This window comes from Anas acuta, chromosome 23, assembly GCF_963932015.1.
Source record: "Anas acuta chromosome 23, bAnaAcu1.1, whole genome shotgun sequence".
NCBI classification, from domain to species: domain Eukaryota; kingdom Metazoa; phylum Chordata; class Aves; order Anseriformes; family Anatidae; genus Anas; species Anas acuta.
Genome location: NC_089001.1, coordinates 498,400 through 562,810, shown reverse-complemented (window position 1 = coordinate 562,810; position 64,411 = coordinate 498,400). Strand labels below are relative to the sequence as shown.

At 45.3% G+C, this 64,411-nt stretch overlaps 2 long non-coding RNA genes across 2 annotated transcripts; one reads left to right on the top strand and one right to left on the bottom strand.

The window, feature by feature from the left end:
* Positions 1-23,152: 23,152 nt before the first annotated feature.
* LOC137843720 (uncharacterized) lies at positions 23,153-45,850 on the bottom strand. The gene is made up of 3 exons (XR_011089639.1): positions 45,694-45,850; positions 35,753-35,868; positions 23,153-27,827 (listed from the first exon to the last, which is right to left on the bottom strand). It is a non-coding gene; the product is annotated as an uncharacterized lncRNA (long non-coding RNA).
* Positions 40,176-56,813, top strand: LOC137843722 (uncharacterized). Its single transcript, XR_011089641.1, has 3 exons — positions 40,176-40,698; positions 54,565-55,089; positions 55,909-56,813. It is a non-coding gene; the product is annotated as an uncharacterized lncRNA (long non-coding RNA).
* Positions 56,814-64,411: the final 7,598 nt, after the last annotated feature.

Genomic DNA, 64,411 nt, shown 5'->3' with positions numbered 1-64,411 from the left:
AGTGCTAAACACACAGATACGAAAGCAGGATAGAAAATGAGCCAGAGAGCTGTGGGAAGTCTCTCCTGCTAGAGAACAGCTCGGAGCCACCACCAAGCCCAGGGACCTGCACCGGCTGTGCCTGGCCGGGTCCTTTGGAGGCACGGCTCAGCTCCGCTCCCTGAGCACCAGCAGGGCCAAGGCATTGAACCTGCTGAGGATTACACCTGATCTGCCTCAGCAGCTGTGTGGAGAGAAGCCTCTTGGCTAATCCTTCTGCTAGCAAGGAAACAAAGATATTTCCTTCTGGGTCTCACTCGAGAGCAGCGAGCTGCAGCACGCCACGGGGAGCAGGGTGTAGGTGGCAGCTCGGGCTCAGCAGAGCGTCCATCTGTCTCCAAGCTGTTCCCACACCTTTGTGGTCCTGCAGAGGTTCCCCCTGTATCACGGACTCATTCAGCTCCTGGTTCTGATGATAAGTTGTCTGATGGCTGCTGTGTAACTACAGAGATACCAAGTCAACCCCTGGTTGCAGTAACCGAGCAGCTCTGCTCACAGCAGCACTGCCAAGTCAGGCTCTTGCTTCAGCCTTTCCCCAGTTCTTCAGCATTTGTGGGCTCATGGCTCTGCTGCAGAGAGCAAAAAACCCCTTCCTTCTCTTAGGTGGGGAAAAAACATGGCACAAACTGCCTGCTGGCCCTCATTTCTAACAATGTGGTTAGCCCCAGCATATCCCCCATCCCTCAGTTTCTCCTTGTCTTGAACTCCAGAGTTCTCTTCAGCCCAGGCATTGATTTGCTGCTGGGTAACTTCAGGTTCATCAATTTCATGTTTCGCAATCAGATTTGATAGATTAGGGGGATTATTTAAAATGAGAGCCCAAATTAGCTATGTTACTGACAGGCAGAAAAGAGACAAAGACTACCCCTGGCTTTTCATCCTCCTGTTGCAAACGCAACCTTTGTACCATCATGCTTCTTACACAGCATTTGAATGGAAACACAGCCAGAGCTTGTTGGACCAACTCCTGGAGCTGATCGTCAGGAAGCTAAGATCAAAACATATGCAAGCGGGGGGGCTGCACGCACACGGTGTGGATACATCAACAGACAGACGGGACTTCTGCGCGCACGCTGCACGGTGCAGCTCTGGGCACAGCCCAGCTCCGCAGCTACAGCTTGCTTTTCTTTCCTGTTCTCCCACTGATCTGAACCAGCTTTTCCAGTTGGTAATGGGTCCAAGCTGAGAACAGGAGCTGAATGCAGCTGGCATTGAAGCTCCATTAGCTCAGGCTGCCTTTGCAGGGCTCCACATAGCAAGGGCAGCATTTTCCACTCAGCCCAGGCCAGAAGGATCCCTGCTTGCTCCTATGTTGTGGAAGGATTTTGCTTTGTACCCACATCGTCCAGAAGAGGATGGACACAACACAAACTGCCCCAGGGGGTGAAAGCAGCCCTACATTCCCTGTAGCTCTCTGGTCAGTTCCCTGACGCAGGAGCAATAAAAACCACAAAACATTTGCCAGGCCAGCAGCAGAGCAGGTGCCAGCAAGCCAGCTATTTTGCTTCCTGCCCTGGAGGGATGAGAGGGCTGGGGAATGTTCCTTCAGAATGTTCCTGCACACCCTGCAGCCCTTTACCCACCCTGCCAGGAGCTCAGCACCCCCCTGCACTGCTCCTGCAGCACCATTAAGCTCAGCGGCTGCTCCATCAGGGCTGGAGGGCTCTGGCGTGGCTGCTATGGAGAGAGGCAAACTCGGATGGATGGTAGGAAAGGCCATTATCAGCATGTAGCTGCAAGGAAAGATTTATTGCTCAAGCATCTTCTTTCCTATGCTTTAGGATCTTTTACACTGCTGCTTTTTCCTGAAACTCTAATCAGCTTGACAGCCTGCTGGTTGGTGGCTGAGCAGGGCTGCAAGCTGGTACCCCAGTCACATTCTCTCTTTAGAAATGGTCAGGCTTGATTTTAAGGTTCAATAACATTTGTTCTTTTCTCCGAGTGAACAGAAAGACAGCTATTCCAGCAGTTGCAGTTCAGATTAGCTCTGCTATCACCTTTGGTCTTCCTTTCATCCTGAAGCGTTCATGTAATGGATGAACAAGCAAATAGAGGTCCAACCCACCTCGATGGTCCTGCAGACATCACCGCCACTCCCAGGCTGACTTTGGACACTTGGCTTAGCACCCGTCTCCATGCCAGGCCTTTCAGTAGCATCCTGCTTTTTTTTAAAGCAGGATTCTGCCCTGGATTTCACCATGCAGCCTCTCCCCAGTGCTCAGCCCTCAGGAAAACCAGGGTTGGAGGGTGCACATGAGCAGCAGACCAGCCCTATTTTGCACAGGTCCAGCTCTCTGTGGACCAAGACAAAGCCCCACCAGCTTCATGTCTGCCGGTGGGCACACTGAGAGCCCTCTCATCTAGAAATAGAAGCCTGGATGGCTCTGTCCTGCCCCAGTCCTCCCCTGCACTCCCCATCACGCAGATCCAGCCCAAGCAGGCAGAGGGGTCACTCCCTGAAGGGCAGTGGTGGGTTCTGTTTGGGTGGAAGGGTACTTCCATCAGAAGAAAGGAAGGGGAAAGGCTTGCTTTGCAGAGGGAGGTACATGTTGTACGTGGCTGGATACTTTATTGGGAATGAGCTGAGCTGGTAAATGTCTGCTTTCTATTCTTTATTGTGTTCCAGCTTGCTGGAGACCTCTGGACATGCTCCACTTACAGAGCCAGCCTGCAGAATGGGCTAAATTAGAGGGCTGCTTCAGGGAGATTTTAAGGTATTTTTGGCCACAGTGAACTACTGTAGCTCATATACAGAAGTTGAGCTTTAAATATGGAAAAAGACAACAACCCAGCTTCAAATGAGGCTGATGAACAAATCACAAAGGTTTCATAGCCCATTGAATCTTCAAGGAAGCATGAATACATGGCAGCCACACGTATCTGTGAATTACATACTCTATAGGTTCGTGGAAAAAAAAAATAATTTTTCTTCTTATTTCCCATTTTTGTTAGAGATTTGAAAGGAGAAATAGGGCTCAGTCTCTCAATTTCTTTAGGGATACTTGTTATGTGTGCCTGGTACCCTGGGGAGCCTGTCTCTGACTTGCAGCTAACAGACTTACAATACTAATGAGAAATAGATCATACGAATGATACAACCAAAGTGATTCAGTCTGAAGCAGGAGGCAGGACTTCACAAACACTTCTGGATACTTTCTAATTGATAACAGCAAAGAAGAGCCCTCCTAGGAATAAAGGAAGAAGCTCATAGCTGAAACAAAAGACCAGGAATCAAAACCACTGCACATTATTTCTGGCACGAGTTCTGTAAACCTACGGACCTCCGAGTACAGTAGCATCATTACATACAAGAACAAAACATGCTCCAAAGGGACATTAGGAACTTTCATAGGTACTGATAAGTTAAAATGATCAACATTTCTAGAAAAGAGACCAGCTGAAGTGCTGATAAAAAAAAAATAAATAAATCAAAAAACAAAACCTGGCTGCAAAGAACCTGTATTATTTTTGCTCATCGTTGATGCAACTTTTCCACAGTTTTGTTTTGCCTCTGTTTTCTTCAGGAGCACTGCTTGAAGCTGACAAGAACATGAAAAAAATTCACCTGATGTATGTATGTGTGTGTATATATATATATATATGAAGAGGAAGAGGGAGGTATTTCCAAGAAAGGCTATACCAAAGGGTAGGGCATAAGCACAGCTTTTCTAGATTAGCAGAGCCATTTAGGGATTTTTTTTTTTTGGCTTGTAACATTTCAGAAAGTCATGTCAGGATATAAGTAGAACCCAGCTGCAGCTTGCCAGCACCCAAGGAGCCTTGCGGTGGCCTTTCCATCGGCTGCTTTAACTGCAGATACAGGTGGCTTCAGGTGAGCCCTGTTGTTAATTAATGCCCCCGCTCATGGAAATGAAGCAGCACTTTGAAGCTGGAAGGAGACAAATTGGTCCCTGGGGAAGAAGATGTGTGGCAATGCTCATTGCATCATCTAAAAAGCATCATGCAGGCAGCCAGGCCACTTCACTTCCCACAGCAGGGACTTTTGTGAAAGGAAACTGAGGACAAAGGGCCCCACCTTGGGACCAGGGTCATGATGCACCTGAGAGCTGCAGCGTTAAAGCTGCTGGGGCCTTTCTGCAGGTGTTTTGTGATCCCAAACCTCTGCTGTTCCTAATCAGGTCAGGGCAAAATGGTATTAAATACACCACAGCCCAAGTGAAGAGTGCAGGAGGGGAAAGGACTGGGTTTGTATCACTGAGTGCATTTAAAAACTGAAAATCTGCCAATAAAGGTTCCTTAAAGACTAGAAGAGCATCAGTAAAGCCAGTACCCTGCCCCTGCTGCCTGGGGTGTCTGCTCTCAGACGGCTGCAGCTGAGATAGTTCCCCATGTTAGAGTCATGTATTCATGTAGCAACCTACCTTTACTTTGTTTTCCCTGGGTTATCAGGGGGTTGGTGTCTGGCTAGGTTTTGGGCAGGGTTTTAGGAAAGCTCTCTTCTTTTTGTGTATCTCTCACAACTTTTCTGTATGAGTCAGGGCAAGTTATTTTGTATGTCTGCACCCTAGATCAATAAAATGGGGATAACGACCTCCCCTTTGTCCTGGGGAGAAAGAGGCATGGCTGTGACAGTCTTGATATAGGTGCTGAGGCTAAAACCAGCCAAGGAGCAGGGCAGCAGCTCTTCAAAAGGCACCAGAGTCCCCTCTGAACTGCCTGGTGCTGCCTCTGCATGGGATCTGCACACAGGGATGTGAGCATCACAGCCCCTAGGACAGAAAGCAGATGATCAACATTCCTCACAGCCACTACTGTGCTGCTAATTACTTTTAGTAAATGCATGCTGTGGAAATCGCAGTTAATTTATGCCCAAATTAAGCCACATAGTTTCTATTATTTCTGTCAGCCACTTGATGTATAAACAAAAAGTTTATCAATAGCAAATAAGCGAGATCAGCTTGCTGATGGAGTCACTCCCTAAGCTAAGCACGGTGTCTTTTCAGGTAAGTCCTTAGAAAAGGTTACAGTGTCTGAAGTTGGGACTTGGGTGGCTTTATTTCAGTGAGGAGCAGTAACCACCTTACCCTATGCTAGCAAATATCCTCTCTGCATGTACAGAAGCCCCGCGTGCAGTCTCTCCACTGATTTTTTAATGGACTCTTATGAGAAGGCCATATGCTTTCCCTGACAAGAAACAAATATTGGGATTATTCCTTTTTTCTTTTTCAAGTTCCTTCACTTGACTGTAAAAAGTAATTAATTCCATGGAAGAAAACTGAAAGTGATGCATTTTTTGTACCATTAGGGAAATGCTATGTTTCCCAAAACACCCTTGCTACTCTTTGTGAAGAGGTGTACCCACACTCCTGCGCAGTTTCTTAGATTTGTGGAGCAGAGCACGGAACCCATCATTCAGCCGCAGTGTTCTCCTTCATACTGTGTAAATTATGGACAAAGTTACGGAGGTGTGTGAGCATTTATAACCACAATACTGTGGAGGTGGCAGAGCACTGCAGCTGGACTGCCAAACAAATCAACCAGATGACATTCAGAGGTGCTTAAAGGAAAAACATGGACCCCTTACTAAAAATTCCCTACTCAAAATTTAGTTTGAATTAGGGATGAACATACAAAAAAAAAAAAAAAAATACAGACAGTTCCCAGAGTTATCTCTGCCTTTTTTTCTGCCCAAGGTCCCAACTCTGCTCCTCACTCCCTACAAATAACTAGTAAATCTGAAACCCCAACAAGACATATTTGATGTGTGCTCAACCTTATGTAACAGAATAACTCCTTGGTGCTCTGTGCATGGAAGTACAGCATAGCTACGCTCCCCCTCAGCTCCCACCACCCTCTCTGTTTTCTTTTTTTTTCATGACTTTACAAAAAATTTGAAAAGAATAAATACAACATTCTGTAACAGGCGCTGCTGGCAGTGAAACCCAGGACACAGCTGTCTGTCTCCTGCCCTGAAGCAAGAGGCCAGGCTGTTTTGGCAGATGGGTGCTGTTCTCGTTTACACACCAGTAACGGTCCTGCAGACGCTGAGTAAGATGCGGCTCCTTGTGCCTGCTCCATCCTTGCCTGGCAGCAGACTTGTCCGTAACCCCTTCCTGCAGTCCTTCCCCATGCAGGGCATCTGAATCCCACTGAGGAACTGCACTGGGACACCCTTCTTTTTGTTGCACTGAGGTGCAGGCATCCTTCTGTCTTATTAGTCACCTGTGCCATTGTTACAAGAGCTCTGTTCTGCTGTTTGATGGGGTTGGATGCGTTTCACTTTCACACAGTCAAAGCAAAAACGAGCCCCAACTGCCATCTGCCATGCAAGTGCTCTTATGATTTGGAAATATTTGGAGTCTGGAGACAAGCTGCATAGATCTCAAGTGGATCTTGTTCAGATGCTTCTCACCTCCTGCCTGGATTTCCCTCGCGCTCAGCTCTGCTCCCAACCCTTTTACTCACAACGCAGGTGCCTTACGTCTTGTACTACATTCACATTCACTTTCCCTAATGAATAAGGTGAAAAAAACACTTCCTGCTTTTTCCAGCCTTACCTTGAAATACAGTTTTTGGCTTAGACTCTCACCATATCGTCTCTGTGCTTGGGACTATCTGCATGTATTTAGTAGGCCTGCCACTTACAAACTCTCATCCCCAGTGAGTCACGTACTGTGCTCTCCGAGGGCTGCTCCCATGAAATGAATGGGTTATGCTGATTCTTGCAAACCACCGAGTTTATTTTCTGCTGGATGATCTTAGCAGTTTAACAGCACTGGGTGACAATTTTTACTATTCCCTGAGAGTCCAGGAGCTGAGCTCTGAACTAATTGCAGCACTTCGCTGCTAAGCACTGCTGTTCTCTCTCCTGCCCTCCATGGAATGACTTAGTAGGATTTTGGGGTCACCCCCTTCCTTTACAGCTCCGCATGAGGTAGAGCTTTGTGTCTCTGTTATGGACCAACAACGTTCAACAATTTTTCAGGTTAACTGTTAGTGTAAATAACCTAGGTAATCCTGGCTACCTGCACTATTTTGGGGAAACAAATTCTCCATGATTGTTTTTTGCAATACAGAGCACCAAGCTGGTTAATTCCCATCCTTGACAAAAGTGAATTGCACTCTGCATGGCAGCTGAAAGTCAGTTAAAGCCACCATTGGAAATAATTGGACACCTTCAGGTCTGCTGTCCTCCCCAGTGTGATGTGAACAACTACACCAGGCACAGAAACGCCGCTCTGGTGACAGAGTTTTCAGCTCTCACTGCTCCCAAATCCCCCACCCCTAATCCAAGACATTAGAAAAACTACATACATGTTCCTTTCCCAGCTTTTCCAGAAGGTCTCTTGCTTTCTAAATCCTTTTATTAATCCAAAGATAAGACTAGCCTCAGATAATGACATGCATTATTAAACATTTATTAAATGTACTGAATTAATTATCTGCATTGATTGAACCATGGTAGTAGAAAATATAGACGTTCTCCTCTTTAGCAGCTCCAGAATGCTTAAGAAGATTCTCTAGGCAAAGGTTTATGTTCCTGGGACATGCAAAGCTGTAGATGAATGAGCCTGGTCACAGAAGTGTCCTTCTGTTACCACCTCCAAATGCCAACGTTTTTAGCTTCCTTCAGGAATGTTGCTATTTTCCTTGTTTAGTTGCTTCCTTATAACTTCTGTGTGGCTGTTGTTCTGGATTGTCAGCAGACCATGCAACCAAACTCTTCCTGCTCTGCAGATGGAGAGGCAGCCTAGAGCCAGCAGAGACAGAAGGATGGCTTAGCCTCCCGTGACCGCTGGTACTTCTTTGCACTGTTTGTGGGGGTGATGCCTTCACCACCAGAAGCATGTTAATTCAGTTCATATTCTCTGGACCCAGTGCAGATCTCTCTGACAAGGTAACCTACGCGTTTGTCCCTTTGATAAATGGTGTGCCAGGCCAATTACCATTTTGAGAGTATCTTCTTGATATCTTTTTTCATGGCCCAAAGCAACCAATATATATCTTTTTAATATCTAGGGTGAACTCCTCTCAGGGTTGAACATCCCCAATCATAATGTTTTCTGGTTCATCAGTTTCACTTTTTGCTCCTTCTGGAAATGACACCCAAGTATTTACACCTATGCCTCAGTGCCTGTGCTGCCGATATTGGTCACTTCATCACGAGTGACAGCTCTGGGGATGGAGGGAGGCCGTCATTGATCAGTGCTGGACAAAGGCTGCAGGACTCTTTGAGCCCTGTGGCTCCCAGGTCATGGTTTGTATCTTGGGATAGCCATGTAGATTTTCAGTTTTAGCATCTTTGGAGATTATCTAGGTCTGGAACAACTTTCATTAGGTTCTGTGTAATGATGTTTTCCACACACACTGGAGAGCTGCACTACAAATACCAGTGAGCTCTCCATTAGTCTAAAAGAAGAAAACGCATGGGCATCTTTGCCTCCAGGGTAGTAACTGATTTCTCTACTATTTTCAAAATTGGCTGGAAACTTGTAAAATGCCCTCTTCCATTTATCTTTCCCCTTTGTGGATGTTAAACTGGGAAGGAGAATTTTTAACAGCATGTGTGACTTGTGCTTAAATAGCACCCTGCTCGGTGCTTGCGATTTCCTGCTCAGAAGTGAGAAGTTAATGCACTTACTACAGTAAACACAAGGGCCGAGGTAGAATTTAGGTTATCTGAGTATGGCCTCGAGAATATACCAAATGTGGGATTGTGGTGGTGCTCTGTGCATCTCAGTGTTTTTAAACCACCGAGCATCTGTCATGACCACCTGTTTTTCCCTTTCCCGAGCTCAGCTTTATAGAAAGGCTTTGGAAGGAATGTATTTTGAATCACTTGGCCATTTGCTTCTACTGGTGTGACTTGCTAGCTCCACGAAACCCAGGAACTGCTCACACACAACAAAACTCCTCTTTATCCTGAAAGGGATCATCTGTGCCAGCTCATCCACATATTGCCAGAAACATCGGCTGATTCACGAGCAATTACTGCAAAACAAAGCAATGAACCAATTCTTGACTGCATGTTAGAAACTGGGACACTTCCCATGGATGCTACAACTCTTTGCAAGGGCTATCTATCTGCAGATGGAAGCACTGTGATATTTCATGCATGCCCCCTGGATGGTATCTGCTTTACAAGGGGTGGTTCCAAAAAGTCCTCCAGCATCTCCTGCCCTAAGGACCGGTGAGAACTCCAAAGAGCTGAATGCCAGCTGCTCACACGGGACACCAGGAAGTGGGGGCTTAGTTCCTCAAAGTGCTTGGTTTCTGGACTGATGCTGAAGTCAGCTACCTGAAATCCAGGCTAACTCAGCCTGCGTGATTCATTTTTCATTTATGAAGTGAGAAAACTAGTTAAAAACAGAAACCTGGCAGCATCTGAGCAAAAGAAATATCCCTTAAACAGAAAAGATGAGAACTGGAATCTAAGTGGAGCGTGGGTTATAAAGACTGTATCTCTCTCCTGCAATTGCACATACTGTTTATTCCAAAGTCTTCCCTGCAATTGAACTAGATGGAAGGAGAACAAGTTCTTACAGAGCACTTGTGTGGCAGAAACCGTCTCTTCTGGTGCAATACTTGCTCTGCCATCTGTGAAATTAAGAACATTAGAGGTATTCTCACAGGAGCTCCCTGACGCTTCCTAAGCTTGGAGGAATGCTGAGGTGGGAAATGTTCCTTCCCAGAGCCCGTTGATTGAATCCATGTGGAAATCTCTACCTGACAATTAGGCTCATATGCCTGAACTGGAGCACAGTTCTCCATCAGTTGCTGCTCTGGCAATTTAACCCTTGCAAGAAGTGTTTGCTCGTTTCATAGAGGCATCCTGCTTCCAAATATTCTGGGTAAAACAGCACCTGCATATCTGATGCTACTGGGAAGACGTGCCCCAGGAGCAGACCAGAGGTAAAGGTCACATTCACCACGGGTTACACATGCTGGGCTATGCCACCAGAGCCACACGTAAGAGAGGAATGGAGGTGCTCTTGTTGGTGCCAGGTAAGAACTGGATGGGTGCATTTAAGCTGCAAGAGGCCACTTTGATGGCCCCTGAACAGAGGCTGGGCCCATTCGAGTATTCAAGTGATACAAAAATGAGGAAATGTCTCTTTGAGGCAACGAGAGGATTTGCCACTAAAATGTTTTAGTGAGACGAATCTAGAGAACTAGGGAATGTGACAATATTCTGTGACAATATTCGGTGACTGAGAGAAGAGGTTTTGCTTCAGCAAAGAAACACCCCAAAGGATTGGGCAGGAGATAAATGTCAGCAGTCACGGAGAGATCGCAGCCTCTTCTCTTCATGCAGAGGGGAAAGAAAGCCTCCATGTCACACACAGCTATAATTCACAGCTCCCAAGGCCAAAGCAGCTTCCTTTGCTCACAGGCAGAATGCTCCTCACAACAGCTCAGCAGGTGTTTTTCGCTCACTGTCGTTTGCCAGCCCTGGGCTATGACTTCAACTCTAGTATACAAAGTATACAAAATCTGATCAGAAGGTGGGAATGGTACCCAAATCCACAGCTTTCAGGAAAATGAAAAAACTATTTGGTACAGACCTGTTAAGAGGCTTGGTTGGGAACCTCTGCTTTGGATACCACCTCCTCTGTGCATCAGGGCAGGTTCTTGGTGTAGGGCACTTGCAGAGGTGAAGAACTACAGTTTTTTTTCACTGATCTCTCTCCTTGAATCAGGTTTTGAATAATGGGAATTCGTGTACCACCTGTACTAGTAAATGAATATCTTTGCTCTTCATTTTGAGAGAGCCCAGTCTACCCTTCAGCCTGCTGCAAAAAGGTTTTTAGTGTCCCAAAAATAAAGGCTGTGGATTTGTAGAAGCCAGTAAGACAGGAATCAGTAGCTGGCTGAAAATTCAGGATGAAACCTATAAAAATTTACCTGTTCTCTACAATAAAGCTAATTTTCCAGCCCCAGTTCTCCCTACCCTTTGCCTTGCCTCGGTCTCAGCCCTGAATGTACAACCATCAGCCACAAATGACTGAAAATTCAGAACTGGTCTTGGGAAGAGCCAGTCCCAGTCCTCATTTCCTTATCTCTTATTTCACAGCTGACTTCATTCTTCAGTGAGTACTCTGACAATCCCTATCTCAGTTTCCACCTTTTATTTTTTAACTTAAATACTTCTGCCTCAGAATAGTTGTTTTTATCATAGCCCTGGCTCAGTTGCTTTTCTCCCTCTTGAGGTTTCATAATGTTGTGTTTATCTAATGATAATCTTGGTTCTGACCAAACACGAGTATCTACAGTAGCTTATTGTTTCACGTTTGCTGGAGTATTTTTCACCCATTGTTTTGCAGCCATTGGTACTGTAAGGAGGAGAAAAAAAAAAAAAAAAGAAAGAAAGAAAAAAAAGAGTGCTTTCAGCTAGTTACATTTTGGTTCGGTTTCTGATAGCATGCCTGCTGTGTAATGGAGACATGCAGAGGTGAATCACATCGCAGTTATTTTGGCTGCAGTCCTGAAAAGTGATCTGTGTGGCGAGACACTCACTGACACCAGGGGAGTTATCACCGGGACAGGCAGTCTGGGGCTCGGCATTCCCAGGAGAAATGTGGGGTCCCTCCCTGTCCTCACACCTACAAACCTTCCCATGCAGCATTAGGGGGAACAGAATCCCCTTCTTGCTGGCTTCAAGCCTTGCCCATGGGAAAGGTGACATGCAAACCGCTTCGAGAAGCAGTATGAGGGAGCTCTGTATCAAAATTAGGGTGATCTGATCCTGGCCCCCTCCTATCCCCTATTTTGCTCAATCCCATTTCTCTGACCTTGGGAAACAGCCATTTCCAAGCCAAGCCTAGTCTGTTTGCCAAGTGTGCTGTTAAATATTGGGGGAAATGTTCAAAATGAACAACGTATTTATCCTTTTGAAGCAAATGATAGGTTTGTTTCAAACTAAGCCCTATTCTGCTGTGATTTATTCCCGTAGTCTATATTCCTTTATTTTTTAAAAAAAGTTATTGAATTCCGGTGATGTACTTTTGACATGATTGATTTTGACCTGGATGTGCCTGAGCTAAATGAATCAACGTTGCCAATTTCCCCTGCCCGTGACTGAGGAACAGCCCAGCTGATAAGGGCATTCTTCTTTCACGTGGATGTTAGAGCTGTGGTCCTTGTTTCCAGCAGAGGAGCCAGCTGCATTGTATCAATAGCACGCTGAAATGGTGGAAAAAGTATAGAACAAAACTAAGGGTCTTGCATTTCCTTTGGATTCAGCTTTCACCCATTCTAAGGCAGTTTATTCCAGGTCAAAAGAGAAATTCAAGTGGACCAATACCGGCAACTTTCAGCCCTGCTGGAGCTGCTCCATCCCCACACAGCAGCTGCTCAGCCCATGAAGTGCCTCACATCGCCCTCGGGAAACCTCTGCTCCCAGGTTTGGCTTGTGCTCAGGAAAACTCCATACAGAGGGGAAGCTGCTGAGATAACGGTCCTTTGGCAGAAGCGATGTGAGAGAGGAAATAACATGGGCCTCATGTGGTGCTTAACCCTTCAGCCTAGCACATGGACATGGATGCTTACTGTAGCCGGTGCCCTCTGCGCTGGAAGGAGCCTGGAGGTGGCTTTGTGGTGGTTGCTGTCCCTGCCAGACAGGTTTCCAGAGGCAGCACACATCTCGAGATGCAATGAACAGCAGGTCGGGTGTGTGTGAGGGTGGTCTGGCATCAGCCAGTGAGTAACAGGAGTGGCGCTGGGACATTTGGTATCTCTAACATTTGGGAAGTCAGTGGTGAGTTGCGCAAGGTTTCATCTAGACTTGCCTGCTCCCAGCTCCCAGGTGCCAGTCCCAAAGGCTGCTCACCAGGAGGGCAGGTGCAGCTCTATTGATTCCTAAATGACAGCTTGAGATCAAGCATGGCTCCATCCCTGTTGTCTCCTCTGTACTTCTTCAGTGCCGGGTTCATTTAACTGAGAAGCCTTCTCACCAGCCACTAACCACAAGGACTGGTGTTTACATGGGACCAGCATCCTGCCTGCTGTGCTCACACGGGGTTTCAGGCAGTCCCTGGGGCTAGATACACAGGAAACTGATGAGGGCCCAAATAGGATCTGGCCCCAGGAATCACTATCTCATATATTCCACATTTTGGCAGAAAACTCCTCTTCTTTGTTTCAAGGCAGGTACGCAAGGGCATGAATGTGGACATATTACTTATTCAGTTCACTGTTGCTTCTTTTAACATAAGTATTAAGGAAAACCAACCAACTAAACAACGGAAAAAACAGAGGGCAAAAAGAGAGACAGTGACAGTCACTGCCCAAAGACCTTGGAGCCAAGGCACGTGACCAGAGCAAGACAACAGCCACAAGGCCAAGAAAAGGATCTGCACAGTTCCCAGGCAAGTAGGAACGTTAATTATAACTTGCCACGTGCCCATCCCTTGTCAGCTTGGTAGCTGTTGTTATGGTGAATAAGTAATTACATGAGTGCCTAGAGGCACTGTTCAGGATCCCATAATACCAGAGAAAATCGCTTTCCCACATAGTGCACACAGAGACTGTGTTGCAAGGTTGCTTTGAATCACAGAAAACCCTTTAAAAATAGCTGGGGAAATTCTGTGGAACTTTTAAAGGCTTTGCTCCTCGTCTCCTGTTCTCTAAAGTCAAACATTGTCAGAGTGGACCTCCTGATCTCTGTGCTAGCTTGCTGTTTTCCCTTCATCTTTTCTCTGCCTGTGACAAATGAATCTGTATTTACAAGGGGTAGCAAAAAAAAAAAGGAATTTGGGAATGATCCAGGAGGTGAGGGAATTGAGACATACCTGGAAGGCTCGTGCTTCTTGTCCTGCCACCAGCAACCACCGAGAAAAGCCTGCCTTCCTTCTTCCACCCTCCTGCCAGGTAGGTATACACATTGATTAAAATCCCATATGTATACACATTGAGTAAGATCCCACATGATATGCATTGATTAAGATCTCATATGTCCACACATTGATTAAAATCCCACCTGAGGCCTCTCTCCCAGTTTTAACAGCCCAGCCATCTCAGCCTCTCCTCCCACAAAAGACATTCCAGTCCCTTTGCTGGACTCTCCCCAGTAAGCCAGTATCTGTTTTCTGCTGGGGAGCCCAGAACTGGCACAGCACTCCAGATACACCATAGGCAACCACAGCAATGAAAAAAGGCATTTTGTGCTGTGCTGTTTCTCAATCTGAGTGTTTCATATTTCTGGGAACGCTTCCTCTTCCAGACCCCACTGCAGCCCAGCCAGATGTATTTATATGCAGCTGGATGGAGATGTCAAAGTGTAAATGTAGGTCAGGAGTGTAAATGCTGCTTTAACATCCTTTCATTTCTCTGCTGCCCTCCAGTGCCATGGGACTGACCCCGCCCTGGGGTTTATTTTGCCAAGCTAAAATAAGGGCTCTGCGCATGCCTCAAACGTTCCTCATTTTTACCTTTCCTGTCTGCATCCCTACAAGTCCTCTCCGTGAGCCAGAGCTGAGCCCCTGGGGGACTCAATATCACTTTAGCAGCCATAAATAACCTGCTAGGAGCAGAACAAAGGCATGGAGGAGCCCGGCAAGGCACGGCCATGGAGTGGCTGCAGCTGGCGAGCGGCTGTGGGCACGGCCCCAGGGCCTGGCAGGGGACACCTGGCTCGGGGACGAGTTGCCCGGTGTTGATGTCACACCAGGGACACGCAGATGCATGTTTGCTTAAACTAATTAACACAGCGGAAGCTACCTCCTCATCTGGCTGGCACAAGCTCATTTTTGTATCAGTTTATTAGCTCTGATAGCTGATCTTATCTAATTGAATTATCTCTTAATGATGACTGTGCTTTGTGGATGTATTAGGAAAGGAGTGAGCAGAAACCCAGCATCACGGGGCTTTTCTCCTCCCAGAAGAAAAGAAAAGCTCGCTCTGTTGCTGTTAACTTTGGCAAGACGTTGTTAGGGAATTTGAGGGCCCAGGTTGAAGGTTAATGGCATGGAGATAGGATTAATGGGAACTCAGGCCAGGACTCAAGAACCAATATTACAGCTTGTGGACTGAGAATTGAGCTGTTCTCTCAAGTGGATGAAAAAAAAGACTGATTGAGAAATGGCCACAGTAATAACAACAGGCACAAAGAAGCACAAAGCCCCAGGGTCGGCAGCAGGGAGGTGCCTGGCCAGAGGCACGCTGCGCTGTGCTCGGTGAGGAGCAGCCCCATGGAACAGCGTTCTGGCAGGTGATGCTCCCAAGCTGTCTGCAGACCTGAAATGGAAGGATGTCAAAACCAGATTGAAAAGAAGAGTAATATCTAAGGCAGAAACAAAGCCCGAAAGCCTGTGCTGTGTTTAATTTCTACAAAGTGCTGTGCTTCATTCTCTAGCATGTTCTCTGCTACAGAAAGCAGGTCCTGAAGGGCTCGGTGCCTCTTTCCCAGTTTGGTTCATCTCAGAAGCAGAGAGGTGCTCCACCAGGCCATCCTCATTCTTGTTTTCTTCTTTATCTTGTCTGATGTTTAAGAATGTTTATATTTAGCACAGTGCTGGAAAGAAAGATGTTTTTCAAAAGCTTGCTTCATACATGCCTTCTCTGTTTTTTTTCCTTACTCATTTCACTGAACTAAAATTCACTGACAACTTTTGGATAGAGGATAGCAATATTCCATAAAACCCTGGGAAAGGCAGTAAAGTCACAGCTAGGAATAAGCTAAAATCACTTGGAGTTGCTACGAAGCTGCAATTCTCATACAAAGGGCAACAAAGCCAGGGCAGTCTTGTTGGGAAGGGTCCATTCCAGGACCCTTCCTGCTTCCCCTTCTTGCCTTCTCCTATTCACACTATGGCATTTTTTCCTGCACAGAGGAAGGCAGGTGAACGGAGCATCTGTTTTCCCTCAGCACAGCCCTCTGCACACAGTGTTCAGCACACCCAGGGGCAGGGATGCTGGAGGCTGATGCTGTATCTGCGTGGGGCCGGGGCTCCATTCGCTGCCTGAGTCCCTGCAGCCCAGCCCAGCATTGCTATAGAAACAGGGAGAAGGGAGGAGATGCGCAGGAATCTCAGCAGCTGACCAAAAATAGCTCCTACCTTCCCGGCGTGCTGGAGCCGTTCACAGCCTGACCTTTCTGCCGGAGCCTCCTGTGTTTTGTGGAGGAGACACAATTAGCTTTCCCGTGGCCCCATCACGACTCGCCTCTGCAGCCAGCCGCTGTGCTGCCAGCTGGATCCTGGTGCTGGCTGCTCAGGGGGAGAAAAAGGGACCGATCCCAGGAGTGAGCTGCTCTCTGCAGCCCTCCCCAGCACCAGGATGGGAGCAATGCAATGTCCTCCCCATGGGTCTGAGTATTTCTGTGTGTCTTCACACGTGGGGCCTGTAATGCCGCTCACCCGCGGGCCCTTCTCAGGGCTCCGGGGGAAGTCTGTGGGTCCCAGGCCTCGGCCGGATTCAGGCCTCCCAGGTTGGAGCTCTCTGGGAGTTGCAGCCCTCGTGTCACTGGCGAAAAAATACCTTGGTATTCATTTTGGAGGCAGGCATCTGACAACTGTGGGATCTGAGGGAGCCGTGTCCTGGTTTCTATTCCTAGGACAGCTTGAGTCATGGGTCCTGAGAGGCAGAGCTGCATCCTGCATCTCGCCAGGGCTTTCCTCTCGTCTAAATCAGCATGACAGGCTCAGGCTCTCTAAGAAAAGAAAGGCAGATCTCTGTCACTGCCTCTCAGCCATTCTCCAGCTGCTGCCTTCCATGACAGAGGGACCGGCTCCCTGGCAGTCAGCCCTTCTCCTCCCATCCTCCCACCATGGGGCAAAGCCCCCCAAACATCATTCCTCTGCCCCCAGGCTGCTCCTGGACCTCCTGCAGTGGCTCCTCCAGCTTTACATGCCTCCCAAAACTGAGACCTGAGAAATAGACATTTCTCATGTCTATTTCCTATATAGACATTTCTCAATGTCTATTGCCTATAGACAACCACTGGATTTAAGGCTGATACCCCATAAAGCTGTTTGTTCTTTCTTTTCCTCAGGCTTTCAGAATCAGACAGATTTCTTTATCCGTCAGCACCCAAGCCTGCCTCCAGAGGGATTTCTTTAGGCACTGTCAGCTCTTTTTGCCCTTGGCAGGCGGGCAGCATGCCTACAGAAACCTCGCTGCTCCAAGGAGGCAGGTTGGATGCTTCACTGAAGGGAGATGACCTTTGTTTTGACATATTTTTTGCCTCTTTTAAAATATTCCTTTTTTGTTGTTGTTGTTTTTCTCCAGTGATAGGCAAATTTCTCTCTGGGCTTGTTTTCATTCTCACTGTAAGAGCTGGGAAAATTATGCATTTTTTTTTTTCCTAAAAAGAAGTTAATTTATAAGCAGCGGAGGCAAAAACCACTTTCCTTCTCTCGCCCATCTATGACTGCAATAATCTGTGAGCAGGCAGTACCTGAGGAGCCACAGCAAATGCCCATGGCAATACAGCACTCAGCAGCAGCTGGCAGCAGGGACAGGCCAGTGCTGTGCTGGGCTCTTTTCTGTGGGAACAGAGCTCTGATGTTGGTTATCTCCTGAAAATCCTCACTGCCAAGCCCTGCTCTGCGTATTGTGAATGCCACCTTCTTCCTAAGCCAAATACTCTCTGGACATGTTAGAACAAGTTGATGAGAGCTAATGAGGCCGGGCTGATTTATTGAAATCAGCTTGCTTGGTTTTTCTCTCCGTAGCACGGCTCTAAGCGAGGAGTAAAGGCACTGACATCACCGGCATGAGTCTGAGGTAACGCCAGGGAAAGGAGGGGCAAGCACACACTGTTCAATCAGCTGCTCTGGCTGCAGATCTGCTTGGCATCTCCTATTTGTGTCACTTGTCTCAAAATAGGAACTGCCAGCACTTTGCTAAATGCAGTGGAAACTCCTTTTCTTCCAGTGCTGGGGCTCGAAAAATCTCCTGGAGCCTCCTCCTCTGCTACGCTGCTTCTGGAGCATCCCCCAGATGCGCCTCGGGAAGGTGCACCAGGCAGCTCTACCCCCTCTGCAGCACCAGGATGTTACAGGGACCATTTATTTCTTTTTTTCTCCCCAAGGTGAAGGCTTCCCAGGCTGCTGCCCTGCGCCCTGGAGTTCTTCACACTGCTGCTGCTTCACCCCCAGTCTGCAAGCACTTGCAGAGGGCCGGGGGCTGAATCCACCACTTCGCAGTCCCTGGCTCAGGCTCCCAGCCAGAACCTTAAGGAAGTAAAAGCGGGGTCTGCAACTACAGCTATTTGAAGTGCCTCCAAGTTGGCTGCCTGGTGGGTTGTGTAACTCCTATGGCATCTGCAGCAGCCGTCCTCCTGGGAATCCTGTGCCTTGAAGTCCCTGACAGAGCCACTCTGACACATGTTCTGCATAGGTGTTTTCTTTCACCACTTAATCAGCAAATGGTCGATCTCTTGTTCATGTCCCAGACAAAATGGGATGCAGTCAGACCTAGGTAGGGTCACTGCGGTGACTCGGCCCGGCAGGAGCAGAAATGCATTAGAAATTTTCTGCTGCTTCCTGCTGCAGCCACCTTTACACTGTGCATGCTTGGTACGTTGAACAACAGGGATCCAAGTCTGTATGGGGTTTCAGGGGCTTTAGTAAGACATTAAATCAGCTCATAAAGTGGAAAAAAGGGACAGAGAAGGAGAGTCTTCCTGTAATGAAGACTCCAGTGGAATACTTCATCCTGAAACCTGCTCAGTGCCAGTCCGTGGCAGCAATCACAAAATTTCAATAGGAAAACAAATAATTTCTACTAGCTTCATCATTAAATAGTGGTACTAGAAGCTGACTTTATAATTTAGTTGATTAAAGAGCCTCACAAACCACTTATTCTGGGAGCTCCCTGCAGTGTCAGGCTGCTGTCCCCAGTACCCCATCTCTGAGAGGGATGGAGCAGTCCCACAGCCCTGGGAAAGCTCTGCTTGTCTGCCTTCTTCCTCTTACTCGTGTATTTTCTTCCTCCAAAAGCTGCCGTTACCTCTCACTCCAACAGCACTGTCCCTGAGACTGAACTGCACCGTCAGTAAAATTGTTTTAATAAATGATACATTGTGTGCAACCTCATTCTTCTGCGTTCCACATAATGGAGATTGGAACTTCATAAAAACCAAGTTTTCAATGCCTCATGCATTCTTTCTTTGTAGGAATTAGGCTCTTATTTAAAGGGTGTTTTATTTGCTGATTACAAATAGTGCATTCATGCATCGAAGGAAGTTATGCCTTGATTCCCAGCAGGCAGAAATCAACATGGGCTCCTGACTCCAGAGAGCTCTGTTGATTTCCCCCCGCTGAAGAGATGACCCTTTCTTCCTAGGCAGCTCTGCCTTTCCCTGAACAGTTTCCAAATGATGACTCTACCCAAAGATAAAGAAGTTGATACGTGTCATGTCTAATCCACAGAAAAGGAGGATTTGTGACTCACAAAGTACTTAACACTTCCTTGGTTTGATGCCTGGCTCAGAAAGGTTCCTCCTGGCTGAACCGGTGTGTTTGTAAGGAAAATGCAAGCACACTGAGATCCTGCTGGGGCCTGGGAATGAGAAGGACATGTCCTGCTGTCCAGGTACAGCCTGGGTAAGATAAACAGGAACACCCAGAGCCCCTCGAGATCACTGTACCTGTCTGAGAAAGCCTTGCAGGCTTTTCTCCTCCCTTTTCCCAATGACACTATGCTTATAGCCAGCTCAAATCCCAACCAAGCCCTATTTACAGGGAGGGAGCTCAGGCACATCCATTTAAGAGTGTGGAAGATCTCACATACCTCAAGGGTTGTGGAAGTACCTCAGGAGAGCGAGCAAAATTCACCAGAAGGACATCCAGGACGCTTACTGCCCCTCAGCTTGGTGGCTGCGGAGCAGCACAGCTGGGGGCAGAACTGCCAGGGAAAGAGCCTGTGCAGCCCGTCAAACACACAGAGACCTCCAGGAGCTACAGGTGGGAAGCACAAAGTCAAGAGATGGTGTTAGGCAGGCTTCCTTTACTTATTTCATAAATAAGTACAATCCTCCCCCAGTCTGCTAATATTAGCTCTGGTGTGGAGGCTATTTCCTGCATTCTTGTTTTAAACTTTTAATATTTTGTTTTCAGTTTAGCACCTACCATTATGTGCTTGCTCACGCTCCATTGGGACCGTTACTATTTGTGCTTCTGTTTGTTGTTTTATACTTCATTTCCCCCCCATCTTGATTTTTAAATGCCCTTTGGAGAGTTCAGCGAGTGTTCAACTTCATTTATTCCTACAAGTGAAAACCCTGTGTTTAACGCCACGCAGGATTCCTTCCACTTCGCGGTCCGGTAATGAGCTCTCTCCAAATTACTCTGCCTTGAGAGTATTCTCAGTAAGGAAATGTGCAACATCTGAATTCACCAAGTATTTTTAAAGTTTGATGCATTTAAATCTTGGCCTCTGCAGATTTAATCTTCGGTTAGGCTCCTATTTTTATTCAGTCCTGTAATCACACATGCTTGAGGGTGATTTATCATTTCCCAGTAAATATGGAGAAAAACATGCTCCCTTGACACCTTTAGGATCCTGGCTGTGGTTGGAGTGCCTGCAAGGGACCAGCCCATGCTGCAGCTCTCACCAGCGGTGCTGCCCCCCGGAGATGCCCTGCGCCAAGCTCAGCCACGCCAGAAACCAGAGCTGCCAAGTGCGATTTCTGGCTGGGGCAACCAGGCAACTTTCAGACATATGTGAAATTTAATTTGGAAATTAGTATTATTGGTCCCAGCATAAACAGGAGAAGAGAGAGCAGGCTTTGCGTTTTCTGCTTTATGGGCTTGGAGGTAATGGGAAAATCTTCCAACATATGATTGTTTACCAGAGCCGCAGTCCCAACATCCAACATGCTCCAGATTTTTTAAAGCGTTTGTAATAACAATGGTCCAGATCTGTATCTTCGAGAAGCCAAAGAGCGTCTTTCACTTGGATTCTACTGAGCCATATCCTTAGCAGGCATAAAATGGCCCAGCTCCAAAAAAATTAGCAGAGCTGCAAACATTGACACCAACTAAGGATCTGGCCATATGTGGATTTGGATGAACACTTTGATTTTATATTTTCCAGGCATAGTGCAAAACATTGGCTAATTGGCAACATTTGTATTTAAAAGGCAGTTAAAATAGTAACTGTATTTATACATCCGTGTATAGAAAAATAGATGCAGAGTGGGAGGAGAGAGCTCAATGGATGCAATCTTCTGGAATGGAGAAGCTGAAATTCAGTTTTAGGGCAGCAACAGGCTCTCTTCACAGCCTCCTGTCATTTATTTCCAGCCCGTTGCTTTGCAGACCTTAGATTCTTCTTGGGACTGCTTTTGAATTTAGAACAAGTAATGCAGCGATACTTACAGAAAGGCCAAGTAGCTTTTCAGATGTGTATTTTTTTATTAACCTGCAGGTCCCCAGCTTTCAGCTAGTTGGTAAGTTGGGACAATTATAAAACTGTTTGGCTGCTCCCTTTTGCACAGAGAATCCAGATGAAGTGGAAGCCATGCAGTGTCAGGAAGGGTGACATTTCTCCGAGGTGCACACACACACACACACACACACACACACACACAAACTGCAGAGCAGCAAGAGAAAAGCAAATGTATCTTGGTCCTGCCTCCAAGCGGAACTGGAGTGTTTGGGAAAACCCTACCCTAGGCAGCTGAGCTGGTGATTTCTTGCCTATTTCCTATTTTTGTTCCTCGATTTATCACTGATGTAGCGCAGGAATGAAGCGCCTGGCCCCTAGGTGAAGCCGCAGAAGGACGCTTGCCCGGCCTCCCTGCAAGGGGTGCTGCAGAAGCAGGCAGATCACAGGCGAGGTGGCAAATATTGACTTTAGGTCTGTTTGTGTGAGCCTGATATGAATCCCCACACAGACCCAGCTATTTATCAGGTGAAAAACTATCCCATTATGAGTCCCTGCTCCAGAACCAATATTTGATTTTAATATTATGTGTACAGGCACTTGTAAAATAAACAGACCTGTTTGCGCTGGTATCCAGGCTCCTGCAGACAGCGAGTCAGATACATTGTTCTGCTCTCCTCTCCCCTTCCAGAGCAAGATCATGGAAAACTTTGGGGAAGAGAATAGAAGTTGAACCAAAAAGAACAGATCTGTATTTCAGGGCTGGGAAAGACATGAGGCAATTGCCATTGCCTGTGCCAGAGACGACGGCAGATTTAATCAGTCAAATCTTTCCTCAGCTGCCACCTCCGTGTGAAGAGTGCTTGTGGCAATAAAATTTCCACCTTGGGGAATGCAGCAGCAAGAAGTAAGCAAATCAAAGGCAAAAATGATGTTTTAAAGGCAGCTATTTCTGTGAACCATTTCACACCAGCCTCACCACCACTCCACAGAACTGATTCAACACCAGTTGCTTGTTTTCCACTCAAAAAGCCCTCCCATGCAGTGCTTTGATCAGGGCAGCTCTGTGACACTGCAAGGGTTTGCCTTCATAGATGACCATCCTCCAGGATAATTTGGCTCTTAGGGTCTTCTTCTGAGTTCTTTCACAGCTTCATGAATCTGAAATTACCCCTTGGAGCTGATGGATTTGCTCTTGGGTAGATCAGGAGCCCAAGGAGAACCTAGGCTGTAATTTCTACAGATTGAACTTGCAGTTTATCAGTTGCATCTGCGGGCTACAAGGCTCACTGCAGCCTGGACAGATGGTTTGAAAGATATAAAGGGTATGAGAGGAATAATCCAGCCATATCCTGCTGGACTTAGCATCTCCTCTGTGCCATTCTCGTTCCATGCCCTGGATCCCTCAGGGGAACTCATCAAACCCTGTTTGCTTTGACCAGACAAATGTTTCTTTCCAGTAGTTTGAACTGCAGTATTAAGAAGCCTGTTTAATTAAGGTTTCTGCCACTTAAATCAAGCAGAACACCACGCAGAGCACTGAGTAATAGGACCCTGATCTCCACAGCAGCTTTTTTTTCCACCATAAAGAAAAATAAACGGCATTCATGCAACTCACCAATCTGCTGTGTGCTTTCCAGCAGTGGTCTCTGATGCAAATTGCAAGAGCCTGAGCTCTTGCCTCTTCTGTGCCAGGGACAGGAATAGGGGAGGATGTGAGACACTGCCTCCTGCATGCATCGTGTGCTTGCCAGGAAGGCTGGAGCACTGTGTGACAAGGTAAAGTCCTCCCTGCTCCCTAAAACTTCCATCTACCCTGCCAAGCTGAATGTGCTGTTTGTATTCCAGTCCCTGCTTCGATGCTCCTGCTGCAGGGATGGATGCTCTGCTGGCTGCTACACCAGGTGGCCCTGAGGACGTGACCAAGGCCGCTCTGCTGGTGCTGCAATGGGGCTGTGTTTTGCCGCTGACGTCTTATTTAATTTCTTCTCTTCTGGCTTGAGAGGAATTCTCTTTTCTTGGCTTTCATCCTTCTGGAAAGCAGCAGGTGTTTTCAGTGTCTCTAATTCTTGAGGATAAATATATTTGTTGCTTCACCTGTAGCTACTCCTTAATAGCACTCCTGTTTACATTACGGCTGGGATATGCTCATCTCTGTCTGGCTTTATTTCCAGCTTTCATTCCACTCCTTTATGCAAAGCAGAGACAGTAAATCTCATTTCATCAGGGTGTATTCATAACGAATTCATATCCAAGCCTCTTCACAGACTTTTGGCTTTAATTTATTGCATTTACACCTCCAAATAAGCAACATCTTTTCGTCTTGCACAAGAATAATGTTTTCAGAAGATGTTAGAGCTAGATAGGATAACTGCAGGAGTTCCTAAGAGAGCTATTTGGCGAACCAAAGCTGGGCTGTGGATTCCCGGCTGTAACCTATTCTACACCTTGCACAAGAAGCCATTCTCTTTCTTCTGTGTGCCTATATTTCTTTAGAGTCATGGCATTGTAACTGAAATATTGTTTCTTCCCATGCTCTAGTAAGCAAGTCCCTTTTTGTGAAGCATTTCCCAGGTCACCGGTATTCAGCTCATGGGCTCCAGCTGGTCCTGACTTTTAATTTTTTTTCCCATTGATTTATTTGCAAACTTCAGTATCTCTTTAGCCCGTCTCTGAACAATGTAAGTGGGTCGAGGAGAGCTAAACTCTCCAAACACCAGCGTCCTAATTAATGTTCAAAATTAAAGTGCTAATTGTGAAATGGCGTGTGATTCAGCTGCCTCCATTCAAAAGCCCTTTATCAGTGTGCTTGAGGCATGTTTTTCCTTTGTTTTCAGGCTGCAAAGGGGGATTGCAGGGACCTTATAAAAACCTGGTAACTGCTCAGTTCGCCTGGGATGCTTTGACAGAGCCACGCTGGGGACAGCAGCACGTGCTGTGATGCCGCCGACCTCGCTGGCTCAAACTCTCCAAGGAGCGATGCTGCTTGGCTTTGAAACCCAAACGCCAGGCAGGGAGCTGCTTGGTGCTCAACTACAGGACTCAGAAACGGAGAAATGCAATTGCTTTCAAGTGTTAGAAGTGTTAGAGACCGGGGGATTTATGGGTCTCACGTCTTTTGCTAAAGCAGGTCCATTAAGCGGACTGCCACTGGTCTTTTCTTCTTGCACCAGCTAGGCTTGAAGATTGTTTTTCCCAGTGACTCATCAAGGGCTTTGTATCATTTAATGCTTTCAGAGATAAATAATCCATGACATCATCTAACAAAGAGAGCAATTGTAAAAAAAAAAAGAAAAATCAATTGTTCTTGGCACCTATTGTGAGCAGGAAACCTTTGGTGGTGGATATTGAGTTACAATCACCATTTTAGACATTTTTTGGCTGATACTTGGTGCCAGAGGATTCCACAGCATGAAATAATTTCTTGACGTGGTGTGTTAGTCAGGGATATCAGAGACTTCTGCATCAGCAGGACAATATATGGCCATTTGCTGTGAATCATCAAGCCTGTTCCCAGCTTTGTGCTGTGACTTGTGTGACCTTGCAGAAATCACTCCTCCTTTCTCTGCCAGCCCGGCCCTCACGCAGCTATTTCACCCTTCTGGCTGTTTGTGGCAGGGCCTTCTCTTGCTCGCTGCCCATAAATCATCTAGCTCCGCAGGGCTAACCCTTGGTTGGCTCTAGACCTCTTTTATGGGCTTCCAGGGAATACAAACAATAGCATCAAGGTACTGAACATCAGCACAGACACAATAGCAAAGAGATCTGCTTGAGAACAGAGATACCTCCTCAGCGAAGCCCTGCTTTGTGAGGTGTTAAATTAGATTAGGCTTTGGAGAATAATGAAGAAAATCCAAAGTATCAGGGGTCCTTTCCAGCACCTTACAGTGCCCTCCCCCTGCACAAAGAAGCTGGTCTTTGGATCATCCTGATACAAAATGCCCCCTCCTCTAACACAATTTCCAGCAACTCAGAGAGATCACACTGTTCATAAACCAGAAATATCACCAAAATACATCCTTAAAGAATAGCCTCCCCCCCCCCCCCCCCCCCCCCCCCAGCCCGTCACTTGCTCCCTTGGACAAAGCAGCAGCCGCTTCCTGGGAGTTTTGGCACAAGTTAGCCTTGCCCTGGCACTGCAGGACTTTGCTTACATTCATTAGTGCTCTATCGCATTTGCATAAGCAATGTCTCAACAAGCACAGCCCTTTATCACTGTGATTCATGGAAATGACACAGTGGATGGTTGTGCTAACTTCGCCTTGAAATTAGGATGATTTATTCATTAGGAGGGCTTGTTATGAAGTCATTGCCATTGCTGTTGTCTCTGCATACAATTAGGAACAAGGGTGCTATGAGAGAGGTACAGGGTGGGATGAAAGTCTCCTGGGGGGCCTCCCTTGTCTGTACTCTTCAAAGTGTGCAAGTAGAGGGCAGGAGAAGAGCAAAGCCCGGCTCGGATACACTAACACAACTTCAGGGCACAGAGCAGATCATTATGAATTCCTGTGCTATCCGCTCTAATCGCATTAGTTGTGATGGATTCTGGTGGTGTCCGTGCTGTAATTTCCATTGCTGGTCGGCACTAGTCCACTTAACGTCCACTTTCTGTGGAGTGTTTCCAAGCAATTAGTATTCCCCTCTTTTATGCGAGGGGTCATGGGTTACAGTGTGCTACTGAGGAGGACGGGCTGGAAGGAGAGGGAGGGGGACCAGCACCTCCCTCTGCAGGGAAAGAGGATAAACCACAGCTCTGCTCGCTACAGAGAGACTGTGCTGCCTTCCCACCTGCTGAGCCCTGCAGGGAGACCTGTAGGATCACACCTTTCCTTTCTGAGATGAAATCCTAGCTCCATCTTCTCATTTCTCTTCAAGACTACTGTGGGAGAAAGATCTCACAGCACCACACTGCAAGGGGCTTATTCACACGCCTGTAGCCAAAATGCCCCCTTGCTTCTCTGAATTCATATTGTGCCTTCAGTAACACACCTGTCCTAGATGATGTTTGCAAGCTTATCACTTACTCACTCCTAGGAGCCATGGGGTGATGCACACACTTGTATTTATACCCCAAAGATGTTAGAAAAACATGCCACAATCTGCACCTCCAACTCCCAGAGGGGTGATCAGGCACCCACTGCATTCTCAGCAATGCCTGAAAACACCAAGCTGTTACCCAAGTCACGAAATAATGAGCAAGCCCACATGTTGCAGGCTTATCCTTACTTGAGCTGCTGCCACGTCTGTTCCCCAGATGCTGCAGGGTGCTGGGGAGAGGACAGGCTCCCTGGAGACAGCCAGGGAGGTGAAGAGAGGGATATTTGGTGCTGCTTCTCAGTGGAAACTGCCCTGGGAAAAGGTCAGGAACGTCAATTAAACGGAAAAAGAAAAGAGCAGGAGAATTCTGCACACTTTCTCTGATCACTGCCTTCACGTTTCTTTCCTTGAGGCCCTGGCCCACAATCATGGTGCCACGGGCATCCATCAGCATCCCAGAGCATCACCAACACTGCCACACTGAGCAAGGCTCCCACCCCCATCCACCTAAAGGACAGAAATCTCTGTTTTCAGGGATGGGGCTGGCACAGAGGGAGGGATGGCAGGGTACAGGCCAGCTTTCAGACAGCTCTTCTGCCCCCAGGAGCTTCCTATGAGCATCACCAAGTTGTCTGCGTGCTGCTGGCAGGGGTTGGTGCCCAAGCCAGAAAGGAGGATGGTGCAGTTCTCCAAGCAGTCTCACGTAGCTGGGGCTGCACGAGAAGTGTCACATAACCGTGCTGCAGGACACCTTATCCAAAACATCGGCTACTGCCTCTGCAGGGGAGCCCCTTCCTGGCTTCTTCTGGACCCATGGAAGAGCATTATTCCACCAACTTCTGATAGCACTTTGGGAACCGAAAGGAACAGCTTGCCAGGAATATTTTAAAACAAAAAAATATGGAGCAGTTAAACCTAGATGCTCTTTGCATCCTCTCATTCAGTAATAAATTGTGTTGCTCTTCCAAATGCTCAGTCTGGACAAAGCGTGAGTGGTGCCATCTAAACACAGCCTGACCTCCTAGTGCATCCAAACAGATTTATTTCTCTCCCGAGGTATGCTTACGAGAAAGTGACTTACGCAAGAGGAAATCAATAGAGCTCATCAAAACTGGAGCACTGGGTGGGGGAAATCCAAATATTTTGAACTTAATTGGTTGGCACTTGTTTTTTAAAATTGATGTTCCAGATTAGCACTTCAAAATTTCCTCTGAATTCCTCCGATAATTTCCCACATATTAGGAAGACTTGGGACCACTGAAAAGTTTTTGCTTGAAAGGTGTTTCAATAGCAGTATAACGCTGATATGAAACGCATGATATCTGTATCATGCAGCACAGCTTCCACCCTTACGGAAATAGCAGCAGAACACCGACCTGCTTCACCTCGACTTTTCCCGACTGGAAGCTCCATTTCCATTTTTCCATGAAATATTCTGGGTTTGATATTAAAGTGGCACACTGTAACAGAAAAGCATCGAGCAGTTCTTGAGAACAAAGGCTCATGTGACCCCCTCCTTCCTCAGCAGCTCTCCCCGGGGGTACTTTTACACCCACGACCATCTCTGCAGCCCCCAGAGCCACATCAGCAGCCTGCAAGGCCGATCACTGGGCAGGGATCTTGGGAGTACCACAGAGCAGATCCATAAAAAGCTCTCTGGCAATCCAACAGATCAGAGTAAAACATTTCTTTCAGAGGAGAGCTTTACAGGATGCTTAAAAATATTTTGTGCTCGACTCAGTGTGCTAATTGGCAGGGCTTCAGCTGCTGGCCTGGCTCTGGCAGCAGCTCCAGGGCAGAGCAGCGAGTGGCTCTCCCCGCGCTTGCAAAAACCCCAAGTGCAAACCATTTCCATGCTCTCTCCTCTCTCTTTGGCAGGACAGTCTGCTTCTTTTTCGCTCACGTGAATCCTTCTGGCGCTGACAGGCGAGGCACACTGCCTCCTTGAGCCATGAAGCTTTCTCACAGACAGGGCCAGGGAGCTCAGCCTGCCCAAAAGCAGCTCCGGGAAGCTCAGCTCGGCTCCTGCTGGGCTGCAGCTGCTCCAGCAAGTGCTGGCCTCATGCTCCGTGCTCAAGGCTCGCAGTGAAGACAGACTGCATGTACCACGCACGTCGCAGGAGATCCATCACGTGGCCACATGGTGGAGTTTCCTTGGGAACCCATCTTCCACCTGTGGGGAAACCCTCACAGCTCTCCCTTCATTAATTTCTATTTTTTCCCTGACCTCTCTGGCAAAGCACAGCGTATTTCCTGGGCAGCTCACAGAGCCAGTGAAGGGAGCTGATTCTTGTACGCATACTCTCAGCCTTGTCCAGCCACATCTCCCTGTAAAGAGCTCCTTGCCCAGCAAACCCTTCTGCAACTCCCTTTGCAAACTGCAGTACAATTACATTTTTCCCCCCGGTGAACTCTGCTCCTGTTTAATGCCACTACGTGTTGTAACAGAAATAAGCAATGTTTCTAGGCATCTGTCAGACCATGTTGCCAGCAGGTACCGCAAATATTTTAGACATAAAGCAGCAATACAAGGAACAAGGTTACCTAAAATTGCCATTAAACCATATGGAAGCAAACACAGTCAAAATTGCTTTGCAAGCCACAGAGCATCAAACTAATCAATGTCACTTGAATGCGACTGAACTGTAGGAGGCCCTTTGTCATATTTAGTTTGTATACAGGATTATATTGGAAATTGATCCTATTTCTTCAAGCAAACAGGCTTTATTTGTTTTAATTACTTTTTTTATATATCCTTCCCCTAATCTGAGAGATGAAAATACAGATAAAAAAGATGGGCTTTTCTCAAAGGTACTGCAAAATTCCTCCAGTAATCCCCATTAGAGAGAAAAAATCCAGACCAAGAGCTCAGGCATTTTGACTGCAGAATTCAGGAGTTAGGGACAGTTTGAATATTTCTATATCTAGAGATTCTGGACAATGAGGCACCACACAACAAAATTATTTTTCTGGCAGATGATGAGGCAGCTTGATGGTGAGACCTTAGGAAGCCTACTATAGCCATGAGACTCCACTCCAAAACTTGCTTAAGAGAGAAATACCAGGCTCTAAACCCAAATTTCAGTGAAGTTACCATGTGCCTGGATGGGCTAGGTTGTGTGAAGTGATGCAAACTTGTGGGAAATTGGTGTTTGTTTTTTTTTTCCCCCCTTTCCTTCTCCATTGTTTACTAAGAGCCAAAAAAAAAAAAAAGAAAAAAAAAAAGACACACCGTGCTCTAATGTACAAGGAAGCTTAGGACCAGAGCTAGGACAAGAATAGCAGCTCACACCCTAGGGGTGGAAAACCCTAATGGGATATTTGCCACCCTACACAGACAGCACAGCAAGGTCAGTGCCTTGAGGCCAAACAGGGATGTGGCCATCAGGGCTGTGGCAGCAGCAGCTCCAGGACATCCTGCTCCCATCAGCGAGCCCTGGTGAGTTGAGAAAGTGGTGCCGGGGGAAGCACCTTATTGTGTCTTCATGGCAGCCCTCTAATCTATAGGTGCTGTCAGAAGAAATGAAATAAACCTGCTTACTACAGATTGGCCTGTCTCTCTTTACTGCATCTCCAGTGATAGATGAGTGCCACTCATGATCTTTGAGAAGCAGCTGTAACTTTCAGAGGTCTAACTAAAGCCAGGAGCTGTAATTGCTGCGTTGCTTCATTGACAGGGCAACCAAGAAGCAATAATCATTACCCCCTGCAAAGGTTAACTCCTTTGTATCTCCATAGAAGGATGAGAGAGAGGCAGGAACAGAGCCGTTCCTGGGTGTAATTTCAGTGGATAAACCCTGCAGCAAGGCTGATGCCTTCAGATTTCGGAAGAGCAGACAGATGCCCCCCTCCTGGATGCCTCACCCCATGGGTGATGCCTCTCCAAGGACACAGAACCTGCTGCTGCCCCTCCAGCTGGCTTCCTGGCATCTCCCTGCCTCCTGCTGATGGGCTGCTGAGGAAAGGGAAGGAGCAGGTCTGGTCTCGCAGATCAGAGCAGCTGTAATGCAGGAAAAAAAATGGACCTTGGAGCCAGCAGGGCTTGCAAGGCGTGCCTGTAGGCCTGGCTAAAAGTTCCAAGGGGTGGAAAATAGATGGAAGTTGGGGAAGAAAGAAAAGCAGGAAGCAGCAGATCGATCTTCGTCCTCCCCTTTGCCCATCCCTACTAGGCACCACTGGTGCATGCTGTACATCAGAGCAAAGCAGGGGTTGGGCACGGCTGCAGAGCCAGGACTCAGAGCAGAGCTATTGCAGGGGGAAGGAGTTGTTGCTGAACTTGCTCGGCCCTCACTTGCTGCCTGGAAAGATGTTGTTCTCCCTTGTATGTTGTTCTGTGCAAAATGCTGCCGATTCTGTAGCATGTCAGAGTGACTCGGTGCTGGAAGAAACCCCAGTGCAAACCCACAGCCTTCTGCAAAGCTGGTTGTGTCTGACAGATGGGGGCTGTAAGGGGGTGTCTGCGTATGTGTGGGCTGTGTGTAGGGGAGAGGCAAACAGCTTTTGAAAAATGGTGATATTAAGGGTAAAAACAGTTCTGCAGCAGCTATTGATCCTGAGGAAAGCTTGTTAGAAAGAGCCACCAAACTGCAGGGATCCAAACTGCCCTGCATGCATGGAGCTGGAGGGTCAGGTCTGGGATTAGAGGTAGGCTGCATCACTCCTTTCTTACCAAGACCTGGGAGAGAAATCGTAAGCTTGGTTAGAGGAATGAATTAGCCACGTGGCACTGGGGATGAAGCAAGGTGGGGTATTCAGACCCCTGGGCAAGAAGAGCTCTTCTTTTTACTGTGCTCGGAGTTTAAAGGTTCTTAATGGGACTGTAACAAAGAACATTCAAGTCTTCTATGTACATGCAAATAACATCTCCACACTGTCTTTCTGGTGGAAAACATATCTTGTTTGAAAAGTAATAACCATAAAGCCAAAATCCTCATTGTTTTGTGACCAAGAATGACTTCTTCACAGGTTCTTCAACACTATTCTTCAGGAAATCATATATTTGGATGCCCAAACTAGAACAGGCAGGGGCTGAGACCAGACAACTAATGAAAAAAGTATTTATTTTGTTTCAAAAAATCATTTGGATCAGGTCTCTGAATGGATGTGTACTGTTCCTATAGCAACACATAGCAAAACAGAGAGGAAGCAAAGCAAAAGTAATTGAAATTCTGGCTTTGGCATCAAAGAAACTATCAAGATAAAAGCTATACCAAAAAATAGGGACAGAGAAAAATGGGGCAGAAAACTGGAAGAATAAGAAAACACCAACCTTTCCTTTTCTCTCGAACTTGTAGCCTTTTGGTTGGTAGAAGCACCAGGGCTAGGTGGCAATCAGAGTTTAGACATTTTCTGTATTTCCTACCACAACAAATAAATCAGGGCCTTTTGTTCTGCAGGTGTAAACCCTCCCTGGATGTCATCAAGAAGGAGCTGAAGGGAGCAGGAATATTTCCTAGCTTTCAGTTCAGTCTTTCAGTGCCTCAACACTGCAGTTGCTGTTTCCAAGTTGCCTGACATATCTCAGAGCACATCCTGAAGCCCAGGGACACACAGAATTTATGTCCCCACATGGGTGAATGCACAAGGTGCAGAAGCCAGCTAGCTCCAAATAACCCCTCTCACCTGTGCCCTGCAACTTGTGCCATCATTTACTGCAGCATAAGGCACAGCTTGTGACACCTTTGGCATTTCTATTGTTATTTTTATTAATGACTTGCACTACATCAATGTCTGTCGGTCCTGACTGACATAAAAGCAATAAAGTTAGCCTCAGCTCTAGACTGATCTCATAACTTGACAGCAACACAACCTCATGACTGATCTAGAATAAGTAATGTTCAGATGCCAGAGACGTGACCCAAACGCCTTCATTAGGAGCACAGTTGCTTAAGTTTCCCTCTCCTGTCAATGGAGATAAAGACAAAAAAATGCCTCCAGAGAAAAATCTCTCTGCACTGATTTGCAAGTCTAGAGCGAACTCAGTTCTATGCCTAAGTTAAGGAAAAAAACCTTTCACAGAAATCCAAGAATTATAGCAGGCAGAGTCACTAGAACTTTTTTATAAACACATCTCTTCGTTATGGTGCATGAAGGGAAGCTTTTTTCTTTCTGCTCAGGGCACATGTGTTCATTTGCCTCAAATTTCTTTTGAAGTGATTTAATTGCTTGTTTCTTTTCAAAATTCAACAAAGCATTTGGGAAAACAAAACTTCCACACCTAATCTTCATTTAAACAGACACCCTGCCTTGCTTCTACTGCACAGAAGGAATTATTCTATTCAAAAACATTTGTGCATTCAACTTGGCTAAAACCAAACCAAGTTGCCAGTACAAAATGTGCACTATTTAATTTGGTTAAACCATCTTGAAACTGCATTATGAGTCATGGAATGATATTGAGCTCCTGGAATTACATCTTAACATTACTGAACCAATAACCATAGAACAGAGGCAAGACCATGTTTACCTCTGAGACTACCTCCATTGAGGTATGGGGTCTGATATCAGCATGGACAGTTGCCTTGGTAAAAATTTCTATGCCATCTTTCATGTCTGCTTCTGGGGAACTTAGTTTCTTCTAGGCAATTCTGTGCTGCCACTGGCTGCATTCAATTGCAGCAGGCTGAGGGTGTTGGTTTCTGAGCAGGGGAATGACCACAGGGCAGACAACCTCTTTTCTATAGCTTCAAAAGTCTTGAGAGGATGAGGCCAGGCCACCACTTGCAGACAAAAGCTACTTTGCCAACTCCATCTAGGTTAGAAAGAAACACTGATCCCTGGTTTTGCCTTGGGAACTGAGGAAATCTAATATCTCTCCTTCAAGAAGAGACAGACAGGTGTCAGGAGAGGTGACCATAGTGCCAGAGCAATCAATGATGTGATGGCTGCCCAGTAAGGCTGGAAGATGGAGTACTGGGTAAGCTGGGGTGCTTCATCCTTTTTGTGTAGAGCTGCAAGAGCCTCCCAGATATTCTCAGCAAGAAAAAAAAAAAATAAAATTTTAAGTCTTTCCTTGAGCCTTTTGTGCATTAAAAGGGCAAGGAAAGATGCCTGCAATCCCTTGAGCATTTCTAGAGCAGAAAGTCTCAGTGTTTTATACAGCAAATGCAAAACAAAAAGAAATCAATAAAGCAGAAACCCTCAATCCAGTGACACAGGGCTATATATAAATCATTCTGGCCTTGGACTTCCAGCTCCGGGAAACTGAAGATTTCTCAACTGCCCCGGACACCAGAGAACTGGTTCTGTTCCACCTGTGTTAAAGGAGCATTAAGCTTTTTGGCTTTGAATTCCTGATCCAGACCCTCACTCACATAGATCAGGGAAGCTCCATTGATTGTTGACTACACAGAGCTGATTTACACCCTTGAGCACAAGGCCTTTTTTTTTTTTTTTGCTATGACCAGAAGCTGCTTTGCCTGCTGTTTCCCTGCTGACAGCCAGTGACACCCAAGTGATCCTGATGCAGCTGGCGTGGTGGCTACCACCTCTGCCAGCCCTTCCCGCAACACCTTCCCCTCCTGTTCAGACCCCCAAGGGTAGCTTGCATCACTAGGAGCACTACGTAGGCTATAATTTAAAATCTATTAACTCTGAACATCAGTACACCACATAAACTTAACTGGCCCTTGCAATGCTGCAGTTAGTTCCTGTCCCTAGTTATTCCTATAAATCACCCCAGATAGGCTAGGGCCCGATCAATGGGAAAAAATTATACCATAACATTAGATTTCATCATACACGACTTGAACTATTACTTTTCTGTCTCGTGGTATGAAGAATCATGAAAATTAATAGTCTCTCTGTGCCCAAACGAAGTGTTTATGGGGCAGAGCATTACCTCTCCTGTACTTCTTGCTTAAAACCATCCATTAATTTCGTTGCACTTACACCCAGTCAATCGTTTTTTTTTTAAGAATTGCTATTGTACCAAAAACACCGAAACCTAATGGGATTTTTTTTGTTGTTTTACAGTTTCCTTCTCCAGAAACCCTTCACATCAAAGTGTTATGCCCCACAAAGCTTCTCAGGACTCAGCTCTGGCCATTGCTCAGAAAACAGGCTGTTCCGCTGGCAGCACGGACCGAGCACCTCCAGGCTGCTCTCAGGGGCACCCAGATCAAAGTCTCAACAGATTTCTCCACAGGGATGCAGGAAATTTGCCACCCACCGTTGCCTCCAAGGACAGTGTCTGTCTAGGGTGATTGTTAATCCTAGCCTGGAGAAACCTTGCAAACTGAAAGACATAGCACCTCTAAGGCTATCACACTTCTTCAAAACACTAAAAGGCAAGGAAAACTAGGTATAGCCAGAAGATTACAGACTTCTCCCTAGTGCATGTGTGTCTTCAATTGCCATTCTTTGGGTCTGCAGCCTGCCCAGACTTTCCAAGGGCATTAAACCAGAAAGATGTAGCCAGATGATCTAGCTGCTCCATGCTGCAGAGCTGTCAGTTTAACATGACAATGTGGACCATCCAGAGAATAGGGGGTGCTGGGCTCATAAATGTGACTGAGCTCAAGTGGATCTTACTAAACATCTAATTCCCTCAGCTGTGGTGATAAAACAAGTTAAGGACTCAAGCTGTGATTTTATATTGCAAATATTTGCGTGTCGTAAAATGCCTTTGACAAAGTGTGCCAAGTAACCGGGTATTGGAAGCCTTGTAAAAGCAGCCAGATGTCGTGTGTTTTGTTCTGGGGTCTCCCTGCTCTAGTGCTGCTTGGCATACTTAAAGTTAACCAACCTGTGCAATTGCCTGGGCGAAGCGTTTTATGCAGCTGCAACGAGCAGGCGCTATTTCACCTCTGAGGATTTTTTTAGTATGTTGTTTAAAAACTGAATCCACGTGAGCGTGGCCAGGGTGTGGGGAGGTAAGAGGAGGAAGGGCTGCGGACAGAAGGCAGCAAGCTGCCTGCATGTGGACGGAGCCCCACCGTGCACCCCAGGACCACCTCCTGCACCTCCCTGAGCACCAGCAAAGCCAAGGGGTGGATGCAGCCCCTTGATCCTCGCTGCAGGCTTCACAGCTGCCCCTGCTAGGGATGAAAGGCACCTCTCGTACCACCTGCTGCTCCTGCAGTAATGAACCAGGAGGCAGGGATGTCTGGGTGAGAGCACTGTGGCACTTCTGTGAGGCAGATTGCTCCCAGTAGGACGGGAGCTGGTGTGATTCCCTCGGTGTTTCATTAGACAGAAGTGTCATTTTCTGTTAATCTGCAGCCTTGAAAGTTATTGATACACGTGAGCCAAGGAAGACAAATGTTCAGCTGGTTAAAACTACGCTCCTAGATCTGGGTCCAGCCTTACCATGGGCTGAGGTGCAGGTCACAGACCCCTGAAACTCCTTGACCTTGGCATTTTGTAAACAAAACCACACACTTACCTGCTTTCGGTTACAAAATCTCTGCCTTCATCTCCCTGGTTCCCAGCTGCCAAATGTTCCTTTGCATCTTGAAAGTTCCGGAGATTAATTTGTTCACATAAATGGCGTAGTCTGTGCTGGGAGGTGGAGAGGAAAATGTCTTTATTAGTAGAGGGTATCTGGCCAGTTATGGGCAGAAGAAACTGTTCTAATTAAGTTAAGTCCAGGCTAGGGAGGAGCAGGTAAGGCAGACTCACTTTCCATTTCCTTAAAGTGGCCGAAATTGGAAGTTTCACATTTTAATGCATTCCATAAGAATAAATATATATATATATGTGTTTTTTTTTAAATAAAGTGTGTAAGTCTAGACTCATTTTTTTTCAAATGATTTTGGTATTGAAAAAGTGAATTTCATTTTTAACACCCCCCCCCCCAGCTGCTGTGAAAACATCACAACAGGATGTTTTGACATTAAGGCACTTTACTTCAATTATGTGCATGTGAAATATAAACGTTGTCAGAATTGACATATTCCTAAAACACATCAATTTCACAGACAGAAGCTTTTGTTACCACACGCAGTAAGAAAAAAAATATATATATACCCCAGCCCCTTCGCTCAGCTCCTGTCTGAGAGAGCATCCAAGGCCGCAGCAGCAGGTGCTGTGCCACCCAAACCGCTGCAGGAGGGAGCCCCCAGCCCGCTCATCAGCATGAATGCACACATCAGCCCTGCCTGAAGCACCTCTACCAGCTGTCTTCAGCAACAGACCTCCAATGCAGGCTTCTTTGCCAGGGAAGTTGTGACAACCAGCTCAAGAGAGGCCAGGGAAGGCAAATTCCTGAACATCTCCAAAGAGCACGTGCGCCTGCTGGTGAGCTGGAGCAGCCCCGCGCCATTAAGCAGCCCCCTGCTGCTGCTCAAACCCAATCAATCTGCAGCTAATGACAACCCCAAAGCACAACACTGAAAAAATCAATTGAGAGATACGTGACAAAATGGAAAATGCTGTAGTGCACTCAGCGCATTGCCTTGGGGAGAGGACTGCCCCAGCTCTGGAATCCGGGTCCCGGGGAGCAGAGAGAAGCGTGTCTCTGCTCCTGTTTCCACCCTGCAGGATCTCACCTGGATGGCCGGCTCCTAACCTAGTACAGGTGCACAGGCAATACCAGGATGAAGGGCACAGCTAGGAGAGCACCACGCACCATGCCCAGCCCAAGCCCTGCAGTGCTGCTACCCTGCACAAGTAGCTGCTCTGCCAGCAACCTTCTCTTGCTGCATGCTTGTTCTGGTCAGTGGTGCTACTGGCAAATTCCTCAAATAAGAAGCAATGCAGAGTCTGCCTTGCTGCACCTAAATGCCTGTTTTTTATTCCTTTTCTCCCAGATAGCTGCCCAGAGCGGCTCAATACCTGTGTACTACATGTGTGGACTGTATGTATGGGTACACAAGGAGCTGTTTCACATCATACAAGACAATCCTTTCAGCTGTTCACAAAACATTTGATTTCCAAACAGGAGAAAATGGAAAAGGAATGATAGTTCTATAAATATCAATGACAGCATTTCCTGAGATGGCTTGCAGAACAGAAATCGCATATGAGGAATATTAGTGTGAGCTCAGCACCTTTGAATGTAGCTGCTTAATTTGTGGATTGGGGCAGGCTCAATCTGGAACATGAGCAGCGTGAGCTCATGTCTGCTTGCTAAACAGCGTGTGAATGTCCTTGGTATATTTAGATACTCAGCGTAGTTTGAGAACTTTGACCTGAAATAGCTCCTAATCCAACGCTGACTCCCCGTACATTTTTATTGTGGCTTCTAGTTATTACTGCAAAAATGCAACAACGAAGCCAAATGCATGTTGGTGCCCAAAGCTGGACCAAGGCATGGTCTGTGCCTTGCAGCCCTCCTGCACAGAGCTCCCTGTGTGTCTGCTGGGGAGCTTGGTGCTGTAAATCCTGTGCTGCAAAGGGGCAGAGCTGACATTGGGACTTTGGGCTAAACCCTGATATGACTTTCTACTTCATCTCCTCGCTTTCCCCCACCCACTCCTTCCTACTCCTTATGTCACATTTGTTTTACATTTACTTGTTGCAAAACCTGAAATTTCTGTAAATGTAATAACAATTTTCCCTCTAGAATACTGAGTTTCTCTTGGCAAATGTCTCTGATCCTAGATTCAAAAAATGTATTTTCTTGACCTCTGAATGGGGAAAAGGGAGCAGCTGTAATGCAGATGAAATCTGTCCTACATGATCTGGGCTTCTCTTCCAAATCCTGGAAGCTAGAAACAAATTCTCTTCTCTTTAGTTTTTTTCTTTCCTTTCCTTTTTCCTTTTTTTTTTTTTTTTTATTAGAAGGAGTTGAAATCTAGAATAATCACAAGGGACTCCAGGAATCAGGTGTCTACCAGGCCTGTCATGCCTAACACTTGCTGTCACCTGTCACTGCTCCCTTCAGACTTCCCAACGCTTGCTGTCACTCCAGCAGAGCAGAAAGCTATGGCAGGGGTCTTTCAGCCACCTTCTTGCTGTGAGTTTTGGCCATACCCTGGTTACCCTGGGGACTAGCAAGGAGGATGCAAAACCATCAATTATCTCATTTCAACAGGAGCTGAAAGCAACAGACGTAGTATGTATAGTGCAGAAGAACAGGATTATTGCCACACAGGGAATTCACTCTCATCTAAGCATTACTGCAGCTACAGCCCCTTCTAGGATGATGCCCTGACCAGGGGGCACAGCTCCTGGGCTGCAGCCCCTGAGAAATCCTGCTCAAACACCACATGAGGACTGCACTGGACATCTCTCATTCAAGCAATTCTAACGCTCACATGCAGAGACACAAGGGCCCTGCCCAAGTGGAGAAGGCAGCAACCACGTAAAACTGAACAAGGCTCCCACCCAAATGGTTATAACCTTGCCTAAGACATGAGGATAGGAGACAGTGAACTGAAACTCCTCCATAACTTATACGAGATCTGTTAGCCTAAACTGCCAGCTACTTTCTAAAGTGATGGGCTAGTTTAAAGTTACTGCTTCAGAACCATGGCTTTCAAGCAGTATTAACTTGTTTTCCTTGTGCCCTTGTAAATAAAGCAGCTGAAGAGAAACTCCTGAGAACATTTTGCAATAGACCATTGACTCCCGAGGACAGACAGGAGCTCTCAGGTTAGAGCAGGAGCATTACCTCCTCCTCAAGCATAAATCCCCAAGAAACTGTGTGCCCAACAGCCTGAAAGACAAGGGCAAGGTGGGATTCAAGCATCAGGATGAACAAAGGGAGTAACTTGCTGCATCCTGGGCTGGATTCACTAGGAAGCCTTTTTGTGGCTGATAAAACTCAGCCCTTGAGCAGAATTACAGTGACAGGAGCCTGATGACTCACTCTTTAAAATACTAAGCTATGTAAATTCACTAAACATCCTGGGGTTTCATGACCCATAATAGTACTGTCATTCTTTGACAGCCTAACATACAGCAAGGATATTATATCCTAAGTTTGCTTCATTACACTGTATAATATAAAGAAGAACAAAAGACTTCAGTAGACAATATAAATATTTGGGATTGCTCTAGTGTGCTGCACATATTTTTAGTGTCTCACTCATTTATTTTTTCCTGCAACTGAGTAGACTCAGATTCCTGCCCCTTCAGTCCTGCTCAGGTTGCCAGCTGGAGAGAAGCACCATTGCTGCACAGGTCAGATGAATGTGTACCTGGTGGATCAGAGGGTGGGTGTTCACCAGGCACCAAGTGGCTTGCGTGGGCACCAAATCACAGGAGGGGCCTCTGGGGATCATCTGGTCCAAACCCTGCTCAGGCAAAGGCAGCTAGAGTAGCTTGGCCAGAACCATGCCCAGGCAGTTTCTAAGTAACTCCAAGGATGGATAAGGCACAATCATTTTTTACTGTTCAGTCAGAATTCACTGCATTTCTACTCATGCCCCTTGCCTCTCATCCTGAGGCCAAGAAGAACATGAGCCCATCTTTGCACCCTGCATGAGATTTGCTTTCCTCCCTGTCCTCCGTCAGACTCCTTGAAAATGCACGCACTGTGCGCTGATGTTGGGGCATCCTGTGCTGGCCAGTCCTGTCACTCATCTGTGCACACAATAGGAATCACCACAATAATTAACCTGCAGTCCATTGCTGTGGACTTTTGTGGGGCGAAAGCCTGGATGTGCTGGACTTTCCTTAATGCCTGTATTTGTTCTACCTTTGTGGTATTAACCCAGCCCAAGTGTTGAGTGCTGTATTTACTGTGACACCGGTATTCAACACATGGATAAAAAACACAGCCATAATTTACACTCTCATTACCCCTTTGATGCATGCAACAGCCACAAAGCTGTTGAGACATATGAGTACATGCGTACAGATACAGGTGGATGGAAGCCAGAGTTCCCCATTCCAAGGCAATTCTGAAAAGTTAAAATACCCGTTCCATCTGGAAATGAAAACTTGCTATTTGAGGAATTTCCTGTTGAACTTCAGCTTTTCACTCACAGAAATCAATGTGACATCTTGGCTTTGCTTTCTTTTGTTTTTACTTTAAAAAAAAAATTGCACTGATGAGGCACAGGTTTGGTTTCAGAGCTACTAAAAAAACCTTGGCCACAGATAAACTCAGAGCACTGGTATTACTTGGGGCTTGAATTCCTGGAGTTTCCAGGCTCCTATCTCTGCCTGAGCTGTGGATTACTCACAGGAAACAAGATTATCTTTCTTTCCAGCCCTGCTTCATTTTTATCATTTAATCAAAGTGAAACAATCCCCTCAAAATAGTTAAACAGGGGAAGTTCTGATGGAACAAGCCTTGGTAAGAAGTGTCCTGATGGGCTGAATGCACCTCCCAGCAAAGCTGCTCAGAAGGGGAATGAACCATAGCTTCAAGGAGAGGACCCTTGGTCAAAGTCAGCTGAATTCCCCAAGGACAACCCAGACAAGAAGTTAGAAGCCAAGGTGAGATGAGAGCCCCCAAATCCCTGCTTATTTCACTAATGGACTTGCTGTCTCCCTTTTGTACAGAGAAAACAGGCGACTGTGCTGCTTTTTGTCAGGCACACAGCATTTGCCATGGAGACAGTAGGAAATTGAAAGCTTGTTAGACATTTCTCAGAATAGTTTAAAGTAATCATTGATTTACATATGGCTTTAAATGTTAATAGAAGTTGGACATTTTGGGGGTATTTTTCCTCTCGTGCCTTTCTTGTTGTTCCCCACCCTCACGGCTGCCTTTAACTGTACATCTCCCATCGTTCAAAGCTGTTTTAAAACAGTTCTTTAAAGTTCAGCATAAACGGTTTAAAAATAAAACCCTGCTGTATGTGCATCTAAATCATAATCCCACTCCTTCAGATGCCTGAAGGATGCCTTTCCCTCCACGTAGATACTGTTGCCGAAAGGTCTGGAAAGCTGTGATTTCTGCTCCAGCAGCTGCTGTACTTGCCATAGAGATCAGGAAAACATCCATGTAAAGGGCTAATTATCTTGCCACTGTTTGAGGAAACCTGCTCCTCAGATGGAAACACATCTGCCTCAAAATAAAAGATGGTTTTGTGGGAAAGTCACTGGGAGAGGACTCAGAGACCTGGGTTCAGTTGCTGGCCACAACATTTCTGCACAATTTGGAAGCAGTCACTTCATTTCTCCAGTGCTCTTTTTAATCAGTAAATTTAGGCTATGAATCCCACTTCTCTCAGCCCTTTCTTTGTCCCCTCTGCCTTTCATAGAAGGCCATTTCTAAGGACAGAGATTTTAGGTTGGCTAATTTTAGAAAATGGATGGGCACCACATCTAGAGGGCAAAGAAGGAAACCCAGGGAAAATTGGCTGCTGTGACAAAGGGTGGGGTAGGGCCTTGGGACTGGAAAAATAAGAATTAAAAGAAGAGGGAAACTTGAGCAGAGATGAGCAGAACTCCAGGACAGTGCAGAGGGAGCAGCACCAAGGTCTCCATGCAGCTCCATCAGACCTTGATGTGATCAAAGCTCTGTCCCAGCCACCTCCCAACAGCCCTGTGTTCAGCACTTACTTTCCCATGGGTGTTTTCTGACTCTCCTTCAACTCCTGGGAACAATTAACCTTTATGCAAATATAATTAGCTACAATTAGAAACAAGAAGCATTATAACAGAGGTGAAGCAGGGGCAGTGAAGGCAGAAGGCCGTTTCCCCCAGGGATTTGCTCCCTGTCGGGGGAAGGATCTGTTATCGAGGGATTGGTGGTGGTGGAAGGAAACAGCAAAGAAACCCTCAGAGCAATATAGAAAAAGACTTTTTTGAAGCTTTTGCTTGGTATCTTTGTGACTTATGGTGTGCCCGTGTAACAACCAGGCTAGTCCTTCAGATTTCAAAGGCAGGAGTGTGTTTGCTCATTTGCTCACTGCACTGCTCATTAATGACTTATGGTGGCAGAGAGAAGGAGCAAGCAGGTTTCCTGCAGCCAACCCGCTAACCTTGATTTTAATTAGCTTTGGCAAGATAACTAACAGAGCTGTGGAGTGCTGAGCAATCCGCAGCAGCGGTGCTGGATCAGGGGTAAAGCTGGGCTCAGCTGATGAGCCTTCAAGCGCATCTTTCACATGAGACTCCTCTCTTCCAGTGGGTAACACTGGGAACAGGCTGTTCAATAGCCTTCTGTGTCATTTGGGGAAGAACAGTATCGTATACCATGTCTCAGCATCTCTGGCTGAGCACTTCTCTCCTTATCTCTTCTGCCGTGGCCTTAATCAAGTATTTCCAGCACTTGCTGTTAGAATTTACATCACACTGCATTACACAAATCATACTGCCTGCTCTCACTTATAAATACTCAGTAAGGAATTAATATAGATGCTATAGACATGGCTTTACCATCCCCTTGTCTCTGTAGGTGCATTACCAGGAGTTTTTCCATACAGGTAGCAGGAGCCCTTTTACCTAGGAGGGAGAGGTGACTGTATATTGAGCACAACTTTGACATTCCAAAGCAATGTTTTGATCTGATTTGCACTAAGAAGAAAACATCTCTAAATGCTTTGCTCTCTCATCGGTAGTATACCCATCTACCGGGTTCTTAGTCTGCTAAGGGATGTGGCAGGTGAACCAGCCCAACAACACAAAGCCATCCTCCCCATATGCCATGATTTTCTCAGATCACATTTCACCTATAAGAGGAGTCCTCCGGAGCATTCCCATTCCATGCTATGATGTATCGAACCACTTACTAGAAGATTAAAAAAATCTTAAAATATCTTCAAACCACCTATTTACATTTCTTTACAAATTATATTTTAATACAAAGTTGATTTCAGGGTATTTAGCCCAGATTTTCAAAGAAGCAGCAGAGAAGCTAACACAGAATATTAATGAGATCTGAGTCTCAAACACCTAGGAACCAATCCTGAGCTAGTAAAATCCTCTAAAGTTTCTTGTTTTGATGTAACATAACAAAAGCAAGACTTGTTTTTCATCAGAAGAGAGTAAAAAAATACCGACCCTAAGTAGGACCACTTGAATCTGATCTGAAGTTACTAAGAAGTGGATTGTTTTGGTGATAACAAAGTGATTCAGAGTGAACTTGCATGGAGGTCTGCAACAAAACTTGTTTTGGATGCCTTGCTGTTCTGAGATTAGAAATAAAATTTAGAATACAAGCAGAAACTGGAAAACAAAGGGCTTCAGCATAAAAGCTCATCTAATGTGATCTAAGCCTCAAGAACCCCAAAGGAAAGAAGAAGTATTACCCCTCACAAATCATCTGATACATGGTGCTTAACCCATGCCCTGTTGCCTCCCCTGGGAGAGCTCCTCAGAGCCAAGCCAGAGCTGTGTAATTCAAGGATTTGTGGACTGGGAAGGGCTTGATCCAGAGAATACATCCAGCAGCAGGAGCTACAGCAGCTTTTGGAATTTTTCTGATATCTAACCAGAGACCTTGAGATAAATACAGTGAAGCATCCACATTGTTCCAGATGTAAAGGCAGGCAGAGGCTGGTTCTGAGCTGTTTCTATAGATGGTCCCATCAGCAGCCTGACATTCCCCTGGCAAGAGGAAAAGAGAGCAGAACAGTTTGGCTGCTTCTGGTCCCAGCTGCAACCAGAAATGTGTGCTGCCACAAACCTGCTCAGGCTCTGTAGGAAGCACCAACCCCCTGGCAATCCCTAGTGGAACAGGGCTGCTCCAATGCCCAGGGAGGATTTCTGTCTTCCCTCAAAAGGGCAACCATGAGCAGTGCAGTAATTCCACAAATCTTTCAGGACATCAGACACACAATTACTTTCTTCCAGAGGGGAAAAAAAAACAAAACAAAAAAACCTGCATAAATCCTCTTGGATCAGCATCCTAATTTTCACAAATTATCGTCAGCTGGTTTCCAGTGCCTTCATCAAATGGGAGAACACTTGGCAGCCTACAGACCTGCTGCTGGGGTTTGTCTGGCAAAATGCTCTTGAGTTTCATAGCAAAATTGGTTTCTTTCTGCTTCCCTTGCCTTCCTGTCGATCGCTAGCTGCAGCAGCGCTCCTTCAGCCCCCAGCTAGAAGCAGTATTCGCACATGTGCAGGCAAGCTCTGCTCCAGGAGCCATGGCTTGGTCAGAGGAGCTCGCCTTCTGTGTGCTCTCCCGCCCTCACTCATGCCTCTCAAAGACTAGTACTCCTCTTGAGCTCAGACACATCATCAATCCCCTTTCCGTTCATTGCTGAAAACTTTAATCCTTGAAGATGAGAGTCTTGCAGATTCATCTACAGAATTTTTCTTTATTTTATCTTCAGCTTTGCTGCATGAAAACTTAAGAGCAAAACTCTCTTAAGTGGGATGGTGCAAGCACCTACTGCACTGCTGGCAGCTGCAAAATTACAAATATAGCTGCTCCAAAATGCTTGCAGAACAAGCTTCTTTCCATTTTGGCATAAAGTTCTCTTGTTTTTTTTTTTTTTTTTAAAAAAAATGAAAGATACATTCCCCACACACACACACTTTTTTTTTTTGTGAATATAAGTTCCAAGTTTTCATCAGCTCTAGACAACAGGAGATGCATGGCCCTCCTAATGTTCTTAAATGCCTTTGGCTGGTTGATAACAGACTTGCCCTCTGTTTATTACCTCCTCATTATGTGTGTTTGTACAGCACCTTGCACAACGAAGCCTTAATCCCCAGCTCATGCCCCCAGGTACCGATGCAATAATAAAAACAACAGGAAATGAATTTGCTGAGCTTATTTCAGAAAATAAGTGTTACTCAGTAAATACAAAGCTATAGACTCCAATCTGTTCTGAGATGATTTTCCTTGAAATTACACTTAATGTTCTCTGCAGCTGTTTTTTATTAAACACGGGAAGGTAAACCAAACCCCATTTATGTATGCAAATGCCAAAAAACAGTTTTTAAACAAATTACTAGAGAAGCCTTTTTGGCAATGTACAAAGTAACCAGTGGGCTATGCATCTGGTGCGTAGATTATTGGTTTGGTTAGAACAGAGCATGAGTAATGTTTTAATTTCCATATCATCATCCAGAGAAAGAAATATATTTAAAGTTGTATTTGACAATGCAGGTCCACTCATGTAACTGGCTTTCTGAATTTTAACCCTCTCTAGACAATTCATTCTTCTATTGCTTTGAACTTCTAAGTAACAAGATATTGCAAAGTAAATAAATTCAATTATGCTCCTCAATGAAATAAAAATAACTTGCACCTCTGATAAGTTTTTTCACATGTCTAGTGCTTCTTAAATCACATCTCAAAGCCCCTTATAAATCAAAAGCAAGATCTGGATTACACGCACCAATGGGGCTCTGTTATCCGGATATCTCTGCCGTTTAGTCAGGTGGAAACAACTCCGTGCCTATGAAAATTCTGCAGAGACTTAAACCCATTTGATATCATCTCAGCTTATTCAAACAAACTCAAGGTAAATTAGCATCAAACACAATTTCAAACAACGTCAAATGCTGTCAGGCAGATACTCTACAAACCTTGTCACCCATTGGAAAACTTCCTTGCTCTGCACCTCCCCAGCAGCACCCTGCTAGAGGCAGCAACCTCAGGGCTGCGGTGAGGCTGTTTATGTAGCCTTGCCTGTGCTGCTACAGGTAACTTCAGCTGGTGTGGCTTCAGCTGATTAAACTGAGGTCACCTGAGCTCAACTGCTGATTTCTTCTGAAGCAGATAGGGGTGCTGGCACAGATGGCTTTGTCTGAAGACATGAGGGGCTTAGCCTCTGACACGGCTGGTGCTGGTCACATACAGAGGCAATGTGCTCATGGGGTCTCTCTGAAGGGGTCTGACTGTTGCCTTGCTTTGCAAAATATAAGCTAAGTTTAAGCTAATGTCAATGTTGTCCACAAGTTGAGCTCACTTGATATTTTCTGTTTAATTAAAAGAGTGTGGCTGCCACACAATGGCAAATTCCCACAGCATCCTGGGAGGTGGATTCAGGGGATGAAACTCTCTTTGGGACAGGGAGACAGTACACAAATGTATGGGAGAGCTTAAACGGGTGCCCAGGTTTGTGGTAGCTGCTTGCCAGAAGTGAGCTGCACCAAGAATTGTGACATTTTCTTAGCAGATGTAAACAAGGAGAGCACCTTGTCTGGGACACCTTCATCCATCAGGGAAAAAGCGCAGCCAGCACCCCCTCAGCCTCCCTCATCCCACCACACATTCCTCCTGGCCATGTTTCCTCTGACTTAGCTGAAACAATCATTGCTGATCAATGCATCACCTTTGACTCTGTGGCAATTTTATCCAAAAGAAACAAAAAACTACCTGTTGATCCCCAAAGTGACAAAATTATCCAGGCCTTAACAGCAAGCATGGGATAATAAAAAAAGATTACGTCAAAGTCCTTAAGGGATCGTGCTGAAGATTATTTCTCTGAACCAATTAGGCGTATGAATTAATTTCCTGAGTGGATAATGTTTTGTTAGGAAACAGTTTTTGTAGAGACTCTAGTGTTTGCATTGCTTGTGATTTTTTTGGTCAAATTTGTTGTGGATGCTGCCATCTCACCAGGGAGAAGATTTGCTTAGTCAGGCTGTTTTTCTGGAGTAGCTCTTCAGTGGTTTTGCTAGAAATAGACAAAATCTAGGTTATACAAAAAGAAGGATTCACTGCTAAAATTTAACACCTGACTCCTAACGCAGGAACGATCCGGTAGTTGTATTTCAGTTCTTAGGTGCTTTGTGAAGATACTGCAAAGATATGCAGAGCACCAGGAGCGATGCTAACACTCCTGCTTCTTGCACCCTCTCTGACGCTCACCCAAGGCTTGGGGAGCACGTTCACACTGGACACAACTTTCAGCTCCCTATCCTCTAGAAAACTTCGCCGCAGGAACCGCAGGGTGGTGGCGACCTCACCGTGGAGGATGAAGGTGCAGTTATTTAAAGGTATTTGTGTGCTTGACAGAAATACTGTGTGGACTTGCACTTAGAGCAATAAAATCAGGAGAATCCTGCCCCAGACTGTGCACCTGGAATTTATAGGGCTGTCCTTCCCTCAGATTTCTATGATTCTGTCTCCTCTCTGGAAATACGCAGCTGAACAGCCCACTGCTGAACTCAGCACGCCCTTCCTCCCTCAGAGGAATCAATAAGTCAGGAGAACAAAAAGGACAAAACACAAAAATGTGACGTGAGCGTGTATCATGATCCGAAGGAACTGGAGTCCCTGTTAGCCTGTCTGTCAGCACCTTCCTCCAGAAGCCATCCAGAAAGAGAGAAATGCTTTATCTGGGGAATCTAGGCCAATCCTTCTGGCTTCTCATCAAGACTCTCTTTCAAGCGCGCTCCTTGGCTCCCTGTGCTGCTGGCTGCAAGCCAGAGATTTCTAGACCTAATCCACAGCTCGAAGCCTCATTTCCTCTGCTGCTAAACATAGAAACTGTCCACGGTTCTTCAAGGGACGGTAACGGGAGCTTCAAGTGCTCTCTCTGTCTTTTCATAAGAGTAAACTTCCCTGCGTCCTTCAGATCCATGGGATCCTATGTTCCAAGCCCATTTTTGATCCTAGCCTTGGGAGAAATTCAGTTTTTAAATGCCTGAGCTTCCACCTAGGTCAAAGCAGCAGGACGAGCAATCTGCAGACAGCGGGAGGTATATGAAAGCAAGCGGAGGTTCCTGTGAGCCACGTAAGAAGTATCAGGAGCCAACAGCAGCAGCATACTAAAGAGCTGCCGTGCCTGATTCCTTAGACTATAAAGGTTTGTCTTAGCAGGCTGCACACTATCTCCTGTAAACGCCGGGAGAAGTGAGACTGTTAATCAGCCTAATTTGTTTGTTTGATTTTCTTCTTTTCCTCTACCTTACACCTCAAGGATACAATTAACCTTTGCTTATAGTCACAGGTAGGCCCTTTCCAAGAGGATCTGAACTATTACACGATTCCCCGAAAAGCTATTAGCTACTAAACTCTGTATTAAGAGCCTCGGGCAGAGCTCATGAAAGAATAGGAAAGATACCTCCTTGTTTAGAGGAGGCTGGGTCCCTAAGACCATATATAGGAGTAGCATGGGACAATTACGATTTAGTTTATGGCATGGTATTTAGCCAAAATGACCTTTTAGAGTCATTTCTATGAATGACTCGTCTCCTGCAGTGCCTTTCTGGGAAGCTCTGGCCCCAGTGGGGATGCGCTCCTCGCCAGGCTGATCGGTTACAGATGAACAAGCACTCCGTCAAACAGCTTGAGTCGAACTGTGAACTCCAATTGGAAAGTGACCAATAAAAAGAACAGAGAAAAATGCTCTTCTGAGTTTAGCGTAACTGTTGTTTTTCTGTAAATTGCACTAAATGAGGAACTGATAATAAGACTCTGCAGCCTTAATGAAATTACAAGTGATCTATACATGTGTCTCATGTGTCTCCAAGCATAACAGCCGAGCTCTTCTCCAAAGCAGGGTGAGAAGGTGACTTTGCATATTTGCAGATCACAAGTTTATTTTTATGAGATGGTTAGTAGGGGTCAGCAGCACACTTGCAGACTATAATAACAACAGGAGTGATAGGAAGAATTACTTTTGTTTTGAAGGAGAATGTCTGGATGAACATGCCCGTATTTCCACTGTTGTTTCCTGCATGCTAATCTCTGTATGCAAGCAGGGACAGATGTATGTTGCTCATCAGCTCAATAAAACTTTTCCATTCTGCTAACTTTCCATAAGCCCATTACATAGGCAGAGGCGTTATTTCTGCAATTGATTTGTGTCTGCAACAGCATAAAATAAAAGACATGCTCTTAGTGAAAAGAGATGAGAGGACGAATCCAGCATTTGATGTACTGGCTAGAGTAGTTCTCTAGCTTTGTTGTCTTGACACAACCAGGAGTGTTTATGTGAGTGGGCTTGAAAGCAAAATCTTCCAAGTTCAGCAGCGCTCAGGAGCGGCCTGACCCACCTGCTGCAGGAGTGGGGTTCCCGAGATGTAGAGGAGTTGGGTTTTACTTAAAAGGTCACCAACTTCTCCATCCAAAATTTATTCCTGGACTAAGTCTGTTACTGTAAAATCCCCATGAGACCTGTATTTACAACAAAATCAGTCTTACCTAGATGGAGTCTGATAATAATTTATTAATAGCTTATATTAATAGTTTTATGAAGGAAATGTTTTACAGAGACAGCAAAATGCTCAAAGACTTTCAGTAACACCAGCTGTTGGAGCTGTAAATGTTGTGAACAGAGTCCATCTGATCATATTAAGGGTTCCTAGTCACCCACAAGATAGAGATGGTATGCGAATAAGATGAAATGAACCGTGATGTGCCCTCATAAATACATGGCTATAGGATGCTTTTTTTTTTCTTTTTCTAATGCAAACGTGTTTGCTGGCAGACACACTGGGACAGATGCCTGCTTGAACCTTTGCTCTTTGGACACAGGGAACCCTCTGTTTCTGCATTCATCAGTTATTTTTCAGTAGTGCTCCGCACTGCCTGAACTGCAAGAAAATTAAGCCTTGGCAATGTTGTTTAGTTTGCTGAATTGGCCTGGTTTCCTGAAAAACTGAACCAGATCACAGGAGCAGAAGTAATACCCGTAATAAAAAACCATCCCCATTCTGCAGCGAGATCTAGGAACCAAATTCCCTGGCCAAAGCTTTCTTTTTTTTTCTGCTTTTAATTTTGATCCCTAAGAGTGCTGAAGCCTGCAAACGAGGAACAAGGGGACCAGGGGCTGGTGCATAGGCAGGCTGGGCACTGGGTGGCTGCTTCTCCTGGCAGCTCCTCGCCTTGGCTGCGAGCAGCGGAGCTGGAGCAGCCGTGGTGCATATGCATGCTACTTTTAAACACTCCACAAAAAATATGGCCCTTGTTTATTGTTGTAGTTATAATGGCTTGTCATTTAGATGGGCCTGTTTAAAATTTATACCCACTTAATATCATTTTATTATGCAGTTAATCACAAGGAAGAATAAAAAGGGAGAGGGCCTGAACACTTCTATTTCATTTGCTTAATAGAGCACTTCAAGTGGGAGGAGCAAAAGAGAGTTTGCTATTAATTTATTTTAGTAGTATAGGCTATATTTAAGGATTTCCGATGGTGCTACCAAATAATGCTACTCTGAAAGGCCTTAAAGTTTCCATTACTAAACACGAAAGGAAACAGGACTCTTCAAGATAAAATTAATCCCTCTGGGAAGGAAATATAGCTCATCTCAAGTGTTGTAGGACTTTTCTTCCTAGGAAAGTGGCCCTCCTGCTCATTCAGGTCATCCTTGGGACCAGTGGTTTCCTCTCCCTGTGCTCTGCTCCTGCTCTTTGACACCACTTCCACACCCCATGTTAATACTTTTGTTTTTACATTTACTGCCCTTTCATTTGTTGCCACCTAACCCAGGTCAACATCAAGTGGCTGTAACATAAACTGAGAAAAATTAATGTTTGCAGCACAGCCCTATGACTGCCCTAGAGCCTCAGCACCACTGGTCCTCACTCACTCAGCCTCATACAAACTGACACGAAGAGCAAGGGCTCCAGACCTTTTTTTTTCTCCTGGCTTGTAAACTTGACTGCAACCCACCAAAACAACCTCCCTTCCTCCCGAGGGGTTTTTCTTCTTTCCCTTGTCTCTATGCTCTGGGGAATTTCTGTGTTGGCTCTGTACATTGCTCCCTTTAGGACAGGAAGGGTACATGGCTGTGGGCCATTTGTGAAGAAATATCACTGCTCTCCTTAGAGGCACCATTTACTAGGGAACTGTAATAAAGGCGCTGATCCCAGCATGGCAGGGCACCTGGGCTGTCTGGCTGAATGCCTCCCAAGCCGTGGTCCCCAGAAACTACACCAAGCGCTCAAATTCAGATCACTTCTACTGCATTGTCCAGTAACATTTTGGCACCAAGAATCTGAGGTGGTCTGTGTGACCTGGTAAAGGTTGGTAGCAGCTTTTGGTCCCCAAAGCTTAGGAGACTACTTCAGGTTATGCCTTAGTACAACAACTGGATGACAACTTTGGCAACAATTTGGAGACATCTTTGAGAGATTTTTAGTGTTGATGGATGATATACAAAGAGAGATAAAGTGGTGCAATATCGGATGTCTCTTCTGAGCTTTAGGGTAAAGCAAGAGGGGGAAAACTCTTTGATGTCTGGGATCTTTGTCCCTTCTAAGCAGCTTTACTTTCATCTTTGTATTTTATCTCTTTTCTTTAATGAGATTGTCCAAAGTCTTTGAAACTTACACAGCTCTTTTGCTGCTCTCCCTGGGATTTGGGAAGGTTTTACAGCAACAGATTAAAAATATCTTTTGATGAAATACAGTTTGTCTAGTGAGACCCCTGACCCCTGGCGCATGATCTGTGCCTGAAAGGAAAGGGGAGCACAGGACTCACCAGCCAGACCTGCCCCAGATGCACATCCTGGCACCTTTACTGCTTTTCCCAGAGCCAGACGTGCCCATTCCCTTGGCTCCTGGGCCCTGTGCTCAGGGATTTTGCACACAGAAATGAGAACTGGAGTTGCAGGCGCAGAATCTGTGACACTTCTTTCGCTAAGCATCGTTTCTGCATCAGCCACTATCCAGTCTTAACTTGGAAGTGGGAAGACCAGGATATACGTGCTGGGAACAACTAAATTTTTGGTGGATTTGTTCACAGGGAGCACCAACCTGAACCCTACCCACAGGACAAAAATCTGTGCACCTGGCCTGCTGGCATCTGCCAGGAAAAGCACAATTTCTTGCCAGGTACAAACACCAATTCCCAACATAAAATGATGCACTTGCAATTTACTCCTAACTCTTGAATAAAAGTTTTCTTGTTGGAAGGCAATCGGACTTCAAAATTTCTTGATTGCCTGGTCACGTGCAAATTTTCCCTCCTTGCTCTTCCATTTTCTCTTACCCATTGTTATGTCCTGTTGTAAAGCCGACTGTTTGTTTCCTAGGCACCCTTAGCCAAGTCAGAAAGAGTTAGTCTAGAATCCACACAGAAAAAAAATGAAATCAAACATAAGCCAGCAAAAATTTGGAATACCTGGCTGCTTTGGTTTAATGCTGATTTGAAGCTGAATAGTACTGGTGAAATGCTTCACCGATTTCCAAGAAATTCCTCCTGAATTCTCGCTTTTATTACCCACCATCTGAATCACAGTTGGAAAGAGTGTGGGAGGTGCTGGTAGGAAGCCTCTTGGCATTGCAGCCAGCTTCTGCAGTGTGGGAAGAATGCATTTGTTAGCAAACTTCTTCCTGTAAATGTCCAACAGCCCTCCTCTGCCTGAGCTCACCCTCTCAGCTCAGGCCAAGGGTCTTTTGGGGCCGTACCGATCACACTGTGGGATGAGCAGGCTGGGTTATATCACAGGCTTTGCTTGTCCACTGATCCACCTGCCACTATGACAGCTCTAGAAGAAGCCACTCAAACATTTAAAAGGTGGTTTGAACACTGTGAGGAACTTGGGTGGAGATGGGGACGCAGATTCCCATGGGTCACTCAAGCTGGGAGGAAAATTATTCACAAACGTGAAAGATTTTGTTTCACTGAATCTACCTACTTGCTGTTGTCAGAAAAATTCACAGAGGTACAAACAGAAACACTGTTCCTGGAGACACCTAAATGCATCATGCTCAAAATGAAGGGTGCTTTAGAGGGGACACGTATTTGCCTTGCTTTTACTCATAGATAATGTCTGCCAGTAATTCTGTTTCGTGCTATGAAGCTTGTAGCTCTGATTATTCCCTGTAGACTAGGTCTTTATAACCACTTGGAGATTCAGTCTTCAAAACACTAAAACAAACTGAGGCCGTTATGCTTCGTTCCTCAGCTTTTCCTCTGGAAAGCTGAAATGACAGCTTTTCTCCCACTTTGTTACTGCGCAGGCCCCTGCCATCACCCCAAGGTCTCCTAGGACTTCTCCTGACACCTTTACTGCATCTATATGCAATATTTTATGCCATATGATTCTGATCTGGCATGGTATCCCTGCAATTATACATAGCTGTTGGTTGTCCTTTTAAATAATGGCTGTGATCTTCATTTAATTTCTTTCCCCTTGTCTTCTAAATAAAGTAAAAATCATGAGACCATAACATCTGCTTTTGCCTGCTTCACTCCAACAAGACAATGATGAAATTCAAACATTAAAGGCAGGAGGAATTATTTTGACCTCATCTTCTCCTTAGGGGGAATTGAAGGAATTGAGGGAACTTCATCCCTCACCTCATGCTGCTGGTCACTGCATCCTTTCCTAGTGGGGCAGGCAGTTTCTTCAAAAGTTTTCTCAGGGATTAGCATCAGTTATGTGCATAAAAGCAGTGAGTGAATAAGCTGTGACAGAAACAGAGTCATGTCCTGTTATGCTGTCCTTTACCTACACTGCAAATATTTGGCATAAGAGCCAGGCTATTTTTAATTATATTCAGAGCATCCAGCAGCATGGAAATAAACTCCAAGAATGAGAAAGCATCAGCTTGACTTTCCTGGGTAGCGGGAAATAAGTCATGACTCAGTTTTACTCTTACACCTGTAATAAACTTGGCAATATTTTTTATAATCTTCTTTATTTCAGCGAGGAACTCTGTGCAAGTGTCAATAAAAATAAATATATATATATAAATCATGGAACTAATGTCTTTGAGCAGATGTGCATGGTAGGAAAGAAGGAAGAATCTGGGACAGAAAGTAAAAAGGCAACAAACACTTAATGCACTTGGCTTTCTAATAGCATTTTTGGATTCCTAGCACATGGTTTTGCCTGTCTCATTTTAATTTGGTTTTGTGCCTAAATTTTTAATGCTGCTATGGCCTCCCAAGCACCACACTGAATTCCACTCACAACAGCCCCATGCTAAAGTGACATGTAACCCAGTTCTGAGTTCAGATAGATGTACCCCAAGATCTCAATTTCATTGAAGCAGTAAATGGTGATTTTTGAAAATATATTTCCGTGCCTTATTTAGTGCCAACAATGCAAGAAAATCACCCCTAGAGTGTTCTTTTAGATCTGCAGATCTAACTATAGGTCTATAGATGTATGGTTTGTAACTCCAGATTTTCAGTCTCCATTTAAAAATACAGTCACATCCTCCATCCTGTACTAGTTACAAGATTAATGGTCCTCCCTTTGAGAACTTCTAGGATTTGTTTTCTTACTTTTTAATAATGCTGCTAGTGTGGGACTGGTCAAATGTCTTCACTCCTTGCTGACCCAAAACTTCCACCTATGAGAAAAATGTTATTGGTATCTACAACTGGGAGGGGGAGCAAGGAAACCCACTGGAGTGTTGCCTGTGCACCCAGAATGCCCTAAAATACAATCTTAACACCAAAACTGTCAGGTAGAAAGGTGGAAGACTCTCCGTGAACTGCCAGTGTTTCCATAATATATATATATATATATTTATTTATTTTGCAGGGAACTGGATTTGATGGTATAAAAGGCCCCCTGTGTCTCTCTGTTGTGTGCCAAGGAAGTATGTGACATGGAGGAAGGATCTATAAATTAGATTCCCTGAATTTCCCACAACGTGCTGCTAGTTCCTATTTATTGTACCAGTACAAGTACTGGATATCTCTTCAGAATGCAAACCAGTTTGGAAGGAAAATACTGTAATAATTTGCACTTCATTTGTTCTCATCCTCCTCTGCTTTTTGTATCAGACACCTTTTTAATTAGAATTCTGTGATAATGAAATTTTGCTTGGGGAAAATTGATTTTGCTATTAAAAAGTTACTCTAAAGTAACTAGGATTTGAAACAGTAATAGGTGTGAAAGACCAAAGCAGAAAATAAAATGTATTTGAACATAATCATATTATGGTTTTCCATTAGACCTTAAATTATGTGTTGAATACAGCAGCTTTGAAAGAAGTACTTCCCAATCCTCACCCTGAAAAGGACCGGTGTCTCGGAGCATGGTGTTTAATGAACTACCTTAACGGTGAGGAACTTCTGTACTCATAAACTGACACCTAAAATCTAGGACACGACATCTTCCCAGTATTAATTCAAAATGAATGCTAATAAAACTCTAGAGGACACAAATCACATCTGGGAAGAGCCACATGTGCCTGAGGGCAAACAGGACTAGTGTTGCTGTTCCTGAAACCCACAAGGTCCAAGGGCGAGGTGGAAGGCCAGGCTATGCACAGCACCTGGGGTGCACAGGCTCACAGGGAGGGAAGTGAGAATTAGGCAGACTCACAAAGGGCCATGCAGGAGTCAGAAATTGATTTGGTTTGGTTTGGTTTCAGAAATTCCCCTCCCTTGCTTTGGAGGTTGTTTCCTGTTCAGCTCATGGGAGCAACCACTGCATTGTCTCTGATGTAGCTGGAGGAGTGTAAGCGCTGTGAGACTGACATTGCCTGTTCCCTTTTTTTTTTTTTTTTCTTTTTAAAAAAGAAAGATTCATGGACTGACTATTTGCTTGCCTCACCCCATTAACTCCCTAACTGCCCAGCAAACCAGGAAGAGAATAACATCACTTACTCTTGCTGATGTTAACAGGAAAAATGTATTGTTGGCAAATAATAAATATTTCACATTTACGAGTTTGTTTTTGCACATAGATTAATGGGTCGTGGGTGGAAATTATGCATTTATAATGCACCTTTCACCAAGGACATCAAAATGTTTTAAGGGAATGGATCTTTAGTGACCCCACTGTGGTGTGCTAAGGAGGCAAGGGATGTCCCTTTCTTGCTAAATGCTTTATATGGATTTTTTTGTTTTTGTCTTTTTTTTTTTCCCTGCTGTTCAGATTCCATTCCACAAGCTGAAGAAATATAAGAAGAAGAAATCCTTGCAATTTGGTGGAAGGATGAATCCTTAGCTCTTCTGCTCCCACCCTGCAATGGAAGGCGCAGCTCAGCCAGCATCTTAATCCAGAGCAGCAGTAGGCTTCCAAAGCACGTGCCCTGATTGTCACAGAGTGCATAACCTGGGCTCCTTTCAGAAGAAACTGAACAGGAAAATGGGCCCAGTGCACTCTCACAATGTGTTAACCTTTCTCAGGCTGGCAACAATCAGCTAAGAGAGGATTGCAGGGTCCTTACACACCAGGTGTCCATAATCAGGCAGTTTCCTGCTACCCACTGCCTCCCTCTGAAGGACAGTCAACTGAATCCTCCCCCCGCACACCCTAAATACAACCACCATGAAAAGAAAACCCTCTGTAACTCTGGTCGCAATAAATACAGTCACATATTTCAGCTCCCCCCATGTCAGCCTGGTCATTTTGATTTAGTCTTTCTGAGGTTTATTCGTCTATCCCACACACAAGCCCATACGTTGGTTCTGGAAATCGATGCTTTAAACTGGAAAGATGTCATTTATCTAGACAGCATTGCAGCATATTCCTTGTAAAGATTCCAATAGATTTGTAAGCTCCAGAGTTTATTGGTATAGATGGCCACATAACTGAAGTATTATCTTAGCAGAAACTGCTTCAGGTACATAGATGGATTTCTGCGCAATGAAATTGTATGATCAATCATAGGATTCAGCTGCAGAAAGCAAAGCCGTGTTGATGTATCTCTGCCATTAGAAAGACATTTTAAACAGTTGCTTTCTATCTTGACTGTCACGAATCTGGAAATCCTGATGCAAGCGCTTTCCTAGTTCAGCCAGATGAGGGCTGATGAGGTCTTACTCTGATGAGGACACCATTTTCTGAGATGGGGTAGGGCTCCCTGTGCAAATGTGCACGACACAAAAAAAAATAAATAAAAAGGTATATTTTCAGCTAGAAAGAGTTATTCAGGCAGCTGTCACTTGTGGGTAAGAGACTTAGGCCCAGAAATTGGTCCAAAGGAAATAAAGTGCTCATGTTTGAGTTCATTCTTCGTGTTTCAGCTACCCTGGTAGATGCTGGTGCTCGGCTCTCATTTCCAGCATTGCGCACAGTAAGATGGCAGAGGTCATAATAAACCCCTGTGACTCGTGGAATGACAGCACGTCCTTATCTGCTTGCACAGGTTGGGCTTGGTCCTGCTACTCTTAACCTTGTTATCTTTCCACCTCTTGTAAATGTCAATCTAAACAGCCCTGGAAAGGCAGAATCTCAGAAGAAACAATGCTTTGAATCAGAGAAATATGAAAGGTGTCAGGACTCAGTACTTGAATTGTTCCCCACTTCCTCAGGCCAGAATTTCCCCACAAAACATAAAGTCCTGCGAAACAAGGAGGAGATGGTGGATTTTGGTAGTGCAGCACCTACCTGATAACTTAATAATTAAAAATATGGTAAAAAGAGGTTCATTTTGATGACATGTGCATAATAGTCAGAACAGGGGTAATCTAAAAGAGAATACCCTGTCCTCTAGTGTTAATATCCCATTCGATTAAATAAATAAATAAAGTAAGTAAGTAAGTAAAAAAACAGCTCATCCTTTTAAGTGTCTGGTACCTGATTTTTATAGGGCCAGAGCCCATAAAAGTTCTCACAGGGATGAGGCAGACATACTTAAATCAATCAAACAGAACATTTCCTCATCCCTTTCCCTGACCCTATAGGAGTACCTTTATGGTCTAATATATTTTTGACTAGGCTGACTTTTATAAAAGTGCTCTGGCATAAGTGGTTATAAATGTGTATCATCTGCTCTTTATAATACATTAGCTCATTAAAATAATTGTCTTAATTTGATTGTTAAAGTGATTAATAGGGCAAGTGTTAAAGGAAATTAATACTCCAAATTGAAGCATAACTGCAGCCGAAAAATAACTCCACTGAATTGATGTGGTAACAAGGTAGAGGCTTGTGCTTAATGAACCTTGGGAAGTTTTACATATAATGGCAGGTGGAAGACAGGATGAAGACTGTTCCTCTGTGAAATGTGCCTGGGATGGGTCTGTGACCTGACCCCAGAGCCCTCTGTCTAGCCCAAACATGACCAGACCAGGGGCTCTGAGGAAATTGGCCAGTGTGATATTAAGGATAAAGAGATGCAGATCAAATTTAGCAAGATTTTACACCGTCCCCTGCAGCATTTGTATCTTGAAGCTAGGGAAGGATGGGTCCCATGAACAGGCTGTTACGTGGGTCAAAAGTGTGCTGGCTCACCAGGCTTAGAGGATACTGTAGCATGACTAATGTCTGGAAATCCATATTAAGGCCCATTTCCACCAGTGACCTGGATGATGGCACAGAACATATATCCGCAGAAAAGATGAGGATGATGCAAGACCAGGGAGGATGACACAAGCAGAGGGATGTTGCTAACGTGACTAATGGCAGAACATCAGTCCAAAGGGACTATCTTACAGCATCACTCCTCAACCAAATGGAGGCTACAGAAGGTTGTTTATAAAACTTTTACTAATTACAGAAGATTTCCATGCTTCATCTATCACCTTTCTTTCACACGGGATCTTCCACTGCTTTCAAATGTCATACCCAATGCAAGAGCCCATATTGCAATTAACAAATACAAGATCTCCCAGGTATCTGCTAATAGACTGCATTTAATTCTTGCCTCTCATTTCTGGCTTTTAGACCACCTTTGGATGGAAAAGAAAGGAAGAAAATAGAGAGTCAACTTGAAAAGCAATTCTTTCCTAGCAAAGCAGCCTCTTCTTTTAATTCAAGATCTAACGCATTCTCCCAGTAAATTCTGTTCCTTTTCACAGGCTAAGAATAGCAGTGACTTTACACTCAGCGTGCCATTTGATCCATGTAAAATGATGAAATATTAAATGTATATTCTTTAAAAATTCCCCCCAGATAACCGGTTGCCAATCAGTTTCTCCAGCAAACCCATGACAGCGACAGAGACGGGTTCCTCGCAGAAACTATTCTTTCACATATGTTGGAATTTGGAAGGATGCCACAGCCTCTCGCATTGAGTAACTGAGTTATACAGTGTGTATTGTAATATCAAGCCATATATAGTAACACCAAAGAATGTCAAACAGCCATTTATTACTGAGATAATAGAAATCAGGGCTGTTTTCTCCCTGTGTGTGATACTCATTTACTGCTCTCTCCTCCACTGTCATTACACTCACACCTCCCTTTCCAGCTAAGCAATCATTCATATTAAGGCCTATTATGCACTATCTCTATTTGGAAATAGTTTATATTCAAGCTTAGAAATTAAGGGATCTATTCAGCCATTGATGTAACAGGCCTTGGAAAAGTCTCTTTAAAAGGCAAAAGCAAAGCTGCAGCATGGAGGGAACTGTAGCAAAGGAAGAGGCTGGATTTCCAGGCTTAAAAGCAAGAGATGAGAATCATCATTCCCTAAGACAGCCTGTGCAGGGTGGTGCGATGCCCACCTCCCAGGGAACAGAGCTCAGCCGTGCAGAGCAGGGAGCCCAGCAGCGCTTGGGGCAGCATTAGGCAGCAGGCGGCTGCAATGGATGGTGCTGGCCCAGAAAAGGGTCAGCACACAACAGGATCCTGGGCTTTGCAGAGCCAAGGACATGAGAGCAAAGGAAAGACCTGATGGGCTAGGCAGCACTCTTGTCTGTCCCACTCTGCTAACTGCTTTGTCCTGAAGGACAGAAAAGTAGTTTTCTGTGCCACCGACCGACAGCTGGGGGAATTTCTCCTGGCAAAGCTCAGTTCCTGTGCCATGACCTGTGAAGGAGGGAGCAGTGGCATCGCTAACCCTGATGCCCAGAGTACAAAACCACCTGAATCTGCAGGCTCTGAGAGATTCACATGTGAAAATAAATAGTTCTTTGATTCCAGGTGGAATTGGCTATTTTCTTTCTTTCTTTTTTTTTTTTTTTCCAAACCCTCAAAAGAAAGGGCTTTCCCCCTTGGCGATGCTGTGAATTCCTACTGAAAAGTCACTTCACATTTTTTGCAGCAGAATCGACTTTTGCATGGCAGCAGTGGTTTTGCACTCATGTGAACTCCAGCATTTGTGTCTGTGGGGAGAAAAGTCATTGCTGGAATGAAAATCGTTTCACATTTTCTGTCTTCAAAGAGATTTTTTTTTCTCCCTTACCTGTTTTGCTGCTCTGATAGCGCTTCCCACATTTCATCATTTGTGCAATCTAGAAATTGTTGTTCTGTTCATTCCAGCACTGCTAGATCAGAAGGGGAGAAGAGGAAGGCTTAATACCTGTTCTTGCTTAATTTTCAGGAGCTATGGAAATGAACAGACAAATGATTGTGATTGAAGGACCATTGAATATTACCATAAGCAGTAAATTCCTAGGAAAGTGGGTATGAATACTGATCACACTGCAGCTGCAAGAGGTAAAGTTTCTGGAATAGAAATGAAAGGCTGGAGTTTTATGCAGTTTGCTTTCAATTCCATTTACAGTTATTTCTTGTTTTTATATCCTGTTTTATTGAAATCCATTTTTTACTTTAATGTTTTTGACTTGAGGATAGGTTTTTGCCTTGAGAGCATGAATGAAATGCCACACTGTAAAGTGCCAGTTAAAATTATCAATGCAAATACTGCAGCGATGGTTTTATGAGTCCCTTGGCATTTTTTCCCCTAAGTGTTTCTGGGTTAAGAGTATTTATTTGGCTTAGTGCAAACAGAAACTCATGCCTCATAATTTGATTAGTGTGTCAAAAGGTAGTTACTGTTTTTGCACCTGTCTCGGTGCTGTTCTGCTGTTTACTTACTCCGTGGATTTTCTTTCATTATATATTCTCAAGGAATTTTGTGATGGATTAATCAGTCTTAGAGACTGAAATGTTTTGCTTGACCCCAGATAAGATGAATGTAGGCAAATGTAGCATGTACTTCTTCAAGGCAGGCAGACCATGGTGCTTACTGGGTTTACCTGCCATGACAGTAAGTTTTACCTTTAGCTGAGGAAGAATAAATGTCTTTTCCATTTTCTGTCTGCTGAACCTGCCAGTAGTGGGCACATAGAGCAACATAGAAGTGGGTGAAGAATGGGAAAAACAAACAAACAAACAAACAAACAAACTAAGGATATTAGGCTGGGTCCTCCAAAGCCACTGAGACCTCAGTATAATGGTGAGATCCTGCACTGGAAACCTTCAGCATTGTTTGCCACAAACCTTCCTGGAACTTTATGGGAACTACATGCTTCAGGCATCACAGAGAAGCCTGCAGAGGATTCGGAAGGATTTCCCTGCTTTTGGCTCAAGGAAGAGGTTCCCTTGTACAGGGGAATGGAAAGAGTGGCAGAAAAGGCCCTAGAACAGGGTTAAGATCTGTGATAATAAACTGAGAGGTACACCTATAACAACTGGAAGAAGTCAGGAGAGACTTCTTGAAAAGAACTGAAAAATCTTCAGATCAATAGACCATTTACTTCAGAATGCATCTTTGCATGTTTCAGATATAATTCCCTGTGGCTTATGATATGGCTGCAGTGCTTCATTACAATTCTACTCCAAATAGATTTAACAGAGTGCAGAAAGTACACTTTTCTTGTAAACCATCTTGCTATCTAAGGATTAAGAGGGCAGAACAAAAGGGGCAAGGAAATAAACATTGGATTAATTTAATATTTTGAGAAATTGCTCCGTACGGGTAAGTCTTAACAGTGTGTACCAGGGTTTTGCAGCCCTTGGCAAATGGAGCAGAAAATGTTACACAGCTCATAGCCTACAAACACTCGTGAACCCTAAAGCAGTTGAGGATTTTATAACTCAGCTTGGGCAAGCCCATCTGAACAAGTATATTGGATTCTATAGGGGGAAAAAAAATAAAAATGAGAGTAAGGGAAAAGCAGCAAACCATGGACAAGAATGAAAGATGGCAAAAAGACAGAGAATGAGTCTTTTTGCTATTTATTCATGTAAGGTCCCAGCTAGACGTCTCGATCCCCTTGCTGTAAGCTTCATGTACACACAGGCAGAGGATGAGTTGAGGATTACAGCGTTCACAGGACCTCTCCTCAGTTACCCAGACCAGCACCTGGCTGGAAGGTGCACTGGGATAAAGAGGGCAGTGCAGGGTGGGGATGGCAGGAAAGGGGACCAGAAAACAGCACTGAACTCTTCACTTTCTAAATACTTCCATACGGGCCTTATAGAAAAATTCAGTACACTGAAGGAAGGTATTGCTTGTTTAACAGCACGTGTAAGTAAAACAGAGCTGTTCTTGGCCAAAATTCAAAGTGTAGGCAAGAAGCACAGTCTGTTTCTTCTTCTTCTCTCTTTTTTTTTTTTTTTCCCCTCTTGCCTTTCAGTCCAGATATTACTGTAATTATGTGCTCTGGGCAGGCAGAACTGGCTCCAGCAAGCCCCTAGGAACAGTCACGAAATGTGTGCTAGTTCCTGTGGAACACTTAGATGAAAACTGACATTTTTAATTGCCATCTCTTTTTCTTTTTGCAAACATTTTTGGCCTTTTCACTGAAAACATCCTACGATCAAATCAAAACAAAGCCGATTTTGACTAACAAAAATAAACATAAGTTTATATGTGGCAGGGACAAAGGTCATCTCCCTCTTGGATGGATCTAACTGCCCGTCAGCTTTTGCTGGCCGACCTCCAGCGCTCCAGCCGCTCTTGCTCCCTGGTTTTCATTCATGCCTCAGTAGTTTGTTTCTCTTGATGTATTTCCAGGCTCTCTGGCTCACTGGGGTTTCCCGAGGATGACTGCATGCTCCTCCCGCAGTGTGCTGGAAGATGCTTGACATCATCTCAGCCACCGTTAGGTAGGCAGCAGCAACCTTTATTCCAGGTACAGGTTCCAACAGCGAGCTGGCCAGCTCTTGGTGTTCCAATGAAATCTGCTTCTTATCAGAACTGCATTAACCAAGAGCAAGACCTTGGGAAGGAAGATGCCAGCTAATATATCTCGCTGGGTGCAGCAGCATCTCCATTAGCTAAAGCGAGACCAAGTGCTCCTCCTTGTGACTGAGACAGAGGTTTCCAACGATGAGGAGCTGCATGGCTGACAGGTAGTGTGTTGTCCCCAGAGCCAGGCTGAGACAGGCGACCTGCTGCACTTAACCCAGACCCTTTCGGGACTGCCAGCCTGCCCACGAGGCACTCTGCTTGTCTCTGTTACTGCACATGAAGGTTTGGGGTTTGCCTTGAGCATCCTGCTGTGTTAGTGAGAGCATTGTGTGTGTGTGCTCACTGTCTACTCACCTGCATTTCTGGCATCAGCTCTTTTTCTTGTAGGCAACTCTGTAAAGCACTTCACAGAGCAGCTATATTAAACAGATTGCAATCTGTATTTTTTTTTTCCTCCTTAAAGGATTGCTTCTGGGCCAAAAGAGAAGGGCAGTAAAATATTACCTCCTGAACAAGCTCAGCTTGCCCAGCTTGTAGCAGCTTTCTAAATGCTTGCCTGTAGTAAGGAATGATTGTAAAAGATGGGAGACTGGTGGCTGGATGTGTTTTTGTGAAAGTTTTATACAGCAAGAACTTCATTTTTCAAAAACTATTTCATTACATTCAGAGCGGTTGAAGACCAGAGAGGAGGCAACAACAGAAACGTGATAAATGACAGCAGCTAGACACTGGGTGGACACAAGAAATGGGTTCACTGCAGTCTGTAGCAGCCTGACCTTCTGACTTCTATGACGTTGACCTTGCAATGAGAGCATCTGGCTGCGTGCCCTATTGGAAGTATGTCCCCTGCTCTACCAATTTAATTCTGGTTGTCTTCAGCACCTATGCTTTACACAGAGCCACTTCCATCATATTCCTCAAATGCAACCAAGGCCATGCAGAGGAAAAGATGTAAAGAAACAGCATTGCCCTGATAGTCCTAATTCACAAAAAAAAAGAAAAATAATTATTAAGTGGTCTAAGAGTAGCAGCTGTGATGTGTGAACATCAAAGGCAGCCAGGCCTCCTTTCTTCATCTCTAACTAGCTGCTCTGAGATGCGGCAGGCGCTGGCTGGGGGCTACAGCAGGGTGACAGTAACTGAGCCAGGGAGCTCGGGTGAGTGAGTGAGCTCTCTGTTAATTAGGCAGCTCCCCAGGGACCGTGGATCCCTAGGTGCTGGAAATGCACAGATTTCCTTTGTGCAGACCCTGAAGAAGTATTTATTTTCCCTCCAAACACAAAGAGAGAAGGGAGAAAAATGCTGACCTCGAAAAAAGACTGAGTGTTAAAAGACTCCCTGGCATGGATGATAAAGAGTGGAAGCAACGCAGGGACCTGCTTCCAGTTTGGCTTCGGAGGATGGCACAAACACTGTGGATGGGACAGTCTCCGTAAGTGCCCCCTCTCTGAGAAGCAGTAAATTACAACTTTGCCTAACAGACAATTACCCTTGATTGTAAGCAAGGGTGCCTAGTGAGCCCTGAAAAGCTCAGGGCTGAAAACCTACCCTCCTTAGTTCTGCTCCCTG